Source organism: Rhinatrema bivittatum, chromosome 5, assembly GCF_901001135.1.
Source record: "Rhinatrema bivittatum chromosome 5, aRhiBiv1.1, whole genome shotgun sequence".
NCBI classification, from domain to species: Eukaryota; Metazoa; Chordata; class Amphibia; order Gymnophiona; family Rhinatrematidae; genus Rhinatrema; species Rhinatrema bivittatum.
In genome coordinates, this window is record NC_042619.1 from 325,957,498 (window position 1) to 326,029,586 (window position 72,089).

Consider the following 72,089-nt stretch of genomic DNA (forward strand, 5'->3'; position numbering starts at 1 on the left):
TGTATTTATTTATTTGTATATATTAAATGACACTGAGTGGCTATGATAGTAAACTAAAGAATTGAAGGTGAAAAAAAAGAAGAGGTTTGTAGTGTATCTCCTACCATCATATTCTGTGTAACCTGAGATTGACTATTATTTCTCCTTCCAATCCTTCAAATTATGTATTCTCTCTAATCTATGTTGATAGATTTGATATCCCTCCTCTCTCCCCCTCACTCCTTCTCCCCTGCAATGGACTCCTCATTTTTCTATAATCCTCAAGTTCAATAAACTAAATAAGGGGTAGATTATTTTATAAACTTGCTCGCACGCATCCAGTATTTGCTTTTTTATTTGTCATATCTGACTATGTAATGTATGTATAATGTATAGTTCTGTGTCTCATGTTGAATTATTATTTTTTTTAAATTTCTTTACAGGGCAAGAAAAAGCTGTCATGATGACCCAGCGGCCCACCACTGCCACCAGCACCACCACCAGCGCCAGCGCCAGTGCCAGCACCAGCACTGCCGTACTTCCTGCAGGATCTCCTCCAACCTGTAAGTGCTGCTGTGCACAATATTCAAAGTTGGAGGAGATCCTGCAGGAAGTACGGCAGTTCAAGGCAAAATATGATGCCAACTTCATGATGTTGCAGCAGAAGGTCGGAGAGGTGCAGGCTAGTGTGACCAATGTGGAGAGGAGGTTGTTAGCCCTGGAGGAGGCCCCTCAGGAGCAGAGGGAAATGGCTTCTCCTCCTCATGAGATGCCTCATGAGGAGGAGGTGCCAGTTCCCTCTGCTTCAGAGCAGGTTTCTCCAGTGGCAGCACCCTCCTCTCCACATGAGCCTGACCCTGCTGCAACATCATGAAGTCAAGGCATCATATTTCGCCTTGACCTGGGCTGCTGGCCTGGTTTATTTTATTTTATTTTATTTTTTTTGAAAAAAATGTGTCTACTGTCAATGGTTATAGTTTAATATAAATAATATGTTAAACAAAATAAATGTGTTTAATTACATTGTTAAAAATGATTGTTTGTTCTTTTTTATATATTATTTTATTAGTCATTTAACTAATAATAATTATTCCAAAATAATATAGTATGGTACTACTAAATTACAAAGAGCAGACATGTACGGATGTATGTCTATTATAATCCAACACATTTCATTGTTTTAGTAGTAACTAAGTTAGTCATACACTTCCATACAACATTCAGTCTGGCTGAATTAGCACAAGTTGTATACTTGTGAGCAGTAGCGCCAACGTCAAGGCTTCAACCGTGGCTACTGACCATTCACACATCTTTCAACCTGGCCAATACAATATTGTGCACTGTGTGCAGTGTGTGCAGCACTCAAGCTACTGCAATGACTCACACGTCAATGCCAAAAATTGCTCCATGACCAAGACAGCCATTTGAAGCAAAAAATTTAATGCTTGTGATACTAAAGTAGGAGTAAGGACTAGGAGAAAGCAGACTCATGAACAAAAAATCCTTCAGAAATGTACAACTTCTGGGTGCTCAGTTTTCTCTTTTTATTACACTCAAGGGTGTTTGTATATATTTGGTTAATCAATATATTGTTACAGTAGTGGATATAACAGTAACAGTTTATATCCAACTAGTAGCTAGTAGTAGTAGCTACTAGTTGGATATAAACTGGATATCCAAGTAGTAGCTAGTACTAGTAGCTAGTAGTAGTAGCTAGCTAGTAGCTAGCTAGTAGCTAGCTACTACTAGTACAGCCACTAGCTACTTAGTTAGAGTATCAACCTCTCTGTGCACTGTAAGTGCAATTTAATATTGTATTGGCCTGAAATTCCTTCATACTTCATTCACACAATCATGCTGTCGGAGATGGACGCTGAGGCAGAAGAACTCAGCGAGGACTTGCCTGCCTCAGAGGTGGACACTGGGGGAAAGGAGCCTGGGAGTGAGAAGCCTGTGTTGGAGACGCAGCAGGACAGAGTGTTAATGTCTTGTGACTCCCAGACTGGCTTCTCCTGTGGGCCACAAGAGGCAGCAGCGGCAGTGTTGTGGCCGCTGCTGCCTCTTGTGGCCGGGCGCCACAGCAAGCGATGCGGGGAGCACAGCTGCTTAGAGCCAAGCCTCTCTTCCACCCCTTGACCTTGGATCTCGGCCCTCGACAAGAGGCTCACTCCTCCCAGTCACAGGGAAAGTTCGGATACCCAAGCTGTGGAAAGTTCGTTTTGATAAAAACCAATTGCTCGACTAAGTCTGGAGACAAACGTGCACGGTGTGGACTCACTATGTTCCCTGTCATTGAAAATACTCTTTCACTTTGCACACTTGTTGGCGGGCAGGAAAGAAAGTGCTGTGCTAGTATTGCAAGATCAGGCCACATTGAAGCTTTCTGTGCCCAATATCTCAAGGGATCTGAGTCCATGCTCTGAATTGGCTCAGACAGAAAACTCTTAACATGCAGTTCTGAAACATTCTCCTGCAGGTAGGACTCAGTAGTAGTAACTCTTCTGCCAACAGCTGATGCGATTGCTTGTGACATGGCAGGCAGTTCATTAAATGTGGAAGGACTCATATTTTGATGTGTTATGGAAGGGGTAGGGGAGCAGCTGATCATACTAGTACTTGAGCAGGATGGAGTTGGAGACTGAGAGGATGATACTAATTCTTTTTCATCGTTACCAGTGGAACAGACCCTGTTAGACATTTTGTTTTCAACCATTTTAATCAACTTTTTTCTCCAATGTGTAAGAGCATTGTTCTTGAGAGCAATACTGCCTTTCACACGTGGGTCACACATCGGGGCTAACATATAGCAATCCCTTTGCATGAGAGGTTTCAATCTTTTTTCTACTTGCTCTTTTAAGCATTTAACAAGCATTAACACTTCCTTAGAGAAATCTGGATGATGCAGAAATTCCTCTAATACCTCCTCCATATAGTTTATTACAGGGATGACACCACCCAAAGTGGCATTAGCTGAACTCAATGCATCAGTATATACTTTGAAAGGCTTGAGGACATGCACCATGTGTGCAATGTTTGTCCAGTCCTGACATCCAAGAGGATTTTCCAATCCAATTTCAGTTGCCATTGCCAAATCATGAAGAGGTGTCTGCTGTTCAGACAACCTCTCCAACATAAGATAGGTGGAATTCCATCTGGTAGGCACATCCTGAAGAAGGTTGTGCAAAGGTGCGCCAACTGCTATTTGCCTCTTTCTGAGTTGCTTCCCACTTTTTACACTACGATTGAAATGCCCAGCTATTTTGCGACACTTTTCAATCAACCGCTTCAGGAGTTGACTACTACAACTAGCAGTACCACCTTCCTTGCCACTAAGCCCCAAAGCATCCCTCACTATCAGATGCAGGGTATGTGCAAAGCATCGGATGCCGTTGAATCTACCATCAGCCAGAGCCTTAATAATATTGGAACCATTGTCAGTAATGAAAAATCCATTTAAGCATTCCATATCACTGCTTCTAAGGAGCCCATTCCATTTTTCCATCATCCCCTGAATTGCGTGTAAGATATTTTCTGAAGTATGTCTCTTGTCTAGCACTTGAGCATGCAGTAAAGCCCAATGGTATCCTGGCGAAACCTTTTTGGAGCTGCTGCCACTGCCACTGCCAATGCTGCTAGTGCTTACAGGTATTAATGCCTCATCCAGCTGCCACCAATGTGCTGTTAGAGACAAATATGCATGCATTGCATTCATACTAGTCCAAACATCAGTGGTGAGATGGATGCTCCTCCCCTTTGTCCTTGCCATCACAATCTGCATTTCAGCACGACATTTTCTGTATAGGGAAGGAAGCACCTGACGGCTAAATGTACTTCTTGAAGGAAGTTTGTAGTAAGGGGCGAAATAATGGAGCATCCGCTTAAATCCCTCATTTTCTACAATCTGCAGTGGCTGATCATCCAAAGCAATCATTAGAGCAATATGTCGTGTACCCACTTTAGACATTGCCTGCTTCCTGCTCTGTGACATTGCAGAAGAACACCACCCCATCTGCCCCATGGTAGCTTGCCGCTGCTGCTGGGGATGAGGAAGAGGAGACTGCTGCTTCTGCAGATGCACACAATCTGTATCTTCTTTAGTACTACTACTTTCCTTCTGTGGCTGCTTCCCTGTTGCTTTACTTGAAGCCTGGGCAAGCACGGTGGGACCAGCTTTTTCTGCAAGCAACAGTGCTCTACGTTCTCTTACAAGGTCATATTTCATGTTGCTGTTAGTAAGATGTCCAATAATTCTCCCACGGCTCACCATCTTTTTACAATGGATACATTGTCCAAATCTCTGGTCAGCCACAACATGATAATGATTCCAAATCTTTGATGTCCTTGTACTGTTCCTTACTCTAGGCTGGATACTTGTCATTTTCATACTAGTAGTAGAAATAGTAGTAGTAGTAGTAGTAGTAGTCACACGTGGATGTTCAAATGGTGTAGGGGACAGGGTACCAGCAATACTGCTGGCACTGGCAGTAGTTGTTTGTTTTGCAATCTGACTAACATTGTCATTGCTTCTGTTCTCCTCCTCCTCCTTCTCCTCAGAATGTTTACTAGCCAAAAACTCCTGATCATCATCCTCCTCCTCCTCCTCATCAATATCTGATTCATCATCATCATCCAATACTTTCTGTAGCACCATTCTTTCATCTAATCTTTTCACCTTTCCCTCAAATTTTGCTCGTTCCTTCCCTTGCAACAAGTTTCCTTGCACTTCTACATCCTCTTTCTTCTCAAAAAATCGCAGTTTTTTCCTAGGGACTGGCAGACAGCTCTTTCCAGTAGCACTATCACTAGCAACACATTTTTTTCCAGAGGGTACTGGTAGGGGCATTATGATCCTGTGGTCAAAGAAATATATAATAATTATAGTACATTAAACAAGTTAATAAATTAGTTTGGTATTCATTTTTAAAACTTTATTGAGTTAATAGCATTAGCTAGCTAGCTATTGCTAAGGCTACCCCCAGACCACAGGACAAAGAAGGATATAGTGATTATTTATTAGTCAGTGAGTGACACTGACAATTGATAATTTGATATAGTATACTTACTAATATATTATATTGCAATTTATACCATGCATTGGCCAGAGCATCAAACTGCAGCAGACTGAGACTGAAACTAGGCTGCAATACTTCAGTTCACTCATTACATTAGCCTCCTGGCAGGACTGGCTAGGCTTTTCTGTTAATACTACATGCAAGCCAAGCATTGAGGTTAGAGAAGTCCTATTCCTATTTTTTCATATCCTTTTCAGGCATATTCTGTTCTTTGAACTAAAATAACTTCTCCCTCCCACTTCAAGTCTTACCCACAAATCTCACACACAGGAGCAGAAGCCTCAAGCCAAGCACAAGATACATAATATAGGATATTGGACAGACTATTGGCCAATTATAGGTTTAGTAGTAGAATTGATTTGATAGTAGTGACTCACTGGATTTAATAGCTAGCCATAGCCACTGCCAGTGACACTAGGCTAATAGCCAAGCTAGCTATTAGCCTAGTGTCACTGGCTATGGCTAGCTAGCTATAAACACTATTAGTGATAAATCTAGTAGATTACACATACATCTATATAATATTGATAAATATAATATTATATAATTTTATATATTTATAAATCTATTAAAACTCTACTGCTGCAATGTTCAGAAAGCAATCAAAGCACCTACCTTCACCTTGTCCTTTATAAGCAAGCCCTGCTGCTGGACTGGAGTGCTGGTGCCTGCCTATGCCTAGGCTAGGAATGCTGCGAACGAAGAGCTCACTCAAGAAACAGAAAAAAAGAGTAGAGCTCAGCTCAGCTCACTGGTTGTGGCTGGCTATTGGCTATTTTGGCTAGTGGTACTTGGCTGCTAGCAGTAGCTATATGCTACTGTGGCTAGTGGCAATGGCTACTGGCTGGCTGCTAGTATCATAGGCTGATACTAGTATCAGCTAGCTAAGCCAGCTAGCAGCTACCCCTTAATAACAATAAAGGCTGTATAATATTAGGGATGTGAATCGTGTCCTCGATCGTCTTAACGATCGATTTCGGCTGGGAGGGGGAGGGAATCGTATTGTTGCCGTTTGGGGGGGTAAAATATCGTGAAAAATCGTGAAAAATCTAAAAATCGCAAAACCGGCACATTAAAACCCCCTAAAACCCACCTCCGACCCTTTAAATTAAATCCCCCACCCTCCCGAACCCCCCCCCCCAAATGACTTAAATAACCTGCGGGTCCAGCGGCGGTCCGGAACGGCAGCGGTCCGGAACGGGCTCCTGCTCCTGAATCTTGTTGTCTTCAGCCGGCGCCATTTTCCAAAATGGCGCCGAAAAATGGCGGCGGCCATAGACGAACACGATTGGACGGCAGGAGGTCCTTCCGGACCCCCGCTGGACTTTTGGCAAGTCTCGTGGGGGTCAGGAGGCCCCCCACAAGCTGGCCAAAAGTTCCTGGAGGTCCAGCGGGGGTCAGGGAGCGATTTCCCGCCGCAAATCGTTTTCGTACGGAAAATGGCGCCGGCCATACGCGTATGGCCGGCGCCATTTTCCGTACGGAAAATGGCGCCGGCAGGAGATCGACTGCAGGAGGTCGTTCAGCGAGGGTTCCGGCGCCTCGCTGAACAACCTCCTGCAGTCGATCTCCTGCCGGCGCCATTTTCCGTATGAAAACGATTCGCGGCGGGAAATCGCTCCCTGACCCCCGCTGGACCTCCAGGAACTTTTGGCCAGCTTGTGGGGGGCCTCCTGACCCCCACGAGACTTGCCAAAAGTCCAGCGGGGGTCCGGAAGGACCTCCTGCCGTCCAATCGTGTTCGTCTATGGCCGCCGCCATTTTTCGGCGCCATTTTGGAAAATGGCGCCGGCTGAAGACAACAAGATTCAGGAGCAGGAGCCCGTTCCGGACCGCTGCCGTTCCGGACCGCCACTGGACCCGCAGGTTATTTAAGTCATTTGGGGGGGGGTTCGGGAGGGTGGGGGATTTAATTTAAAGGGTCGGGGGTGGGTTTTAGGGGGTTTTAGTGTGCCGGCTCACGATTCTAACGATTTATAACGATAAATCATTAGAATCTCTATTGTATTGTGTTCCATAACGGTTTAAGACGATATTAAAATTATCGGACGATAATTTTAATCGTCCTAAAACGATTCACATCCCTATATAATATTAACTATCAAATCAACAGCTGCAGCTAGCTATAATGACTGATTGACTGATGTTTTCTCCTCAAACCCACAAAACAAAAGCAACACATAAGCAGAGCACCCCTTATTATATAGCTATTATAGCTACCTATTGACTAAAAGTAGGAGGGAAAATAAACCTATTAATTTAAGTGGCCAATTAAAAAATGATGCAAATGAATATTATGCATAATATATCAAACAAATTCTAGTCACATGATTGATGACATAATCACAATATCCACAGACACACTACTACAGTAGGATTAGAACTTCAAGCTAATAGCTCTATCCCCCATTCCCATTCCCCATCTCCCATATAAAACAATCTGTAAAAAACAGCACCTTGGCTGTTGGTAACCTTGGTAATGAATAAAAAACAAGAAGACACCCAATAGGAATACATATTCAACCTTCAATTAACAAAAAAGTATCAATTTAGTATCAATTTACATTAGTGCGCACTAACATATATCAGTGCGCACTGTCATGTACATAGCGCGCACTACTAATCTGTTAGTGCGCGGTATGGTGAGGCGCCATGTACTGCGCACTACGTCCAGCGACTGCGCGCTAACGGATAGTCCATGCGCACTAACATCCGTTAGTGCGCAGTAATAAAAAACCGACTTTCACCCGAAAATTCGTGGAATTTTGATTCTTTTTCCCAACTTCCCCAACAATGACGAATTAGACAATGTCGTTGGCATTGACTAAATCGTGAAAAACGAATGCACATCTCTAGCGCTGAGGGTAGCTTGGTGAGGGGCACAAAGTGAACCATCTTAGAAAAGCGATCGACCGTCACCCAGATTACAGTCTTTCCATCAGAAACAGGCAAATCCACAATAAAGTCAGTGGAGAGGTGCGTCCACGGTTCCGTAGGAGTGGGCAGTGGCTGCAGAAGTCCCCATGGGCGTCCAGGAAATGGCTTGTGTTGAGCACAGTTGGGACACGACTGGACATACTGTCGTACGTCCTCCTTTACTCGAGGCCACCAGTAAAATTTGGTCAGGAGTTCCAGAGTCCGGTTAATCCCTGGATGGCCGGCGGTCAGGGAATCGTGAGCCCAGGCTAAGACCTTCCTTTGAGATCGTGTAGGAACCACCGTCTTACCCGCTGGAGCCACTTCCGCAGCTGCTATCAAGACCCTGGCGGGATCCAGGATGTATTGAGGCGGATTAGGCGCATCTTCGGGTTCCGATGTCCGAGAGAGCGCATCCGCTCGTATGTTCTTTGCTGCTGGTCGGTATCGAAGGGAAAAGTTAAAGCGACTGAAAAAGAGAGCCCATCTTGCCTGTCGCGGATTGAGGTGTTGAGCCCGACACAAGTACTCGAGATTTTTGTGGTCGGTGTAAACGATGACCGAATGCTGCGCTCCCTCCAGCCACTGGCGCCACTCCTCAAAAGCCAGCTTAATTGCCAGTAACTCCTTGTCTCCAATGCCATAGTTCCTTTCAGCTGGGGAAAATTTTCGAGAGTAGAATGAACAGGGCAGAAGCTTACCCTTGGTCGATAGTTGTCTCAGGACTGCCCCCACAGCAGTATCTGAAGCATCCACTTCGAAAATGAACTGACGCTGGGGGTCAGGATGGTGCAGGCAGGTGTCCTGGAGGAATGCTTCTTTTAAGTCATGAAAGGCTTGTATGGCCGTAGTCGGCCAATTTCTGGCATCGACCCCCTTCTTGGTGAGCACAGTTAGAGGAGCCACCTTCTGAGAGTAGTGCGGAATGAATTGTCGGTAAAAGTTGGCGAACCCCAGGAATCGTTGGAGGGCTTTCACCCCCTGGGGTTGTGGCCAGTTCTTGATTGCGGCAACCTTCTCGGGGTCCATTAGAAAACCGATGGATGAAACAATATACCCTAAAAAGGGTAATGATTCTTGTTCAAACATACATTTCTCTAACTTAGCGTACAGTTTGTTCTCTCGAAGCTTAAGCAGTACCTGTCGGTCGTGTTGGCGGTGTGTTTCTAGGTCTTTGGAGTAAATAAGGACGTCATCGAGGTAGACAATGACAGAAGAGTGTAACAGGTCTCGAAAAACCTCATTCATAAGGTTTTGGAAGACCACCGGGGCATTACACAGACCAAAAGGCATAACCAGGTATTCATAATGGCCGTCCCTCGTATTAAAGGTGGTCTTCCATTCATCGCCAGGACGAATCCTGACCAGATTATAGGCTCCCCGCAGGTCCAATTTAGTAAAAAACTTGGCCCCCTGTAGCCGGTCCAGGAGTTCCGGAATCAGAGGCAGAGGGTAACGATCCCACCGAGTGATGCTGTTAAGACCGCGGTAATCGATGCAGGGGCAAAGGGACCCATCTTTCTTGGCTACGAAGAAGAAGCCGGCCCCTGCCGGAGATTTGGATGGCCGAATAAATCCTCGCTCCAGGTTCTCCTGGATGTAGGCCGACATGGCCTGAGTCTCTGGAAGGGATAATGGGTAAACCCGGCCTCTCGGCGGAGTGGCACCAGGCAAGAGGTTGATGGTGCAGTCGAAAGGACGATGCTCTGGAAGAATTTCTGCTTTCTCCTTGGAAAACACATCATGGAATTCCCGGTACTGAAGTGGAAATGCCAGAGGGGTAGTCATTAGAGCCAGTGGAGCACGGGGTAAATCCATCAAACAGTTATTAAAGCAGGCGTGACCCCAAGAGGCCAACTGGAGCGAATCCCATGCAATGACTGGGGAATGTTTCCGGAGCCAGGGTAACCCCAAGATAATCGGATGCATAGACTTTTCTAAGATGAGGAAGGAGATTTCCTCCTGATGCAAGGCGCCTGTACGTAAGACAAGAGGTGAGGTACGAGTGGCAATGGTACCTGGAAGAATTCTCCCCTGAATAGAGGATATCCGGAGTGGAGGTTCTTGGGGTTGTACCCCAATCTGGAGTTGCTGCACAAGCTCCTGGAGGATGAAACTCTCCCCGGCCCGGTCGATCAAGGCTTGGGTCTCGAACTCTCCGTCCGGAAGTACCAGAGTTACTGGAACAAAGCATGGGGAGTCGGCAGCAGCATGACCTAGGGTTAGCTCCCCCACTGTCCCTGGGTCCGAGCGTTTCCCGGACGCTGGCTGCAATGGGCAAGGAAGTGGCCCTTACCACCGCAATACAGGCAGAGACCTAGTGACCGACGTCTTTTTCTTTCCTCCTGGGAACCCATGCAGGTGGGAACCCATGCAGGTGGGGACCTCGCCCCACCTGCATGGGTTCGACATCTTGGGGCCTTGAAGAAGCTGGAGGTGAATTCCCACGGTGTACGGACAGGGTTCCAGAGGTGTCTGCTCTATGGGGTATTCTCCTTTCCCGAAATTGACGCTGTAAGCGGCGGTCCACTCGACCTGCTAATTCGATCAGTTCATTTAGATTGTCAGGAAGATCTCGACCTGCCAATTCATCTTGTAATCTCGAAGAGAGACTTTTCAGGAAGATACTATGCAGGCTGTCACTTCCCCAATTTAATTCTGCAGCAAGGGTTTGAAAGTCCATAGCATGGTCAGCTAAGGGCCGGTTGCCCTGCCATAGTTGTAGTAGCTCAGAAGCCGCGGTGGGTTTATGGGCGGCCTCATCAAAGACCTGCCTAAATGCTGAAACGAAGTATACCAGATTGTTCAAACGAGGATCCTGATGTTCCAGAAGGTTAGATGCCCATGCCAAAGGTTTCCCATCCAGGAGGGAAATAATAAAGCTGGTCTTGATTCGGTCAGTTGGGAACTGAAGTGGGAGAAGGTCAAACCGGATATAGCATTGGTTTAAGAAACCTCGACAGAGCCTTGTATCTCCAGAGAATCGTGATGGTACTGGCATCTGGATAGAAGCAGGAGCAGCAGCAGAGGCCCCAGCTACGGGTGCATTGGAACTAGCAGCCAAGGTTCCACTCACGCGGGGAAGGAGAGACATGCTGGAGGGCCTGCAGGCCCGGGGAAGACCCGAAACGGCCCGGGCCGCCCCCGAGGTAGGTGGAGGGACCGGGGCACGGCCCGGGACTGCAACACTGAAATAAATGTCAGTGTACCAGGAAGATGTACTAGGACAAACTGACAGACTAAGGAATAGCAAATCACCTGGATCAGATGGTATCCATCCCAGAGTGCTGAAAGAACTGAGAAATGAAATTGTGGAACTGCTATTGGAAATTTGTAAACTAATAATAATATCATCTATTAGTGCCTGAAGATTGGAGGTTGCCAATGTAACATTGATTTTTAAAAAGGGATCAAGAAGTGATCCAGGAAATTACAGACCAGTAAGTCTTATGTCTATACCAGGAAAAATGGTAGAAACTAACATAAAGAACAAAATTGCTGGACATATAGATAAGCATAGTTTAATGGGACAAAGTCAACATGGATTGAGCCAAGGGAAGTCTTGTCTCACAAATTTGCTACATATTTTGTGGGCGTAAATCAACAAGTTAATAAAGGTGATCCAGTTGTTATAGAGTATCTGGATTTCCAGAAAACATTTGACAAAGTCCCTCATGAGAGTCTTCTTAGGATATTAGAAAGTCATGGTATAGGTGGCAGTGTCCTATTCTGGATTTCCAACTGGTTAAGAACATAAGAAATTGCCACCCTGGGTCAGACCAAGGGTCCATCAAGCCCAGCATCCTGTTTCCAACAGAGGCCAAACCAGGCCACAAGAACCTGGCAATTACCCAAAACTAAGAAGATCCCATGCTACTGATCAATAGCAGTGGCTATTCACTAAGTAAACTTGATTAACAGCAGTTAATGCACCTATCCTCCAAGAACTTATCCAAACCTTTTTTGAACCTAGCTACACTGCACTAACCACATCCTCTGGCAACAAATTCCAGAGCTTTATTATGCGTTGAGTGAAAAATAATTTTCTCGATTAGTCTTAAATGTGCTACTTGCTAACTTCATGGAGTGCCCCCTATTCCTTCTATTATTCGAAAGTATAAATAACTGATTCACATCTACTCGTTCAAGACCTCTCATTATCTTAAAGACCTCTATCATATCCCCCCTCAGCCGTCTCTTCTCCAAGCTGAACAGTCCTAACCCCTTCAGCTTTTCCTCATGGGGGAGCTGTTCCATCCCCTTTATCATTTTGGTTGCCCTTCTCTGTACCTTCTCCATCGCAGCTATAACGTTTTTGAGATATGAAGGCCAGAATTGTACACAGAATTCAAGGTGCAGTCTCACCATGGAGTGATATAGAGGCATTATGACATTTACCGTTTTATTAACCATTCCCTTCCTAATAATTCCTAACATTCTGTTTGCTTTTTTGACTGCTGCAGGACACTGAGCTAACGGTTTTAAAGTATTATCTACTATGATGCCTAGATCTTTTTCCTGGGTGGTAACTCCTAATATGGAACTTAACATCGTGTAACTACAGCAAGGGTTATTTTTCCCTATATGCAATACCATGTACTTGTCCACATTAAAGTTCATCTCTCATTTGGTTGCCCAATCTTCCAGTCTTGCAAGGTCCTCCAGAGAGTAGGGCTAAATGGTAAATTTTCTTAATGGAAAAAGGTGAATAGGATTTGTTCTGGTCTGATGCTTTTTAATATATTTATAAATGACCTGGAAATAAGAACAAGTGAGGTGATCAAATTTTCTAATGAGATAAAAATTATTCAAAGTTGTCAAATCACATGAGAATTGTGAGAAATTATAAGAGAACACTGCAAAACTGGGAGACTGGGCATGCAAATAACAAATGAAATTTAATAGACAAGTGCAAAGTGATGCATTTAGGGAAGAGTAATCCAAATTATAGCTACAAACTGCAAGGTTACATATTAGGAGTCACCAATCAGGAAATGGTTCTAGATGTCATATTGAAAATACCTTGAAATCTTGTGCTCAGTGTGCAGCAGCAGCCAAGAAAACAAATAGAATGCTAGGGATTATTAGGAAAGGAATGGAGAACAAAAGAGAGAATATCATAATGCCTCTGTATCTCACCATGGTGAGATCTCATGTTGAGTATTGTGTTCAGTTCTAGTCACCACATCTCAAGAAAGATATAGCAGAATTAGAAAAGGTACAGAGAAGGCAACCAAATTGATAAAGGGGATAGAACAATTTCCCTATGAAGAAAGGCTAAAGTGGTTAGGACTCTTCAGCTTGGAGAAGAGAAGGCTTTGGGGATATATGATAGCAGTCTATAAAATAATGAGTGGAATGGAATGAGTAAACTTTAATCATTTGTTTATTCTTTTGAAAAGTACAAAAATCGGGGGACACACAATGAAGTTACTGGGTAATACATTTAAAACTAATAAGAGAAAATATTTTTTACTAAATGCATAATTAACTTTGAAATTTGTTGCCGGAGGATGTGGTGAAAGATATTAGTATAGCTGCATTTAAAAAGGGTTTGGACAAGTTCCTGGAAGAAAAGTCCATTAACAATTATTAAGGTAGAGATACAGAAATGTACTGCTTATTCTTGAGATAAGCAGCTTGGAATCTATCTAACACTTGGGATCCTGCCAGGTACTGACCTGGCTTGACCATTGTTGGAAACAGGATACTAGGCTTGATGGACCCTTGGTCTGACCCAGTATGGCAAGCCTACTGTTCTTATGTTCTAAAACTTAAGATGATTCTTTAGACATCATTTGCTTTTAGTAAAGGAATTGTTTTCACTCTTCCTTTCTCTATTTTTGGCTTCTCTTTTTTAAGACTTTTGTTTTTCGAACATACCTGAGTACCGTACAGCCACTAGAGAAGTGGTGTCTTTCAGCCAGAGAATATGGGTGGACTAACTAGACCCGGTGGAAGAACAGATCTAGGTCAATTCCTGAGGAGCGAGAAGGAGAAGACGATATGTGGCATCCATCCTGTGTGACCCACATATATATTATCAAGATGTTAAAGAGAAGAGTATGGAGATAGCATCCAGATACAAACAGGGAACTAAGGAGAATGACTGAACAACTTGACTAAGGTATGAGATATGAGACTTTGACCTAGAATGGATGAAGAGCACAAAAAGACTTTCCCCAGATAAACCTTTATTTAAGATATTAGGGATGTGAATCGTGTCCTCGATCGTCTTAACGATCGATTTCGGCTGGGAGGGGGAGGGAATCGTATTGTTGCCATTTGGGGGGGTAAAATATCGTGAAAAATCGTTAAAAATCGAAAAATCGAAAAACCGGCACATTAAAACCCCCTAAAACCCACCCCCGACCCTTTAAATTAAATCCCCCACCCTCCCCAACCCCCCCCCCCCCAAATAACTTAAATAACCTGCGGGTCCAGCGGCGGTCCAGAACGGCAGCGGTCCGGAACGGGCTCCTGCTCTGAATCTTGTCGTCTTCAGCCGGCGCCATTTTCCAAAATGGCGCCGAAAAATGGCGGCGGCCATAGACGAAAAAGATTGGACGGCAGGAGGTCCTTCCGGACCCCCGCTGGACTTTTGGCAAGTCTCGTGGGGGTCAGGAGGCCCCCCACAAGCTGGCCAAAAGTTCCTGGAGGTCCAGCGGGGGTCAGGGAGCGATTTCCCGCCGCGAATCGTTTTCGTACGGAAAATGGCGCCGGCAGGAGATCGACTGCAGGAGGTCGTTCAGCGAGGCGCCGGAACCCTCGCTGAACGACCTCCTGCAGTCGATCTCCTGCCGGCGCCATTTTCCGTACGAAAACGATTCGCGGCGGGAAATCGCTCCCTGACCCCCGCTGGACCTCCAGGAACTTTTGGCCAGCTTGTGGGGGGCCTCCTGACCCCCACGAGACTTGCCAAAAGTCCAGCGGGGGTCCGGAAGGACCTCCTGCCATCCAATCTTTTTCGTCTATGGCCGCCGCCATTTTTCGGCGCCATTTTGGAAAATGGCGCCGGCTGAAGACGACAAGATTCAGAGCAGGAGCCCGTTCCGGACCGCTGCCGTTCTGGACCGCCGCTGGACCCGCAGGTTATTTAAGTTGTTTGGGGGGGGTTGGGGGGGGGGGGGGGATTTAATTTAAAGGGTCGGGGGTGGGTTTTAGGGGGTTTTAGTGTGCCGGCTCACGATTCTAACGATTTATAACGATAAATCGTTAGAATCTGTATTGTATTGTGTTCCATAACGGTTTAAGACGATATTAAAATTATCGGACGATAATTTTAATCGTCCTAAAACGATTCACATCCCTATAAGATATGTTCTTTGGGGACCTGGGATGAGACACTAGCCCAGGGGTTACACACACTATCTCTTCAGTCCTATTTTTGAACCAAAACCAGAATCTTTGTGGTAGATTTTAAAAAGGAGCGCGCGGGCATACATGTGTGCACGCGCTACCCGGTGCGCACGCATGGACACGCGATTTTATAACATGCGCGCGCAGACATGCGCATGTTATAAAATCCAGGGTCGGCGCATGCAAGGGGGGTGCACAATTGTGCACCTTGAACGCGCTGAGCCCGCTCCGAGCCATGCTGTCTTATCACGTTCCTTCCCAGGCCGCACCGAAATCAGAGCGGCCTCGGAGGGTATTTCCCTACCCCCCCACCCCACCTTCCCTTACTCTACCTCCCCCGCCCTTGCCCCCCTACCTTTTCTGTCTTCTTTTTTTTGTTTCTAAACTTCTGGGGCTGAAGTAATTTGCGCGCGCCGGCATTCGGCTGGTGCATGATCCCAAGCACAGTGGCAAATGGCCGCTGTGCCTGGAGCCTCTTGCCCCTCACCCACCCCGCCCCACCCCTTCCCCTTTTTGCAAGCCCTGGGACTTACATGCATCCCGGGGCTTAACCCACTTCACCGGGCCTTTTTAAAATAGGCTCGGTGCGTGTAAACCCTCCGGATTTACGCACGTATCCCTTTTAAAATCCAGCCCTTTATTTTCTTCCCTCACCGTGAATTTTTCATATGTGATTTCTTTGTATCTCACCAAGAGGCCTATTTACTAAGCAGTATTAATACATCCACATACACTGCATGCAAATTTGGCACTCAATGCATATTAAAAAAGTCTTCATACATTTTATCAGTGTTACTGACTACATTTTAAAAATTGATTGTTGCGTTTGTGGCATAAGGGACTCTTAGTCGCTGTGGAGATGACTCCTCTCACCGGGAGGGACCCCGTGGGGAACCATAGCGATAGGCTAGACTCAGAGAGCGGACACTGGAGATGAAACGCTTTATTGTACTGTTGTAGATAGATGGTAGAAATGCAGGAAGGTATGGCACAGTAGTCCATCAAGGTGCCAATACGCTCAGACAGTCTCAGATGTCAAAGTCTCACCCAGATGTGCTAGGTTAGTAGTGTTCCGCAGAGTGGGATAAGCCGAACCTGGTGGGTGGAAATGGAGAGCTGGATCATAAAGGTACTCACTGAAGAGTAGTGCAGGAATCCTCCTGGTAGATGGTGAAGGCGGACCCGAGGTCCATAGTGTAGAATACTCTGAGCTGGTTAGGCCCTCGAGGAGCGAGTACCTGGGAGCGCAGATAATCCTGAAAGAGAAGAGAAACCCCTGAGAAATGGTTGTCTTAGTTAATAGAAACCCCGAAGGGTAGTTGGAAGCGAGAGACTCCTGAAGGGTAGCGAGGAGTCAAGGAGTGCAGCTAGAAGCGATCAGAGAAGCTAAACCGAAGTCTTTGCTATCTCAGTGGTTTCATCTGAGTTAGAGCCTTAAATACCTTAAATACCCCGGTAAGAGTGGAGAACATCCGCGGAGCTGTCCAAGGTTTCCCGCGCTGGACCCTTTAAGAAAGGGGCAGGCTTCGCCGCGCGCGTCTAAGAGATGTCGGGGGGCGGGGCTTCAGCAGCGGCGGCATTCCTGCCGTGGAGAGAGCCCTCCCGACACCGGAGCAGGCCTCGGAAAGAGCAGGCGTGCCCCTGAGTTCTGCATTGAGGCCCTGGAGCTGTGGCAGGTGAGCTCGGTGGACCATGGCCTCCATGGCCAACCGGCGTAACATTGATGGAACATGAAAAAAGTATTAGTGAGCTGCATCACTCATTAATATTAAAAAGGCAGGTATGGATTGTGCTCAACCTCAGAATTCATTTATACACTGTGATTAGATAATTACACCTCAAGAGGTGTAATTTTTTCCTAAGAGTATAAACAGGTCAATGTGCCTGCCGATGCTCTCAGACCTCTGTAAAGGGTAATCTAGCCTCAAGTGACTCACCCTCCCCAAAATCCCCTGGGTCTATAGAAAAAATACTTAGTGACCTGGCCCTATGAAAGTTTATAAAAATAAGAGACCAGCATAGTTTTCATAAGATATGACTGAACAGGTAATGGCAAAAAGATTAACACTGAAAAAGTTCAAGGGATCCCAGAAAAAAGAGGACAGGAACAAATTGTTGGAAAATCTGTGAGAAACAAGGAAAGTATTCAGGATAATAACCACCACTATTACTAGCAACGGTAACATGGAATAGACTTAGTTTTTGGGTACTTGCCAGGTTCTTATGGCCTGGATTGGCCACTATTGGAAACAGGATGCTGGGCTGGATGGACCCTTGGTTTGACCCAGTATGGCATGTTCTTATGTTCTTATAACAAAGGTAGAAACACATTTAAAAATAGCTAATTCAGTTAAATTAGGTGGCAACATATTTCCATATATGTTAGTGAAAGGAGGAAGAAAGAGAGTGCAGAGGTAGAGTTGTAAAACTAAGAAGGCAGCTTGGTGGAGGGTGACAAAAGAAGAAATGCTGAATAAATACTTCTGCTCATTGTTTACCAAAGAAGGGATTGAAGAAGGTGCACTGATATTTCGCAAGATACATATACTACATGGCATAGAGGTTGTGTAGAATAAAGCTAAGTTATAAATACTATCTGAAATAAAAGATTCCATGTAATCTCTGCGGATGGAAATTCTATATTTAAATAAAAAGATGATGGAGGCTGGTATTTGGCACTACTTAGCCGGATAAAAAGGGACTTATCTGACTCAGTGGCAACTGCTGAATATACTGCTACGTTTTGGGACTGCCACTTAGCCAGATAAGTATTTATCTGGCTTATATGGATATCTTGGGGGCAGACAATGGGTAGATAGAGGCAGGGCTATGTATCCAGTTACCTTAACCTGATAAGTGCCAGTATTCAGACTTTTCCTGTTAAGATAACCAACTAAGTTAGACCTGCTTGATAGCAGGTCTAAAGTTTATTTATTTATTTTTATTTTTATTTAAAAACTCTTCTATATCATCGTTAAGTTAGATAACCATCACAACGGTTTACAGCAAGGCACAATAATGAAAATATGAGTGTTATAGATTACAAATTAAACATGTGCCATCATAGTACGGTAACAATTTAAAACAAAAAACTATGTATGTAAGTTAGGCTTGTCTGTTGGGAACATATTAGGCGGTTTGAATTTAACATTAATATGCATTTGTAGGTTACAAGTAATAAGTTCTAGTTTGATGCGTCCTTATCAATCAACTGCATTTTTCCTTCTCTTTATCATTATAAAAAGCTTGTTTAAAAAGCCAGGTTTTCAGATTGGTTTTGAATATTTTCAGCACTTATTTTCAGCACTTAATATATTCTGCAGCCTTATTTCGAGTGGCATGGTGTTCCATAGCATGGGATCAGCCAGTGATAGTGCTCTTTCCCTTACTTGCGTGAGATGTGCTGATTTGACAGAGGGGACAGTTAGTAAAGCTTTATTAGCAGATCTCAGGTTTCTTTGCGGGACATGTACGTGCAGTGCAGTGTTAAGCCAGTCAGCTTTTTCATCGTGGATTAGTTTGTGAATTATGCATAAAGCCTTATATTGAATTCTTTGTTCAATTGGAAGCCAGTGTAATTTGGTGAGTGTTCCTGTAATGTAGTCATTCTTTTTTTTGCCAGTCAAAATTCTAGCAGTTGAGCTTTGTAGTATTTGTAGTGGCCGAATTGTAGATTGTGGTAGACCTAAAAGTAGGGAGTTACAGTAATCTGTGTTTGTGAATATCATTGCCTGCAGAACTGTGTGGAAATTGTTTAGTGTTAGGAGAGGTTTTAGTCTTCTCAGGATCATTAGTTTCGCGTATCCTTCTTTTTTTTTCAATGAGATGTGTTGCTTCAAGTTTAGTTCAGGGTCAATTATTACTCCTAGATTCTGAACTTTTGTTGCTAGTTTAACGGTTTGGATATTTTTGATTGTGAGTGTTGGTTGAATGTGATGTATGTTTTTATGTTCAAGGTGTAGGAATTCCGTTTTGTTGATGTTTATTACCAGTTCCATTTGATTTAAGAGCTGTTTGATAATTTCAAGATACATGTTAACTGGCTCTAACTTGTCTGGCTAATTAGAGCATTTTCGGTTGTATTCAATGGCATAGCCATGCTACTGAATATCCCTTCTAAGTTAGCCAGATAAGTTTTATCCAGCTAAGGTTTAAGGAGATTTAACAAGATGTAATAAGACTTTTAATGCACCTTAAACAGTGTATATTATGTGATTGTAGCCTGATTGCGGCAATATTCACAATATTTTTGAGCCTGAAAATCCCTTCCCCCCCCATCACAATGAGTTTCTTTGCATGGCATTTGCATGCATGAATTTTGCAAATCCATGCAAAGCAGCTCATGTATATATATATAATCCTATGTAAATAAAATAACGCAGCTAATATAAATTTTTCAGCCATTATCAGAAAAGTTATTCTACAGCAGGGGCACTGAGACTCTAACGTGGGTCCCAATGTTCCCATGGTAGAATTAAAGAGCCATCAGACTTAACATGTTCCCTTCCAAAATTTAAAAAAAAGTTACCAGGGATCTTATAAAACCCATACCCCACCCTGGAGCCACCATTTGAAATAGAGAAAATCAGTCATGCAATAATGACCCACTGCCAAAACCCCTCCCCAATCCAGCAACCCCCACAGGTCCAACAGATGCCCCAAACCCCTGACCTCCCCTTTCCATATTAAATATAGGCTGGTATGGGCTCCCCACCCCAACCACCCAAAAAATATATCTGGTGGCCTAGAGGCACCCAGGTACATGATCTGAGTCAGGAGGAATTGCATAAAACACATTACCAGAGTCAACAGCAGGCTATAAAGGAAAGGCGCATTAAGGTACAAAGACATTTCAGAAGGGAAGGGTGAATTAATTGACATGAGGGCTCGATCTGGTGAAAAATATATGCAGTCAATGCTTTATTAGCTGCTCTGTTTTTGTGGAAGGAGGGGGGGGGGGGGGGAACTTCGCTACTTTGGCCTATCCTAATCTCGTGTTCCTTCATAGTGGTGTCCAATCACAGTTAACACTGGAAACTGGGGCACAAGCTGATAGCTGCTGCAGGGGCTTGAAGGACTGGGCTGCTCCATGGAAGGAATGTGAGGCTGCAGAGCAGATAACCTGGGAGCAGTAGTGGGCCTCTCTTCAGCCATCACACTAGCTGAGTCCATCTCTATTCTCTGTGCCCTCGATGTGGGGGAGTCTCCCTCTGTGGTGGTTGCGGTGCTGTTAGCATCTGCAACAGTGTGGGTGATATTGGTACATGAGGAGGTGGAACCATAATGAGTGGTGGAGCAAGAGGTGGAGCTGCCAACAGCATAGGTAGAACTCTGGCATGGAGAGGTACCATTCAGGATGGTGATTGTGATGCAACGAAGGCTGGTAGGGACTGCGTCCATTGGGGCAGCAGCTGGAAAGGTAGAATACACTGCAGTATCTCCCTCCAATTGCAGTCTGGGCCTGCATTTCTTTACGCATGATCCTTAGATCCTGCTGCATGTCTTACATCTCCTGGATGCCATCCCTCAGGCTCTTGATCTCCTTTCTAAGGCCTGCAGTCTCCTCCACCATGGCATTTATTTCAAGAATGTGCCTCTCAGCTGGACTGCATTTCCTCTTCTCTTGCCAATATGCGGTCTTCCTCAGCTAAGCTGCCCCCCCTCCCCCCCCCCCCCCCCCGCCACTCACCAACTACAGCTGCCAGAGGTCTGGTATGTACAGGGTCACAGTTGGCTGATCTCTGTCTCCTCTTCCTGCTTCAGCACAGGATGCTGATGCTCAGGTGATGCTTGCTCTTCAGTTGAACCTTCATCCTTCTCAGTGTGCTTTTCTGGGCTTGCAGGCACCATCTATGAATGCTGCCTTACCGGTCAGAGGCTACTGAGTCCAGGAGCATTAGAATCCTTGCCTGTCTGCTACCCTGCAAAAAAAAAAGTGTATATACTTTCAATATACGTATTATGTGGGTTTTCATCTTCACACTCAGACCTTCCTTTCTGGCTAACATAACAGCTCCATAGGTCCTACTCCAGCACCTCCTGCTAGTCTACTTACTGCTTAGAAAGCATTATCGTAGCAGAGAAATCTACCCTTGAAGCACTTGCAAGGCTCCAGAAGGCAAAGATAGAGTCATAACTCACAAACCTGGTGTGGCTCTTGTCTGCTGGCCCTATCATATTTCAAATAGGTAACATATCTATATATAAGGGGGTGGACATTTTCTGCTACTTGGGATGTGTCCCAGCCCCTCATTAACATCCTGCATGTGGCTTTAGCTCGTCTGAATGTCCTCAGTAAGACAGAGATATCACTAGCCCTAGCCTGTCTGATGTCAGCATAGTGGTAGTAATCAATGGAGGTTCATCATTCCTCTTTGGGCGGTGTGTCTTCACTGAGAAGAAGCATAAGGCCAATATCACCACAGAGTTAGGGAGAAGGATTATAAGGAAGGACATCTAATAAATGCACAAGAGTGAAGAGAGAAAGAGGGTCCAACAAACTGAGGACTGGTGTACAGGGAGGTGCTAAAGGTAGGACATCATGCCAGGGAACAGTCTCCAGAGTCTGAGTCAGATTCCACTACAAATGTAAGACTGTAAGTAGGTAAAAACTTCCACTTGCTAGCATCTACTAGGGAGGGTGTGTGTGTGTGTGTGCCCAGAATGGACGTGGTACCTGTCCCAAAGATCTGACTGGTTTGGTGGGTCTGGAGGTGACAAGGACCTTTTTGAAATTGCAGTTTTATTGTGGATAGAGATACTATGAGAACACTATACAGAAATGTTTCATGTTTCTACATTCATTTCCCAGCCCTCAGTCAGTAAAGCATTTTCTTTTTTAATAGCAACATATGTAGTAGTAATAGTAGTTATGTCAATGCAAATTTTAAATCCAGTACCATAGATATCTTAAAGCATATTTTCTGATCAAGAATAGACATTTTGAAAATTGCACCTTTGTTTGCCTATAATATTCTGCTTTATTCCAAGCTGATACAGCTCTATCAAGTCAAAACTGGTAGGCAGGTGCAACTGTGACTTCCATAAGCAGTCTAAGAAAAAAAATGAATCGCCATTTTTATCATGTTAGACAATATATACAGAGATACTTCTTGGAAATCTATGCCCCATGCCAGCTTGCTGCAATGCATAGTACCTGGCAAATATCTTGCAGGTTCTTAACCAATCATCATTATTACTAGGAAGAGCACATTTCACCTGTGCTCTTCCTGGTGTACAAAATTTATTTTGTATAAAATTTGTGACATTCCTGTTTACTAAATCAGGATAAAACCTATTCTGTAAAAGCCATCAAGCTTTAAAGACTAAGGCATTGTACAAAACCAGGCATTAAAGCTTCATCTAAGATCTCCAGAATCACAGAAGCAATTAGACTTTATCCTTCATCTGTTCTGTTCCAAAATCTCATTACTACACTTTACAGAAATTGTTTGTGCTGCAAATATTGCAGGTGATGCTTCTAATGTAATCAGAAACTTGTACAGGGGATTGACAGTCACACACTCCTCTTTCAGGCTTATAAACACAGTGTAGGCTGACTTTGTGAGGGACTGCTGGGGAAATTCATCAGATAAACAACAGTTATTTCACTTTCTCCTTCATCAGGCTATTTATGGTGGATTTGTATCTGCAGAGACATTTCGATTTTGCAATCTAACAGCTTCACAAACAACTAAATTATTTAAAGTACCAAACCCCTGCTATCCAACACCATTTTAAAGTAAGCAAATTCAATAAAAGTGATCAGTTTCCAAGATAAAACTAATATTTCTGAATTCTAGTTGCTGGGGGGAAGGAAGATCAAATCAATATTAACATTACTATGTACATTCTACTTTGAGAAGCCAGGTCCATTTTATGGACATTTATAAATCCACATTACAGTGACAGTCCAGGGCATTTATAACCCTACCTAATTTTGGTATTAGCCATTACTAGGGATGTGAATCAGGCTTCGGACGATTGAAAATACCGTCAATATTTTCAAAATTGTCAGAAATCGGGGGGCTCCCCCGAAACGATAGGAAAACCCCACAATATTGATCATGGGGGTTCTCTTATCGTTTTGGGGAGGGCGGGAAAAACGGCACACAAAAATAACCCCTAAACCCACCCTGACCCTTTAAAACTAATCCCTTTGCTTCCCCCACCCCCCGACTCCCCCAAAAACATTTTACAGGTACCTGGTGGTCCAGTGGGGGTCCCGGGAGCGATCTCCCGCTCCCGGGCCGTCGGCTGCCACTAATCAAAATGGCGCCGATGGCCTTTGCCCTTACCATGTGACAGGGTATCCGTGCCATTGGCCAGCCCCTGTCACATGAAGGGAGCACTGGATGGACGGCGCCATCTCACATCTGCCTCCAAAATGGTGCTGTGGATAATCTGTTCAGCTTGGGAGAACACAATCTGTCTGGCAGGCTTTTCTGATCTCATCCTGGCCTGCTTCTCTTTCACCTGATGTTGGAGGTCTCAAATCCTTTACACTCCTGTTATTGTGAAAGACCACACTACCTTTTTCCAGATCTGCTCTTTGTTAGGAGCCCACTCTGTGACTCCTTTGAATACAAGATATGATGGACCTTCATTTCCTCCTTCACCAGAAGGAGGAAGTTAGGTTTCTTAAGCAGGGCTCCCCATCTTCCAGGCATTTATTTATTTATTTATTTATATTCTTTTTTTATACCGAAATATAGCAGAATGCCTTCATTCCGGTTTACAATTAAAACAACTTCATACATACAAACGTTTTCATAATACATAAACATTAGAACAATGTAATTAACATCTCGGCAAAAGCAGAGTAGAACAGAACGGAACAGAATTAAAGAAAAAAAAAACATCTTATGAATTGGACTTGCTGAAATTTAACAAGCGATGTTAGTTAATGGGTAATATGTATAAGATTAGGATTGTAGAGGTGTGTGAGAACAATTTATTCGAAAAAGGGCTGGTTAGGTAAAAAGGAAGAAATGGTACAAGGGGAAAGTGGGGAGAAAATAAAGTGGGACGTGAATAGGGGATATTTGAATTAAGCGGTAGTGCGGGATGTAGAGGAAGTGAAGAAAAACGTCTGTTACAGTGGGAGAGTTTCGATGTGTTGAGTGTGGTTATCCAGATCAAACGGTGAATGATTGTCTATTCTAAATAACCATGTTTTAATTTCGTTCTTGAAGGCTTTGGAGTCTCTGATTGAGCTTAAATATGCTGGTAAAGAGTTCCATTCATTTGGTCCAGCTATAGAGAATGCTCGATTCCTGGTGTTGGATAGTTTCGCATCGGTGAGGGGGGGTATGATAAGTTGTAATTTGCTAGTGATTCTTATTGATCGTGGTGGTTTGTGAAGTTTAATCATGTGATCAAGGGAAGTGTTATCTTTGTAGATTTCGTTATGAAGAATGGTTAAAGTCTTGTATTTGATTCTTTGTGTTATTGGTAGCCAATGTAGATTCATCAGAGTTGGTGAGATGTGATCATATTTCTTCTTGCCAGTGAGAACTCGTGCCACTGCATTTTGTAGTAGTTGTAAAGGTTTCAGTGTAGATTTGGGGAGGCCAATGAATATTCTGTTGCAATAATCAAGACTTGAGAAGATGAGTGATTGTAGAACGGTTCTAAAGTCATGTGGGTATAGTAAAGGTTTTAGATGTTTTAGTATATGAAGTTTGTGGAAACCTTCTTTCGTTTTTATAGCTATGCATGTTTTGAGGTTCAGTTCATTGTCCAGCCAAATACCAAGGTCTCTTACTGGGTTCTTCAGATGGATATTAATGTTGTCAATTGTAATGGGAGGCATTTGTGATGATTGTTCTGGGTTGTTTCTTTTTATGAGGATGCATTCAGTTTTGTTCATGTTTAGGCATAACTTTAGTTGGTTCAGAAATGTTTTGATCGAGTTGAGGTGATTTATTGTGAGGCATATAGCATCTTCAATAGTAGATGTTATTGGGATTAGAAGTTGAATATCATCGGCATACAAATAGAAAGTGATGCCTAGGTTAGAAATGAAATTACAGCGAGGGAGAAGGTAAATATTGAAAAGGGTGGCTGAGAGGGCAGACCCTTGTGGCACCCCTGTTTCTAGAGGGCAGGGATGAGATGTTATTAAAGGTGACTTTGAAAAACCTGTCTTTTAGAAAAGAGGTGAACCATTTGAGTGTATCTCCAGCAAGACCTATGTTAGCAAGACTTGAAATTAGTTTACTGTGGTCTACCGTGTCAAAGGCAGCAGAGAGATCAAGCAATATTAATAAATGACTTAGTTTGTTTTCAAAGCTTCTTATTATTTTGTTGGATAGGTTGATCAGTAGGGTTTCAGTGTTGCGGTTCTTCCTGAAACCGTGTTGTGCAGGGTGAAGAATATTATTGCTCTCTAGATGTTCATTTAGTTGAGTCAAAGCTGTTTTTCAGTCAACTTGGTGAAGTTAGGATTATAGGCAAAGAGACCAGCCCTTTCATACCCACATTTGTACATTAAAGCCACATATTTACTCATATGAAAGGGCCAGATTAACACACAAAAGTTACGTATGAAATGTTTAGCAAAATTTCACATGTAAGATATAAATGCATATATTCACTGAATATACACACGTTATAAAATAGTGGTATACATGTATTCTTTACATGCATAATAGTTTAATCTGCAGGCTTCAGGTCATCAGGGACAGGTGGAGCTAGTGCAGTGTTTATTCCTATAGCTTTCAATGGAGGTAACATTTGCGCTGGTTCTGCCTGTCCCTGAAAACCTGGAGTTTGCAGGTTATTTTAGTCCATAAGCCACATGTTGGATGTTGGGTAAACAAGGCATGTGAGGATGCAGAACTCAATACCTGAGCCTTGTGGGTTTTTAAATTGGCCTTTGCTTGCAACCCATCCATGAGCACATCACAAATATTTTATTAAATGTACAGACGGGTATTAGAAGATATCTGGCAATTAGTTTATACATGGTCTCTTTAGCTAGTTTATAAGGTCAAGCAGGTCCCATACCTGCTTGGTCGCTGTAATATGGTGCCTAGCACGCCTGGCAAGCCTACAGGACAGGTGTGTGGGGGAGGGGAGCCACTGCTGCCAAGGACTGTTGGCCTCAGGCAGCGAGTAGGCCAAGGGGATTGGGGGGGGGGGGGAGAAGGTGGAGTCTGAGGTTTGATTTAAACCTCCTGATCCCTACAAGATTCCTTGGCTTTACAAATTACTTTTGAAACTTCATCTTCAATTACTCCACGCTGGCCGCTCCACTCACCGCCATGATGAGGAAGGGATGTGATCCTTGAGTGTGGACTCCCAAGGTCCAATCAGAATTCCATGCCTTGAAAGAGGCCTTCTGCACTGGCCTGTGTTTATGTCACCCGGTTCCAAACCGCCCCTTCATAGTTGAAGTCAATGCATCCGCCATTGGAGCAGGAGCGGTCTTGAGTCAATACTCCACCAAGGGAACCCTGGTTCCATGTTCCTTTTATTCACACAATTTTTCTCCCACAGAACGAAATTATACCATAGGGGACTGCGAACCCCTAGCAGTAAAACTTGCCCTCCAGGAATGGCGTCCCTGGCTTGAAGGGGCTCAACACAGGTTCACGAGACACACCCACCATAAAAACCTGGAGCACCTCAAAGAGGCACAGTTACTCAACCCAAGACAAGCCCGCTGGGCTCTATTCTTTGCACGCTTCAACTTTGAGCTCTGCTATCGCCCAGCGGTGAAGAATCTTCATGCAGATGCGCTCTCTTGCTCTGTCGAGCCAGAAGACATACCCGAGACACCCATGCATATTATTGATCCAGCCTGCATATCAATTGCAGTCACCACCACAGTACCTGTCGAGAAGATGGTGGTCCCCCGCCATTTCCATGAATGTGTACTTCATTGGGCTCATGACTCCAAGCTGGCCGGTCATCCTGGCCGAGCCCGAACTCTTGAGATGCTTTGAAGGCACTATTGGTGGCCTGGTATGACTAAGGACTCCCGAAACTATGTGGACTCCTGTCCAGTTTGCGCACAGCAAAAACCCTCGACTGGCCTCCCATGGGGGCTGCTTCAACCACTTCCTGCACCCACCGAGCCTTGGACTAGTCTTTCCACAGACATCATCGTGGATCTATCTCCTTCAAAAGGGAATATCGTAATGTGGGTCATAATAGACCATTTCTCAAAAATGGCCCATTTTGTCCCCTTGCCTGGACGCCCATCGGCTCCAGAACTAACTCGGCTCTTCTTAATCCACGTATTTTGCCTACATGGAATACCACAAGAAATCGTCTCTGATCATGGCCCTCAATTTGCCGCTAAATATTGGAGGTCTTTCTGTAAGAAGTTCAATATTACATTAAACTTAATGTCAGCCTATCACCCACAAGCAAATGGCCAGGCTGAGAGGACTAATCGGTCTTTGAAAACTTTCCTGTGATCTTATGTCAACGACCAGCAAGATAACTGGGCAGACCTCCTGCCATGGGCAGAACTATCCCATAACACCCATATCGCCTCTGCCATAGAAGTTTCTCCTTTCACCGTAGTCTTTGGCCATCAACTTTGCTTACCACTGCTGGTTCCACTCAGTATACCATCACCTGCAGCCCAATACACAGCACAAAACATTCCCCGGCTCTGGAATCAAGTAAGGGAGCAACTCTGCTAAGCAGCTGACTGGGCCAAGTGCATCACAGACACCCATCGTCGGGCTGCGCCCATGTTCCTACGTGGACAAAGAGTCTGGCTTAGCACTAAGCACATCCGGCTAAGGTTGTCTTCCCAATGGCTAGCTCCCAAATTCGTGGGCCCATTCCCTATACTACGATGGGTAGGAGCAGTCACTTACCAGCTGACACTCCCAGCTTCCATGGGGATTCATAACATGTTCCACGTGTCGCTACTCAAACCCTTGATCTTGTCTTGGTCTTTCCCGAAGGCCTCCTCCTCCGATGCAACACTCTGCAGAACCTGAAGACACCCTTTAGGTTAGAGACATCCTGGACATCCGTCGCCATAGAGGCCACTGGGGTACCTCCTTTCATGGGAGGGCTTTGGCCCTGAGGAGAATTCCTGGGAGCCGTCTCACCACATTCTCGACAAGAATCTTCTCCAGGAGGTCCATCGTCGACAGCCAGAAAAACCCAGACTGGTAAGGGGGAGGCCTAGAAGGGGGGGGTTATTGTTGCGCGACCCGGCCGCGTTGGCGCTGTGGTCGGGCCTGCTCACCTCACGCTAACCTCCACCTGTTCTGACCTTGTCGCAGCCACCAGCTTCTGACACCCCCGACGCTCTCCCCAGGCATCTTCGGCCTCTTCCACACCACAGGCCTCTCAGCATAGCTCCCGTAGGGGCTCCACGTCTTCCATCTCCTCAGCCGCACCCCTAGGCACGCGCGCGGCTGACATCTGTACTTTTAAAGAGCCAAGCACGGGAAACCCAGCTCGGACGCATCACGATGATATCATACGGCCACAGTATATAAGGCGAGGCTCTGCTCCAGAACCTTGCCTTGGCATTCGGGTCAACACCTCAGTGTTTCTAGTTTTCCTGTTCCTTGCTCCTGTGCCTGATCCTATGTTCCAGTGTGTCCTTGTTCAGGTGTCTCCTTGTTCCAGCATCTCCTTGTTGCAGCGTCTCCGTGTCTCTGTGTTCCCGTGGTCCTCTGTGTCTTCAGCGTCTGTCTTGTTCCTGCTCCAACTTCCCTGGTAGTACCTTCAGACTGACTCTTGGTACTGACCTTTGCTTGCCTGACTATGATTGACCACTGCCTGGACCCTCGCTTTGCCTGCCTACTGACCATGTTGATTGCTGCCTGGAACTGACCTCTGCCTGCCTGACCACGTTGACCGCCACATGGAACTGACCCTCGCTTGCCTTGACTATGCTCGGACTGACCTTGGATTTGACCCTTGCTTTGGCTGACCACTTCTGGACGGATACCCTGGTTTTGACCCTTGTGCTTCACTTGAACACTCTCTTCTTGCCTTCTATGACTTCCAGACCGACCTACTTGGACTCTGACCGTGGCCTCCATCTGACCAGACCCACAGGAACTACCTGTTCTGCCCGGAGAGCCTTCCTGAACTGTTACCTCCCTGAGGTCTCCAGAGTCTCCAGTTCAGGTCTTGTCCATCCTCTCTGCATCAGCCATGCACCCTTACTTGTAGTGGGCACACCTCTCTGCTACCTCTCCGGGAGACCCTCTGAAGCCCACCTAAGTCCAGGTGGTCTGGGTACCCAAGGGCTCAACCTGCGGAAACCCCGGACTGTTATTGGTGAAGCTCCAGTTTGCTTCTGTCTCCTCGTGTGCTCCACCTCCTGGTGGCAGGCGCTCTCTGGGTCCAACCAGAGAGCCGTACCAATCCTGCACTAGGCCAAGGCTCCACATCTAGCGCAACAATCATTATGATACCTTTGTTTTGCAGGTATGATGGCTGTATGTGACAAGGCCACTAACAGTCAGCTCTTTGTCTTCCATGGAGTGTTTTTTGAAATTGGAAGTCTGACAAGTTATTTCTCTCACTAGTTTATATCAGTGTTTGTGGGTTGCCCACAATCACATATCTGCCACTTAGAGGATGAAAGACATTACTGCTTGGATGTGTAGTGTCAATTTGTTAGGACATTCAGGAGAGCTAAGTGCAGAATGAAGCCCTAAATAACCAGGTGTTAGAATAATCCATTAGGATGGATGAGTGGAGGTTTGAGTACAGAGGTGCATGCCAACATATATGGAGGGGTCTGTGTGGGTGTGAAAGTAAGTGGATGTGGCTGAATAGAAAGGCGCCGGATGCTGGGATTACATGGTTATATCATGCATGCACACACAGAATTTTAAGAAATACAAAATATTATTAAAATAGTACATTTAAACTTTAAAAAATGATCTACAATATTCAAAATAAAATGAGAAGGGGGAACGACTAGGGATGAAACTATTTACATAATAGAAAAGGACCCAGGGACCACAAGGGGCAATGTTCTGTGAGGACTAAGGTACTGGTGGCTATAGCAGTTGCCTCATGCCTATCGACTCAAGAACAGTTGTGTAGCTCTCTTAAGTCTGGTGAAGATGCTGTACCACCTCCCTCCACCAGCCTTCTGAAGTCAGCCCACAGGCTGTGTAGGTCGTCCTCCTCCATCTTCTCTTCAGCCACTCCTATGGCTGCTAAAGAATAGATATTTGGGCCAGGACTGGGGACTCTTTCCACAGATCCCACCTTTGCAACCTTTGCAGTGAATTAGGGCGAAAGTCTCCTGCCCACCTACTTCACCCAGCAATGGCTGGGCAACATCAGTACCCGCATCCTGAGGTCCCATGGCCAACTGGAAAGGAGGCTCTACAGGGAAGGGGAGGGGGAGAGCAGCCATTGCTGGCTGTGGCATGGTGCAGCCAATAGAGGGGGTGGTGGCTGCCATGCCACTGCAAGGTCCAGGAGTGGTGCTGGTGGTTGGCATTCCCCTGTAAAGGGCTTAGCTGCTGTTCCAGATGGAGGGGCCAGGAACTCCAGGTCTTCCTTCTGCCTCTTCCCCCTCCTCAGAGCTAGTGCTATCTGTGAAAAGAGATAAAGTGTGTGTAATTACATCTGCTGGTGTGGCCAGGTATAGGATTAGTTGCAGCATTGATAAAGTTAAAGAATAGAGCATAAAAAGAATAACTGGAGGCAATGAGTAATCAGTTGAAAACCCATCTGCTCTAGAGGATAGCTAGGCCATATAAAGATTCCTGAAATATGTAAGCTTCTTAGCAGCATCCATTTCTGCATGCAGCAAAGGTAATGCTAAGTGTGTCAATTAGCAGGTGTAAAATTGTATGAGCAAGTTGCCTAATATTTAGATGGAAATCTCTTATAAAATAGCAACTTCCATGCATGCATCTTGACCTTGCCCTGGAACACCCTAGACTGCCCATTTTGGGCTCCAGTAAAATCTGTGCATGAAACTGAAAATAAGTACATACTTTCAATGGCCTACTTACACCCATTTGAAAATGTACCCATATTCGAGCAAGCTACCTGTTAAAGGAGTATACGAGAGATAGAACACATGGTAGATAATGACCATATGACTCATTTCATCTGTACATTGTCACATTCTCCTGTAATGCCATAGATCTGCTATAATACCTGAATTTACTCTCAGTTTTCAACAACTTCAAAAAAGACTTTTTCCTCCCTGTACAATGGAAACAAAAAAGATCCAAACCTTTATTGAATGAGACCCCAGCAGTTCTCTGTGATGTACATTTCTGTGTATTAAGGAAAAAATTCTGCTATAATTTTTCATCACGAGGAGAGCAATTTTCAAAGCTGTTTACTTGAGTACATTGTGATTTGTTCCCATAATATGTTGGTCTGAAAATGTTCTTACCCTACTGCATCTAAAAGGACAGGCCTAGTTCCACAACATGCATGCTTTTGGCTGCATTGAGAGGAAATGTTCCTGGGAACTGTGTTTAGGTTGGATTATTGCGTTTTCAATTCTTCGTGCATGTTTCTCCAGCAAAATTCCACCTGCATAAAATGCAATGCAAGTGTCTGTGGGTACTCTGTACCTACTGAAAGTTTCAAACTGAAGTCTGTGGGTAAAAAATACCCATAGACTGTTTCCTAACCTTTAAATTATTCCCCAAATCATTCCATAAAAAAAGTTAAGATAACATATATTATAGTCATGAATGTCTAAAAGTATTTTTATGAAATTTCAGAAATTATAAAAATATAGGGGCAGATTTCCAAACACTTATGCACGCAAAACCAGGAGGCAGGCATAACTTACAAAATAAAGGTGGGGGGATTTAGGTAGGGCTGGGGGGGGGTTAGATAGGGGAAGAGAGGGGAAGGTGGGGGCGGCTGCAAGCGCATGTTATAAAATCGGGCGTACATTTGTGTGCGCCCGGTTGTGCGCACAAATGTACGCCCGCGCATACATCTTAAAATCCGGCCCATAGAGCGCATTAGAAACTGCAAGAGCCCATTAATCTTTTGAACAGCTATAACAGAGGCAGTTGGGCATCAAGCTTCCTTAGTACTTCTTATAAAGTATCAGCTCTGTTTAACTTAGTAGCATAGTATTAATGGCAGAAAAAGACCAAACGGTCCATCCAGTCTACCCAGTAAGTTTCTTATGGTGGTACCTGCCATTCTGTGCAGGTTAGCCCCATGTTTCTGTTAAGCATAATAACTGCCGCTCTGTGCAGGTTATCCCCAAGTCTTACATATTAACAAAGCAACATTTTTACTGGATGAGGAGCCTTCTTGAAAATTCACACAATGCTGCTTGACGAGCTTTGCTTTTGAGCTTGGCCATAGAAGCAGTCCTGTTCTTTTTCCCCTTATGTTTGTGTATCAGTACCCCAGATCGTAAAAGTCGGGGCCTGAGTTGGTTGTCCTCCAATTTCCCTTTTCCCCCCACGCCATCAAAGCAGAGAGCGATGTCAATATGGAGAGTAGTTGTGTCAAAATCATAAAGGCTTATTGGTTAAGGGTAGTAATCCCCATGCATATTGTTAAGGGTAGTAGTAACCACTACCTAGCAAGTTACTCTAATGCATTCTTTTCTTCATTCCATTCTTCAGCCTTTAGTTTAGATGAACAGTATCTAGAAGTGAGATAGGACTTCAATTTCTATGCATCTTATAGCAATTTCCTAAAGCCTTCAAGAAGATATTATTGGGTATGTGGTAAATTTTGTAAGGGTGAGCTTTGAGAGTTAGGCTGTGAAATTGGTCCTTTAGAAAACTGAGCTGGGCTGAGGAACTACATTTAGTTGCAACATTTCAGGCAGCTAAATTAAGATGCTCAAAAAGTGAACATCATCAGGGGTGGAATGAGTTCAGGGGATTTTTAATAGAAGGCACCTAACATAGGCAACTAAACTTAGGCTCAGTGATAAGTGCAAAAGTTGGCCAGTGACATTTTGCAAGATGGCGGTGACCAGCCCGAAGCCTAGGGGGCACTCCAAGCCCCACTGACTACCAGATCACCGCTATTCTAAGATATTGGAGGGTAGAGGGTGGGAATTCCTTCTTTTGAGGGAGCTTGGATGGGGGAACTTATTTGGACAAGCGTGGGGTTTGGGAAGGGAGTGGGACATTGCTACATGACTTTTTTATTCTATTATTTTACATTTTTCCCTCACTGGGTTGCCTTGACAGATGGCAAGGTCTACCCTGATGTCCAGGAGAAGAGGAGTTTACATGGTTAAATGGGTTTTTGGGGCCTCTGTGGCCCTCTAGAACACCACCATCATGCATTTTCTTTGTTTCCCCGAAATATATTTTTTTTCATGAGAAAAATAATGCAAGGGAGCTGCCGAAATATTTTTCATGAGAGGGGAAAAAATGCCACAATATTTGTCCCCTCCTGTGATAAATTTTAGTGCATAGTACATGAGGTAATCAAGGGTGAAATGGCTTGCTGAAAGTCACAGGTCATGGCTGCTGGATTTGAACCCTGTATGAGGATGACTGAGGGAAATCCTCTAGGGTGGAGCAGAAACCACACTGACTCCAGCCTTTGCTAATGCAATTTCAAGTTTTACTACAACAGCAAAACAGTATCACAGTAGACTGCCTTACCTCAGGATAGTGAACTAGCAAACCTTCAGCAGAGAAGGACAGGAGCTGCTATGCCTAGAGACGTGGGGGCCTCCTGATCCCAGCTCAGCTTCTTATTCCCCTCTCTGCAGGGTCCCACCTACCCAGCTCTCTCCCTTTCTAGGATTTAAGGTGGACCCGGCTAAATGCCTGGTCCTGAGCAGGATAAAGGGGGAAAATAGGGTCACTCCATCACATCCTGGTTTTTCTGTGTCTTAGCCAACTGTGCTAACCAGTAGGCTACTCTTCCACTACTCTTAATGAGCTTTCTTCAGATAGAATTGGTAGTCTGGTTATGGTTTTAGGACTATTTTGCATCTGTATCATGCTTTGAGCATTTTATGGAATGTATGTAACAAATGGTTTGGATTGAATTAGATGGACCAAATTATTTTTTTATTACTTTATTTTCTGTAGTTCTATATTTGCTAGAGATGTGAATCGTGTCCTCGATCGTCTTAACGATCGATTTCGGCTGGGAGGGGGAGGGAATCGTATTGTTGCCGTTTGGGTGTGTAAACTATCGTGAAAATCGTTAAAATCGTGAGCCGACACACTAAAACCCCCTAAAACCCACTCCCGACCCTTTAAATTAAATCCCCCACCCTCCCGAACCCCTCCCCAAATGCTTTAAATTACCTGGGGATCCAGCGGTGGTCCAGAACGGCGGCGGTCCGGAACGGCCCCCTCAATTGAATCCTGTTGTCTTCAGCCGGCGCCATTTTGCAAAATGGCCGCCGCAAAATGGCGGCAGCCATAGACAAAAATGATTCGATGCAGGAGGTCGTTCCGGACCCCCGCTGGACTTTTGGCAAGTCTTGTGGGGGTCAGGAGGCCCCCCCAAGCTGGCCAAAAGTTCCTGGGAGTCCAGCGGGGTTCAGGAAGCGATTTCTTGCCGCGAATCGTTTCCATACGGAAATGGCGCCGGCAGGAGATCGACTGCAGGAGGTCGTTCAGCGGGGGTTCCGGACCACCACTGAACGACCTCCTGCAGTCGATCTCCTGCCGGCGCCATTTTCCGTACGGAAAACGATTCGCGGCAAGAAATCGCTTCCTGAACCCCGCTGGACTCCCAGGAACTTTTGGCCAGCTTGGGGGGGCCTCCTGACCCCCACAAGACTTGCCAAAAGTCCAGCGGGGGTCCGGAACGACCTCCTGCATCGAATCGTTTTTGTCTATGGCTGCCGCCATTTTGCGGCGGCCATTTTGCAAAATGGCGCCGGCTGAAGACAACAGGATTCAATTGAGGGGGCCGTTCCGGACCGCCGCCGTTCTGGACCACCGCTGGATCCCCAGGTAATTTAAAGCATTTGGGGGGGGGGTTCGGGAGGGTGGGGGATTTAATTTAAAGGGTCGGGGTGGGTTTTAGGGGGTTTTAGTGTGCCGGTTTTCCTGCCCTCCCCCTTCCCCCGATTTACAATTTTTAACGATAAATCGGGGGAATTGGTATTGTATCGTGGCCCTAACGATTTTAGACGATTTAAAATATATCGGACGATATTTTAAATCGTCAAAAAACAATTCACATCCCTAATATTTGCTAACATTTGGTCTAAGAATTCAGTTAACTTGTACTTTTATGTGAACCTCAATGCCAAATCTGATTTGGAGGACCATAGTTGAGTACCCCATCCTATATAAAACCACTCCAGAAAACAGGATTTTGAGGAAGCGACATTGCAAGAAGTCTGAGTACTGTTACTGTCAATGCTGTAAAGGTAATTAAGTCTATTGCTAGTTATTTTTCTGAGGAGTTCATCTTAGCCAAGCCAGATAGGTCACTTGTACAGATTCGGTCAGAGATTTGAGTGTTTATTTTGAGGCTTAATTTAAGTAAGCTAGGCAACCACTACAACCCCTCACAGGGAGAGAGCCAGATCCACAACTTCATAATAAATAAAACATTGCCTAGACTCATAAGTGAAATAACGATGGCCACAGCTTTATTGGATTGATAATACAATGCACTCAAATCCTAAATACCTGAGCACACAACAAGTCATCCCACAACAGCAAGGGAGACCCGGAAAGTATTGGCATTTTTAAAAGAAAGACTTGTCTCTGAACCACCAGACCTGCTGCGTTCAAACAAAGCCCTGGTCCTTCCAAGAAGTATCAAAGCAGGGAACTATGGGTCAACCCACTGCCTCCAAGTGAAGCTGAATGCCCTAGTTCAATAGGGGACAACCAGTCTGCTGCCACATTGGAGACACTCTGACCTAGATGACAGACAGTTCCATAGCATTGTCTGTGAGGTCACAATATGTCAAGCAATCTCACTCCTCCTAGGCCATATACTCCCCCATGCTTGGGTAACTCCCACCACAAGACTTTGGCAGTTTGAGACAGTCTTGCCTGGGACCCCACCTCAACTAACCAAAGCTGTGACCATCGGCCTTGTGATTAGAACAAAGGCCACCAACTTGGATGCATGGGGCATGGTTGTCTTGTCTCCTAGCCCTTGCTACCAGCTAGGGTGGGGCAGAGTCTTAAAGAGATAGGCTACTGTTCCTAGCTAGCTAGCCCTAGGTAGCTAAGGTGATTCATATTAAATTTTTAAAATTATGAGTAGTGAAAAAGCCATGTACATTTTTAAAGTAAATGTGTTTACAACTGTAGTCCATTCACTAGTGGTTTCTCATTTGGACTACTGTAATAATGTATGCATGAACCTCTTTATCTTGCCCCTAAAAAGTATCTAGTGAATTTTAAAACCTGACACACTCATCAATTAGGGGATTCGCGAATATGTTGGGATCGCGTGCGCCGACCAGATTTTAAAAGCTACCCGGGTACGTATGCGTGCACAAATGAAAAGTTTTCAAAAAGGGGCAGGGCATGGGCATTCCAGAATTTAAACCTGAAATTTACACGTAAATACCTACGCGTACACGGCGCACAGCGGGGTCCCCCGCCACCTAACTTTACTTCTGCTATGGATGATATGTAAGTGCTAAAACAAAAAAATCTAGACAGATCAGCAGGGTTTTAAAGGCTAATGGGGGGGGGGGGGGGGGGGGGGGAGGGGAAGGAAGGCTATTAAACTAGGGTGGTTTGGAAGATCTATCTCTTAACTGGGCAAACTGGGAACAAACTGGTATTAGTGGCAAAGGCAGTGCGCCATTTACGTGATAGAAGAAGGATTTACATGTACATGCACGTGCCCACTTAAAATTCAGCGTGCTTGTGTGCATGGCCAGGCTATTTTATAACATGCGCGCATATACATGCGTCTGTTATAAAATAGCTGTATCCCTGGGCGCAGCCTGATGAATGTGTACACGTGTGTCTGCATGCAGCTTTGAAAGTTACCATTCTTGTGTATTATGGAACCTTCATGCAATTTTAGTTACATTAAAGGAGAGTCATTTTCAGTCAGGCCATTTTATCCAGAAAAGAATGTATGTACCTTGGTAAATACCTTTGAAAATTGCCCTTATATTGTGTGTTATTGCAGTTTTTATAGTCATTTTTACCTTATAGCTCATACACAAATCTTTAAATCATATTAAGAACCTTCCAGGTGATTTATATAACATGTTCCTGGTTTTTTTTAAACTCTTTATATATTACATTTTATAAATGTAGTGGTCTCTTGATTTATTGTGCATCGCCCTGTTTCTAAATTCCATTAGATTTATTTTTGTATATATATATATATATATATATATATATATACACCTACAGTAGGCTTCTTTTACGATGTAAATCAATATAACATATAAACTTTTGGCTTCCAAGTAGTATGAATCACAATTGTTAGAACAGGAAGGAGGCATCATCATTTATTTATTTATTTATTTACTCTATTTTATAGTCCGCTATTTTTGCATTGTTCAACTCAGAGTACAATAATTACATTCAGAATAATTATATTTAAACACAAATTAGAACAGTATTGAAACATTTTATAACAAAATGCAACATATACCACACTAGTCAATTAAAAGACTGTTCCGGAACATTTTGTATCAAAGCAGATTACAATCAAATTTTAGTAAGCTAACAGGAACAATAGCAGAACATTATGGGGCGGATTTTCAGAGCCCTGCTCGCGTAAATCCGCCCAAAACCGGGCGGATTTACGCGAGCAGGGCCCTGCGCGCCGGGAAGCCTATTTTACATAGGCCTCCCGGCGCGCGCAGAGCCCCGGGACTCGCGTAAGTCCCGGGGGTCTCGGAGGGGGGCGTGTCGGGGGCGGGCCCGGTCGTCGCGGCGTTCCGGGGGCGTGTCGGCAGCGTTTTGGGGGGCGGGTACGGGGGCGTGGCTACGGCCCGGGGGCGTGGCCGCGCCCTCCGTACCCGCCCCCAGGTCGCGGCCCGGCGCGCAGCAGGCCCGCTGGCGCGCTGGGGATTTAACGTCTCCCTCTGGGAGGCGTAAATCCCCGACAAAGGTAAGGAGGGGGTGTAGGACAGGGCCGGGTGGGTGGGTTAGGTAGGGGGAAGGGAGGGTAAGGTGAGGGGAGGGCAAGGAAAGTTCCCTCCGAGGCCGCTCCGATTTCGGAGCGGCCTTGGAGGGAACGGGGGGAGGCAGCGCGGCTCGGCGCGCGCAGGCTATACAAAATCGATAGCCTTGCGTGCGCCGATCCAGGATTTTAGTGGATACGCGCGGCTCCGCGCGTATCTACTAAAATCCAGCGTACTTTTGCTTGAGTCTGATGCGCAAGCAAAAGTAGGCTGATCGCGCTTCTTTTAAAATCTACCCCTATGTGCTCTTATAAAGCATAGCATTCATGGGAAGATGTCCTTGGTTCTTTCTTAAAGAACTGACTGAAGGAAGGCCTGGATGAGCTGCCAAGCCTTTGCTTTTTTTGAAAGTGCGGTAACATGGTGGAAAGTGAATGGGTAATGGAACTTCATTCCCGATCTCGTGGCAGTGGTGTTCCATGAAATTCAAATGCACACCACCTTTCCTTCCCCATCACCCTTCTCCCTCGTCCCTGGCATTATCACACTGTTTTCTCTCCCCCTCCCCACTGTCTGATATAATCACCTAATTTTCTCTCTCTTCCTCCCTACTCCCCATCCCAGAGTATAAGATTTACTGTCCTAATAAAGGAGATTGAAGGCCAAAGAGAGATTTTTCTGGTGATGTGTCTGTGGTATAAATCTGAAAGAACACCACAAAATGATATTTAGCTTTCATTTGTTTATTTTAAATTGTAATTATTTAATTCCACATGAGAAATCCTAAGTCTTTATCTCCATCCTCCCCTTTCTGCAATCTCCTAAAACAGATTTTACATGAAAAAATGTACAGAGGTAAAAATATTACAACATGCATATTATATTTACATGCACTGCTTTGTTGCCAACAAGAAAACCACGCAAAAAAAAAAAAAAAAGGGGGGAAAAATGTCACTTGGAACCCTTTGTAATGGGGTTGGATGTGGAATTGGCCCTAAGAAAGCCATGAGTAAACTGAATTGTAATTACAATAGAGTAAACCTTCCATACCAAAACAGCACTAACTGCCAGTAATCAAAAAGAAATAACCTTACATATGAAAAAACAATACCGGAAATATTACACCCAACCCTAAAAATGCCTGCAAATAGATAAATAAAAAAAAATAGAACATCACTACACATCCTATTTAGAAAAAAAGAACAAGACAGGCTGCAATAGATTCCAACATAGAATCTATATGGTAGCAGAACACCTTACCTTGGTCATTCATGCAAAGCATGGACAAATCCTCACCAAATACAGAATAGAGTATAAATAGAACTGTGCAGACAGCATATATATCAAATAACTCCCAATAATTAAAACTAATATGCGCTCCTTACCCGGGTACTTTTCATTTACACCCTGAGATTAATGTGGATTAGTGGAGTGGGGAGGAATGCACAAAATTTCTCCTTTTTCTCTCCTATACACTCTTTAAAACTCATTCTCTCGCTCATATTCACACTTGCATACTCCCTCTCTCTCATTCATGCTCATGCTCACACACATGCACAAACACACTCTTTCACTCACTGCTGCTCATATGCACACATAGATACTAATAAAAAGATGAAATATTTCAAAACATCTGATAAATAGAACATCCAATAAGTAAAACATTCTAGAAATGTCTCAAAACACGAATAAAATATTTCAAAATAGCAGAAACATCAAATACCCAATAATTAAAATTAATAAGGATTAAAAAAAACAAAACTCCCTGTTCTCCATACCTGGGATCTTTGATTTCCAGTCACCCTGAGATTGTCCTGTATTGGTGGGGAGAGACCACACAAACCTAATCCTCACTTACTCTTTCTCTGTTTCTCACACACACACACACACACACACACACACACACACTTAAACATATTCAGTCTCTCACACACTTCCTCTCTCATATACATGTGATTCTCTCACACATATTCCCTCTCTCTCACACATACATAGGCTTTCTCTGCTCCTCCCCACACACTGACAAGTTCTCACACACATCATTTCTCTGCCAAACGCACAGGCGCAGGATCTCATATACCCACACATTATGTGTATGTTTGTGAACCTGTGTGTATGTATATGAGTGTGTGTGCGTGTACATACAGTATGCGAATCTAAATGTGACACATAGGCTCTCACACACACATATGCACACATAGGCTCATTCTCTCAACTGCTCCCTCTCAAATACACATCCATGCTCTCTCACATACTCTCACATACATAGATTGTCTCTCTCCCCCACATACACAAACAGGGTCTAACTCTTATACACAAGTGCTGTCATATACATAGGCTCTCAATCTGTCTCTCTTTCTCTTTCTCTCTCTTTCACATATACACACACACACACACACACGCACATGCATTTGTTCTCTCATTCATTCCTTCTTTCACACAAATATTCATGCCCTTACACATATTCATATGCACACAGACTCTTACATGCACATACACACCTGCTCTCACTAACAGCCTCATTCTTTCTCTCTCTCTCTCTCTCTCTCTCTCACTCACACACACACACACAAGTACTCTCTCTCATACACACAGGCCTTGGAGTATCTCTCATCTTCTTGCCCCCTACAACCCTTCTAGAAAAATCCAATCTCACAAAAGGCCCTTCTTTCTTCCTCCCTATCCTTTTTTTCTAAAAACCTGAACTGCACAAAGCTGAGGGCCTTCAGCTGCTGTGCCCCCAGACAGCAGCATGCAGTCAAGGACTTCAAGAGATTCAATGAATCCCCAGCCCTAATTAAATTGTTTTTTTTATTTTTTTTTTAGCCATGGCCAAAGAAATGTCCAACAGGGCTACAGTGGACCACATCCCACTATAGCATGAAGAGGGCCTCCCACTCTCTTCACACTGGCAGGTCCACTACAGCCCCACTGGGCTGCTCTTTGGGCTGTGGTGGAAATGGGTTCTGCCATGGTCCCACCTGGCCTCTCCAGACCATGGTGGGATGGAGTCCATTGCAACCAAGCCAGGCTTGTCTTCATGCCACAGTAGGATGTGGTCCACTGCAGCCCTGCTGGACTTTTCTTTGGCCATGGCTGAAAAAAAAATAAAAAAAAATAAGTTAATTAGGGCTGGGGATTCATTGAACCTCTTGAAGGCCTTGACTGCATACTGCTGTCTTGGGGGCATAGCAGCTGAAAGCCCTCAGCTTTGTGCAGTTCAAGTTTGTAGAAAAAAAGGATAGGGAGGAAGAAATAAGGGGCTTTTGTGAGATCGGATTTCTCTAGAAGGGTTGTAGGAGGCAAGGATATGGGAGATACTCCAAGGCCTGTTTGTTCATACATTTGAAAGTGAAGCAGAAGGTTTTGAATTGTATCATGGCTTCAAGGTTGTATAAGATGGACCTTCTAAGATCTGATGCTTTAACTCTTACCAAGTTCTGGCTGCTGTGTTTTGCATAAGGTATAGCCATTTCAAGCTGGTGTTTGGAAGATACAATTCCATAGTGAATTACAATATTCTAATTAATTGTTGATTAGAGCATGAATAATAGAAGTCAGGTTATATTGATTAAGGTATTTGCACAGTTGCTGAATCTGGCATAGGTACATAAAGGAAGCTTTCAGTACCACAGAGATATGAGATGTGATCAGCATGCTTCATTTTCACCATAATAATTATAATATTTCAGGATCAGTATGGATGACAAAGAAAAATGATAGTCTCCATTATAGTTTGACTTGAATTGCTAAATTTTCATCCTGTAACAATAACCAAATGTTAGTAGAATGTTGCGGTCCCGGTCGCACAACTTGCGACCGGGTCCTTACCTTCCGCTCCGGGCCGGCAGCGCTCGGGGAATCGCCTCTCGGGAGGCCCGCGACAAAGCACGCTCCTTGTTGGGCCTGCTCAGGCCTTCTCACTGCGGCGTCTCCACAAGGGAGACGCCGCAGAGTCCCTGAACGTGACCCCTCACTTTTGGGGCACGTGCTTGCGAGGAAGCCCAATTTAAAGGGCTTTTCCCTCCGGACCGCAGCCCGCCCCCAAAATGACGTCAGACGCCGGCTTGTATTTAAGCCGGTGTCTGCTTACAGGAAACTGCCTTGCAACAAGTTCCTCTTGCTGCAGCGCCTGGATCTCTGCTTCCAGCTCGGATCCCTGTCTCTTACTTGGACCCTCGACTCCTGCTTGGACCCTTGACTCCAGCTTGGACCCTTGACTCCGGCTTGGATCCTCTGCTCCTGCCTGGATCTCTAGTTCCGTATCTGGATTCTCGCCTCTGGATCTTTGGCCTGTTCCTTCGGTTCTTGACCTCTGTCTGCTCCTGACCTCCGTTCCTGCCGCCTACCTCGACCTCGGATCTTCTTGCCTCGTCTCGTCTCCAGTGATCTCCTAAGTCCCAGCAGCCCGTGACCCCACAAGCTCCTCTCGGGGGGGCCCACGGGTCTCCAGGGTGACGTTGTCATCTTCCCATCAGTGATCACCTAAGTCCCAGTGGCCTGGGACCTCACGAGCTCCTGTCGGGGGGTCCGTAGGCTTCCAGGGCGAAGACTCTCTTCCTAGCTTGGCTTGACACCGCCTACCAGCCTACTGCCTCGCAGTGGAGATCCCTCATCTACCATCCTCCCACTCTCCTAGGCCGGCCCAAGGGTCCACCACCTGACCGCAACAGTTAGCAAGGCCATGGACTCGGCGGACTTGTCAGGTCTCCAGGCCATTCCGGGTATGGCCCAATGGTTACAGCAACAGCAGCACTGTTTAGATGTGTTGGCGGCCACCGTGGAACGACTAGCCAATTGTCTAGACGCAGTACCTACGGAAACCCCCCAGGTTCCAGCACCCCTGCCGGTGCTAAGCATCAACACTTCCACTCAGCTGCCGGCACCTTCTTGTTACTCCGGGGAAGCCAAGGCCAGTCGGGGTTTCCTGAACCAATGTTTCATCTGGTTCTCCCTGCTCCCTAACCAGTTCCCTACGGATTCCGTGAAAGTGGCCTACATCCTGTCTCTGCTGGACGGGAAGGCCTTGTTGTGGGCTTCTCCCATGTAGGAATGAAGCGATCCGCTCCTAGACAACCTGTCCCAGTTTGTGACCAGCTTTAAACAAGCATTTGATGAACCGGCACGACTGGCTACCGCCACTTCAAAACTGTTGCAGTTAAAGCAGGGGGTCATGTTCCCTAGTGGACTACGCCATCGAGTTCCGGACCCTCGCCCTTGAGGTGGGCTGGCGTGAGGATACCCTTAGGGCCCTCTTTCTGAAGGGACTAGCGGCGCGAATAAAGGATGAACTGGCCGTTCGCGACGTTCCGGATGATCTCAACGCGTTGATAGACTTGGCGGGGAGAGTTGACCGTCGCTTGCAGCAAAGGGCCAAAGAAAATCGTCCCTTCCGGCGCATGGTATCACTGGCTCCAGCCTTCTCTAGACCGCTGACCACAGCTCACCACCAAGGTTAGGCTCACTCTGCGGCGACCCCTGAAGAGCCCATGCAACTGGGGCATACATCTTTATCAGCAGAGGAGCATCAATGCCGCCGCTCTTTGGGTCTTTGCCTCTATTGTGGAGCAAAAGGGCACTTCTTGGCCCAGTATAAGGAAAGGCCGGAAAACTCCAAAACCTAGGAGGTTCTGAGGAGCTACTCCTAGGTTGCGTTACTTCCGCTCCTCAATACCTGTTACTTTGGAGTATTCCAGTGGTTCCTTTGAGACTCTCACCTTTATTGACTCTGGAGCGGGCGGTAATTTCATTGTGAACGATTTGGTGCAGCAGTTGCACATTCCTGTTCTTCCCCGAGAGACACTGCTGCGAATAACCTCCATTCGGAGAACACTCCTTCCAGGGAATATCTCTGCCACCACAGAACCTCTCATCCTTCAGACCGGGATTCTACATTCTAAAAGAATTTCCTTTCTAGTGCTGGAAAAAGCTGTCCACTTGGTAATCCTTGGCCTACCCTGGCTACAACTTCATTTGCCAGTAATCCATTGGGACACTCTGCAAATTGCTAGATGGAGTTCCTTTTGTTTTGACAACTGTCTCCAGATCCCTCGGGCACCCAGCATTCCCCTTCTGCACACGGAAGTAAGACCTCCGCCAGTCTATGCAGACTTCGCCGATGTCTTCTCCAAAAAGAAGGCGGAGATCCTTCCCCAACATCACCCTTTTGATTGAGCGATTGAACTAGTACCCGGAGCTACGCCGCCCCGCGGGAGAGTGTACCCATTATCATTACCAGAAACTAAGGCTATGTCGGAGTACATAACAGAAAACCTTGCTAAGGGTTTCATATGACCTTCAAAATTGCCAGCGGGGGCTGGGTTCTTCTTTGTGGGGAAAAAGGATAGCTCCTTAAGGCCCTGCATTGATTACCGAGGCCTAAACGCCATCACCAAGCGAGACCGCTATCCACTACCATTGATTCCCAAACTTCTTGACAGACTTCAGGGGGCGAAAGTATTCACCAAGCTAGACCTACGGGGTGCCTATAACCTGGTTCGTATTCGTCCTGGGGACGAGTGGAAGATGGCATTCAACACCAGGGATGGACATTATGAGTATCTTGTAATGCCGTTCGGCTTGTGCAATGCCCCTGCGGTCTTCCAGCATTTAATGAATGAGGTACTTCGAGATCTCCTCCACTCATCCGTTATAGTATACTTGGACGACGTGGTTATCTACTCTCAAGACTTGAAATCCATAGACAACATGTGAGGGAAGTTCTTCAAATCCTCCGAGATAACTACTTATACGCTAAGCTAGAAAAGTATATGTTTGAGCAAGTCTCTTCCCTTCCTCAGATACATAGTTTCTGCAACTGGCTTCCAAATGGACCCAGGGAAAGTGGCAGCTATTCGGGATTGGCCTCGCCTCCGAGGCCTGAAATCATTGCAACGTTTCTTAGGCTTTGCAAACTTTTACAGACAATTCATTCCTCATTACTCTGCCAAAGTGGCGCCACTCACCGCCCTTACCAGGAAGGAGGCCGATGCGGTGGAATGGCCAGAGGCAGCCCGCCAGGCATTTGAGAACCTCAAGAAGAACTTTGTTCAAGACATTTGCCTTCGCCATCCAGACCCTCTCCATCCATTTGTTGTGGAGGTGGATGCTTCCAATGTAGCTGTAGGTGCTGTATTATGTCAATATGTATTCTATACAGGAACATCGGTATATAAAAATGAAAAGTAAATAAATAAATAAATACATAAATAAATACACTTCGTCTGGAAGATTGTTGCCATGCTCCTATTACTCTAAAAAGTTCTCCCCCGCCGAATGCAACTACAGCATCGGGGATAAAGAACTCTTAGCGATCAAATTAGCGTTTGAGGAGTGGAGACAATGGTTGGAGGGGGCAGCACACCCTATTGCTGTCTCCACGGACCATAAGAACTTAGAATTCCTATGCCAAGCGTAACGACAGGCATGGTGGCCGCTGTTCTTTAATCGTAATCGATTCAACTTCACGCTTCGCTACAACCAGCTTGCAAGAATGTACAAGCAGATGCCTTATCCAGGATCTCCATACAGGAGGAGGGAGAGGAACAGCCTCAGTATATCCTAGACCCGGATAGAGTTATTTTGTCCAGTACATCTGTAAGCTCGGATGGGAAAACTGTTTCCCACCGTGATCACAAGAAAGCTCTGGCTTGGGCGCACAAATCCTATACCGGGGGCCATGCGGGCTGAGAGAGGACACTTGATTTACTCAACCGCTTTTATTGGTGGCCTACCATAAGGCAAGATACCCGCATCTATGTTATTTCCTGCCCCGTGTGTGCACGACAAAAACCTAGAGTTGGGAAGCCTTGGGGATTGTTAAAGCCTCTACCCATACCCACTGAGCCTTGGACACACATCGCTACGGACTTTGTGGTAAATCTCCCTGCGTCCGAGGGGAATACGGTCATCTGGGTCACTGTAGACCGCTTCTCCAAGATGGCGCACTTTGTCTCTCTACCCAAACTACCGTCTGCACCTGAACTCGCTCAACTCTTTGCCCATCATATTTTCCATATCCACGGACTTCCTCAGGACATTGTGTCCGATCAAGGGCCCCAGTTTACGGCTTGATACTAGAGAGCATTGTGCAAACAATCCAATGTACAACTCAGCTTGTCTTCAGCCTTCCATCCTCAGAGCAATGGACAAACGGAGCGCACCAATCGCTCTTTAAAGACTTTTCTCCGCGCTTTCACCAACAAAAGACAAAATAACTGGGTGAGACTACTGCCTTTAGCCGAGTTCTCCTACAACAACCACACTCACTCAGTAACAGGCAAGTCTCCGTTCCTCACTGTGTTTGGGAAAACTTAAGCCACCGCTACCTTAGGCCACTCCCAGTACCTCACCGGCAGTTCAGCTGTCAGCTCAACAACTGCATAAGCTCTGGCTCGACATCCAAGACAAGCTTACCATAGCTGCTCGGACGGCTAAGAGATGGACAGACCATTATCACCAAGACGCACCAGTCTTCCTTCCAGGGGATCGGGTATGGCTTAGTACTAGGAATATTTATCTCCGAGTCCCCCTCCGGAGGTTGGCCCCACGATTTTGTGGTCCATTCTGCGTGGCTGAGAGGATAGGTATCCTATCGCTTACGCCTACCCTCCTCTATGCGCATTCATAATGTGTTCCATGTTTCTCTGCTAAAGCCTCTCATTCTTTCTAGATTTCACTCCAAGGTCCCTGAGACAGCAGACATAGCAGTACAATCTGATCCCATCTACCAAGTTCGGGACGTCCTAGATGTCCGGTTCCATCAAAGGAGCTGGGAGTACTTGATTGCCTGGGAGGGCTGTGGTCCTGAGGATAACACCTGGGAACCTGCCCGTCATATCCTGGACAAGACCCTGCTGCACCACTTCCATCTCAACCATCCTGGTAAACCGGGCCCTTCTAAGAGGGGGTGTAAGAGGGGGGGTACTGTTGCGGTCCCGGTCGCACGGCTTCTGACCGGGTCCTTACCTTCCGCTCCGGGCTGGCAGCGCTTGGGGAATTGCCTCTCTGGAGGCCCGCGACAAGGCACGCTCCTTGTCGGGCCTGCTCAGACCTTCTCACGGTGGCGTCTCCACGAGCGAGACGCCGCCGAGTCCCTGAATGTGACCCTTCCCCTTCGGGGCACGTGCGCGCGCAAGGGGAAGCCCAATTTAAAGGGCTTTTCCCGCCGGACCGCGGCCCGCCCCCAAAATGACGTCAGACTCCGGCTTGAATTTAAGCTGGCGTCTGCTTACAGGAAACTGCCTTGCAACAAGTTCCTCTTGCTGCAGTGCCTGGATCTCTGCTTCCAGCTCGGATCCCTGTCTCTTACTTGGACCCTTGACTCCTGCTTGAACCCTCGACTCCAGCTTGGACCCTCAACTCCGACTTGGATCCTCTGCTCCTGCCTGGATCTCTAGTTCCGGATCCGAATTCTTGCCTCCGGATCTTCGGCCTGTTCCTTCAGTTCCTGACCTCTGCCTGCTCCTGACCTCAGTTCCTGCCGCCTGCCTCGACCTCGAACCTTCTTGCCTCATCTCGTCTCCAGTGATCTCCTAAGTCCCAGCGGCCCGGGACCCCATGAGCTCCTCTCGGGGGGCCCACGGGTCTCCAGGGTGAAGTCGTCATCTTCCCATCAGTGATCACCTAAGTCTCAATGGCCTGGGACCTCACAAGTTCCTCTCGGGGGGTCTGCAAGCTTCCAGGGTGAAGACTCTCTTCCTAGCTCAGCTTGACACCGCCTACCGGCCTACTGCCTCGCAGTGGAGAGCCCTCATCTACCATCCTCCCACTCTCCTAGGCCTGCCCAAGGGTCCATCACCTGACCGCAACATAGAATAAGCCATATGTAATTCCTCTGGCTGCAGGCTCCTCCGACATTGTTTTTGCACTGTGCTGTATCCACTGGATCTGACTAGGAAGCAGACCGCAATCCCTGAGCTTTATAGGCCCTGCATCTGAGACTTCCTGTGGCTCTTGCTGATGACATCATCACTGCTTTGAGATATAAGGAAGTTCAGTGCACCTAGCCAAAGCCTCAGGTTTTTCTGAGATTCCTCTGCCAAGGTGTCGTTCCTCCTGATCTGTCTCCTGTTCCTGCTTGTCTACCTGTCTGTTTGCCTGCCTCCTTTCAATTCCACTCCAGTCTTTCCTGTTTACCTTCCAGCTCTGCTCACTGTCCTGGTTCCTGGTTACCCTGCTTTTCCTTTGCCTTTGAACTCACTTGGTGTTGCTGATTCGGACTGGCCCTTTGACGTTGCTTTGCTTGCTGCCTGCCCTGACCTTTAGTCTGCCTGGAATCTGGCTGTCCTGACCATAGCCTGCAACACATCACCGGCCTCCTGTCGAGGCCTAGTGTGTGTCTGCACAAACTAGGCTGTGCCAATCTAACAGCAGTACTAGGGGCTAGGGGTGTGCATTCGTATTGACCGCATATGTAAAACGCTACGCATATTTTTTTTTTAACTTAAAAAAGTGATGTGACATAAACGATCGGATTTCCCACATATCCAACATAGCTATGTTGGATATGTGGGAAATCGCGATTGTTGAGCCAAAATAAAAATTTAAACCCCCTCACCCTCCTTAATCCCCCCCTCAGACTTACCACAACTCCCTGGTGATCGAGCGAGGAGTGAGGACGCCATTTCTGCAATCCTTGGCGAGAAGCATGTGACGTCGGCGCCGCGTCGGAGTGACGCGGCGTCACGTGATTCCCGGCGGGTTCGCGCCGGAAGGCTCGTTCGGCCCAAAAAGAACTTTTGGCCAGCTTGGGGGGGTCAGGAGGCCCCCCCAAGCTGGCCAAAAGTTCTTTTTGGGCCGAACGAGCCTTCCGGCGCGAACTCGCCGGGAATCAAGTGACGCCGCGTCACTCGACGTGGCGCCGACGTCACATGCTTCTAGCCAAGGATTGCAGAAATGGCGTCCTCACTCCTCGCTCGATCACCAGGGAGTTGTGGTAAGTCTGGGGGGGGGGGGATTAAGGAGGGTGAGGGGGTTTAAATTTTTTTTTTTGCACATATGGACATATACCCAACTTATTTAATTTTTTTTATGTCCATATTGACCGCAAATGGGACCCCCTTTGGACATATTGACATATGGACATAAACCTTTGCTCTGCACATCCCTACTAGGGGCTTACTTTCCTGAAACATGACACCACAGTTGTACTATTTATCCTCATGTTACTCTATAATTGAAACTGAGCTACTGTTTTTAATCCTCTTTTTACATTTTTGGGAGATTTGTCAAACATTTGTTTTCTGCAGCTTGCCATTTTCTTGCCTCAAGACTTCTAATCTACTAATAAGGACTTTGATTCATGAATAATACACTGGATGAGTAAATAGCTTTCTTCATCCCCATGCTTCCACTATATCTGTAATGATAGTGATTTGTTGCATTTATCCTACAAAAATCAAAATCATATAGTTGCAGTACAATTCTTAATGCTCCTCTTTGCTATAGCTTTGCAATAGTATTTTTTCCCTATGGCACATCTTTGTAGTACCTTTGGTTAATTATTCATATTTACTGTACCATATGACTCTGATTTTGATCTCTGCTCCTTCATTTTTAATTAATTCCTGTACCTGCCCGCAATTCTTGCCTTGTACATGTCAAGGTATTATTACTTATTGCAAATTATTTAATATAAATTTATCTTCTGGTGTTCTAAAAAATACCAGATGGGCTTCATATTGTACTCTGCTCATCCCTTCTGCAACACTGCTTGAGTCAAATTAAGCTAAAAAGTTCCATGATGGATTGGTTTAAATTGCTGTGCATGATCTAGAAGTAGACTGTAGCATACTATGGATGTAAAGTTATGTGATGCATATCCCATATGCAGCTGAATGACTTCAGTCTTTAGAAAGTGCATCAAGCATTTTCAAAGTAAAATCAAATGTATGACAGCTTTTTTTTGACAGTTTATTTATTACATGCTAAACATTAATCTATAAGCATGGTACAAAGGCATAAAAATATAAAATCATCAGCAATCAAATAAACAATTCAATAAAAATGTCTTGCATTTATAAAATTACCCAAAAAGTGACTTAAGGGATTTTTTCTTTAATATATTTGAATTAGAAATATCATCTGTTTGTATGGCTCTTAAATGATTCTAAATGTGAACATACTGGATATATGCGCAGGGGCAGGGCCAGATTTAAGATCTTGGTGCCGTAGACAGTGCCATGGTGATGGGTGCAATTTTGAAACTGTGAAGGCAAATGGCATTATAACAAACAGAAGCTGGAACTATTTATTATAGGTTTTATCCCATTTGGGGAGGGGACGTCAGTTTTGTAATAGCCCACATAAGAAAGTCAGCAAATAAACACATAGGGCCAGATTTTCAAAGGGGTACGTGCGTACCCCCCGAAAACCTGCCCAAAGTTTCCCCTGCACGTGCCGAGCCTATGTTGAGTAGGCTCAGCGTCACGCGCAAGCCCCGGGATGCGCATAAGTCCCAGGGCTTTCCTGGGGGGCGTGTCGGGGGCATGTCACGGCGGTGCGTCATTTGGGGGCGGGGCTGTGCGCATGATTCCGGCCCGGGGGCGTTTCGGGGGAGTGGCTGATGCCTCCGAAATGGCTCCCAGGCCTGGGAATCGCGCGCCAGCAGCCCGCCCGGCGCGCGCATTTCCGCCTGCTTCGGGCAGGCGTAACTTGTGCAACAAAGGTAGGGGGGATTTAGGTAGGCCTGGGGGGGTGGGTTAGGTAGGGGAAGGGAGGGGAAGGTGTGGGGGGGTGGAAGGAAAGTTCCCTCCGATTTTGGAGCAGCCTCAGAGGGAACGGAGGCAGGCTGCCGATTTTACACAGCCTTGCGCACATCGATCCCAGATTTTAACAGATATGCGCGGCTACGCACATATCTATTAAAAATCCCACGTGCTCTTGTTTGTGCCTGGTGCGCGAACAAAAGTATGCATATGCGTAAATTTGTAAAATCTACCCCATAAGTTACAATACATTTCAAAGCATCCTTACACATGTATGTGCACTATCAGGCAAATTTTAAAATAAATGCACATGCACCCATACATGCGCATATCGACGTCTGAGCAGAGATAAGCTGGAAATTTAAATCAGGTACACATTTGCACACACACGATTGAAAATACATCTACCGGGGCACATTTTAAAAATCAGCGCACGCGCGAACAAATGTACGCTGGATTTTATAATATATGCACATAGCCACGCGTATCTTATAAAATACGGGGTCGGCGTGCGCAAGGGGGTGCAAATTTGTGCAACTTGCGTGCGCTGAGCCGTGCGCGTGCTGCCTGTTCCCTCCAAAGCCGCTCCGAAATCAGAGTGGCCTCAGAAGGAACTTTCCTTCCACCCCCCGCACCTTCCCCTCCCTTCCCTTACCTAACCCCACTTCCCCGGCCCTATCTAAACCCCCCCCCCCCTTACCATTGTTGTAAAAGTTATGCCTGCCTCTGGCAGGTGTAACTCTCACGCGCCAGTGGGCTGCTGGCACGCCATCTCCCAACCTGGGGGCTGTTCCGAAGGCCTCGGCCAAGCCCCCGGAACGCCCCTGGGCTGGCTCCATGCCCCTGACACGCCCCCCAGAACGCCCCGAACGGCGCGCCGCCCACCCGACACGCCCCCCACGCCCCCCTAGCGAAGCCCCGAGACTTGCTTGCGCACACCGCCGAGCCTATGCAAAATAGGCTCGGCATGCGCAGGAGCATTTTAAAAGGGTTACGCACGTACCTTATGCGCGTAACCCTTTTAAAATCTACCCCACCATGCATAAGTAAGCTCCTATTTTTGAGGTTACTTGAGAAAACCTACTTCACCTCACGCGAGGGACATTCCCAGATTTTCCAGTTAGTCCATTGGTTTGCCCAGTAAATCTGGAGGTCATCCAGACTCTTCTGGTTCTTCATCCTGCATGTCCCCCAGTTGATCCGGTGCCCTCACCTTATCATGCAAGCCCAAAAATGAGAGATCTGCAGACTTGCGCTTCACCAGGAGCAGCAGTAAAGTTACACAGCTGACAAGCCATCAAGGGCTGTGGCCTCCTGTTTTAAAATATGGAGTTACGCACATAACAGTGGGCCCTGCCTCAGAATGCTCATGCCACTCCCATGCACTGGCCCTTTTCCACCCCCTTAGGCACATATGTTTAGGCACATATGTGCCTAAATCCCAGCTTTTAAAATCCATGTTGCTCACACATGCTTTTCAAATCGACCCATAAGAAAATTATCCAAGGAAAACTACCTGCATATAGTTAAAAACCTGCTAATTAGCATGCAGAAATTATTGGAGAAAATTTGCATGCATATATTTGGAAATTGGAAAGTATGCACGTAAATTCCAAGCTTCTCCCCAATTCCACTCTGGAAGTGCCTCTGGTTAGTCTAGGTAAATTTGCGTGCATATTGGACATATCAGGTGGGCAGTTATAGAGCAAACCATTTCTATGGGTTAAAGCACTGTTTTACCCATGGAAATGCCTGGAAAATTGGAAAATTACCCTCCCCATGTCTATGGGAAAAATGCTTCATAAAACGATTCTCTAAGTGTTGGAAAAGTGGACCCTTGAGCTGAGATGAGATTGCTGCTACACCCAAGGAATGGCCCCTGGAGGTCCTCGTTGTCAGTGCAGCAGTTCTGGGAGGGAAGACCCACAGGAGCTTCACCTATACCGGCCCTCATTCCCCGCAGGTTGAGCCCTTGGGTAGTGGGGCTGGCAGGACTTAGGCACAGGTCTTCCCAGGCATGGAACCAGCAGGCGAGGAAGGACGCAGTGTCAGAAGAGTCCAGGGGTAGAGTAGGGATGTGCAGAGGGACGCCATACGTTGCATTCGGTATTCGTATTTGTCGGGGAGCAGATATGTTGCATTCGGCAAGGAGGGCCCCTGATACGTTCATGCGTTAATTCTTAATCGTTTCCCGGCTAACATTGAATTAACTACAACTCCCCACCCTTCTGACCCCCCAAGACTTACCAAAATTCCCTGGTGGTCCAGCGGGGGGGTCTGGGAGCCATCTCCTGCACTCTCGCCCTCGGCTGCCGGTATTCAAAATGGGGCCGATAGCCTTTGACCTTACTATGTCACAGGGGCTACCGGTGCCATTGGTCGGCCCCTGTCACATGGTAGGAGCAATGGATGGCCGGCACCATCTTGTGCTCCTACCATGTGATAGGGGCTGACCAACGGCACCGGTAGCCCCTGTGACATAGTATGGGCAAAGGCTATCGGCGCCATTTTGATTACTGGCAGCCGACGGCCCGAGTATCACATTTAGCCTTCCTCCGGAAGGGCATTCCAGGCATCCACCACCCTCTCCATGAGAAATATTCCTGACATGGTTCTGAATCTTCCTCCCTGGAGTTTCAAATCGTGACCCCTAGTTCTACTGATTTTTTTCCAACGGAAAAGGTTTGTTGTTGACCATGATCATTAAAACCTTTCAAGTATCTGAAAGCCTGTATCATATCACCCCTGCTCCTCCTCTCCTCCAGGGTATACATATTTAGGTTCTTCAGTCTCTCCTCATAAGTCATTTTATGAAGACCATCCACCTTTTTGGTCACCCTTCTCTGACTGCCTCCATCTGGAGACAGTACTCCAGGTGAGGCCTCACCAAGGCCCTGAACAAGGGGATCATCACTTCCTTTCTCTTACTTGACATTCTTCTCTCTATGCAGCCCAGCATTCTTCTGGCTTTAGCTATCGCCTTGTCACATTGTTTTGCTGATTTCAGATTGTTAGACACTATCACCCCAAGGTCTCTATCCTGCTCCATGCACATCAGCCCTTCACCCCCCATCAAATACAGTTCTTTCATATTTCCACACCCCATAGGCAGGACTCTACACTTCTTGGCATTGAATCTCAGCTGCCATATCTTCGACTACTCTTCCAGCATCCTTAAATCCCATCTTATTCTCTCCACTCCTTCCGGCATGTCCAAAGACAAGAACCAACAAAGAACAGAATGCCTTGAAAAAGCAATGAAGGATCATGGAGGACTCCTGCAGTGAAGAGCTGGAACTGATGGTCCAGGAGCAGTTTGACTCCATGACTGACTCCTTGAGAAGGCAACGATGGAGTGAAGGAAGGCCCTCTTTATAGGGATGAAGAGGAAATGCCTTGGAACGTCAGTAGGAGGAGCCTAGAAGGACAGCCCATGCTGGTCCTTTAACTGGATCAGAGAGGTACGGCTGCGCACCTAAGAGGAGGGCAAGACCTTGGAGAGTGGCGTCATGCAGCACAGGAGGAAGCAGGCCCTAACAATGGCGGCTCCCTGCTGCGAAGAAAGAAGAATGATGGCAGCTCCCTGCTGCATGAAGAAGAGCTCCGGGACAGCCTCCTGGCAGCAGAAGAGGACCCGGGTGATGTCGGCCTCCGAGCCATGGAAGGGGAGCTTCAGGGCAGCCTCCAGGCCACTGAAGAGGATGTTGAAGGTGGCCTCCAGGCTGAGAAGAACCTGTGGAGTTGGGCGGCGGCAGTCTCCAGGCCGCATGAGGGGAAGCAAGGCAGCAGCGGCCTCGCCGCGAAAGAGGACTTGAAGTCGGCAGCAGCTCCGGTGGGCGGCTCCCAGGCTATAAGGAGATGGCGGTGTGTCAGCGGCGGTCAGCCCACTGTAGAAGAGGAGCATCATTTGCAGTCTCCTGGCAGGTGAAGAGGGTTCGGCGGATGGCGGCCTCCAGGCAGCACAGGAGAGGCAAAAGTGGCAGCTCCGAGCCCTGGAAGGTGGCAGGCGGCCAGCTGTCTCCAGGCCGCGAAGAAGCATGGAGGCAGTCTCCGGACTGCGAGACTGAATGGCAGCGGTCTCCAGGCTGCAACGGGCGGCGAGAGATGTCAGTGGAGAGGTATGAGGCTGTTTGTGAGACTAGCTCACAGCAGAATCATAACAGTGAGTGAGAGGTAGACTTTATTTTTGAATGTGTGTTTGTATGTCTGACAGAGAGGCAAGAACTGGGGTTACATCTTTGTATAAGAGGGACTCTGTGTTTCTATAACAGAGGGAAGCTGTGTGTGTGTGAGTGTGTGCATGTAAGAGATCTTGAGGCTTCTACGCACCATTTTTCTTCTCCCTTCAGCTTCCTTCCACACATTAATTGAGACATTTTTCCTATTCACCTCCTGCCTCAATGCCTTCACTGGGGGAAAGGAGGAAGGTAACAGGGAACTCATCAGCCACTTACTGGAATCATCACCTATCTGGTCCTCTTGTTGCAAAATGACCCAATGCACCAATTTCCATCTGTATCTTCAACTTACACTCTTGATTTTATTTACAAAGTTGAAAAAGGACCATGAAAAATTGGCATTGGCATAAGGCAATCCCTACTTATAGAATGCTTAAAAGATAATGTCTTGGGTAATTGATTTCTTGGTGTTTGAGATACTAAGGTAAAGCTGGCAATCTTGCCTATTTTCACATAAGTCTAGTTTCTAGCACTTACAGATAGGCATGTACAGCAAAAAAATATTTGTTTCATTTTAAAATTCATTTCATGGGGACCCTAAATCATTTTTAGTTTCAAAAACAAACAAAAAATAATAATTGTTTTTAGTTGATTCATTTTTGTTGCGTTGGAGGTGGTCCCGTAGGTAAGGACCAATGGGTCCCCACCGTCGGCAGGCAGAGTGGGGCTGATAGACAGAGGCCGCTGGAGCTTCACCTATACCAGCCCTTGTTCCCCGCGGGTTGAGCTTTTGGGTGCCGGGGCCGAAGGACTTAGGTGGGCCTCTGTATGTCGTTTGCAGTAGGAGTTGGTTCAGCCTGGAGACAGCAGGTGAGAGATGGTACAGTCTTACCCCAGTCTGGGTAATATCCTGGGAACTCGGGCGCCAATGGAACGAAGGCAGACAGAAGGCGCTTGAGCAAAAGCAGGCCAAAGCCTGAAGAAACCACGTCCAGGGAGTAAGCTGAAGAGGCGTCTAAAAGTAGGCTTGAGTCAGGGCTGGTGGCAATCTGAAGGCAGTGGCAAGCAAGGCTGAAGTCTGATCACAGAGATGGTCAAATGCGTAATTGAATGAAGCAGAGGTCAGGGTCTTGAGATAGGCAATACGTAGTCGGACGAAGCAGAGGTCTGGGTTTGGAGATAGGCAATGTGTAGTTGGACGAAGCAGAGGTCTGGGTCTGGAGATAGGCAGTAGCATAGTCAGGCAAGGCAGAGGTTGGGGTCTGGAGATAGGCAGTAGCGCAGTCAGGCAAAGCAGAGGTCTGGGTCTGGAGATAGGCAGTAGCATAGTCAGGCGAAGCAGAGGTCTGGAGATAGCCGTAGAGTAGTCAGGTGAAGGAGGATCTGGGGCTGGAGATATGCAGTAGCATGGGTCAGGCAAAGCAGAGGTCGGCGGTCTGGAGATAGGCAGTAGTGTAGTCAGGCGAAGCAGAGGTCTGGGTCTGGAGATAGGCAGTAGCATGGTCAGGTGAAGCAGAGGTTGGGATCTGGAGATAGGCAGTAGCGTAGTCAGGCGAAGCAGAGGTCTGGGTCTGGAGATAGGCAGTAGCATGGTAAGGCAAAGCAGAGGTCTGGGTCTGGAGATAAGCAGAAGCGTAGTCAGGCGAAGCAGAGATCTGTGTCTGGAGATGATCAATGGCAAAGTCAGGCAAAGTCAAGGTCCGTGTACTCAGTCTGATACATAAGCAGGGTAGGACGAAGAGACAGGAACCAGGAACACGAGGAACAGGGATGCAGGGATGAAATGAATCTCTAGGAAGCAACGAGTACTCGACCAGTGAGGAGACCTGTTGTAAAGGCAATGCTAGGGAGCAGAGCCTGAGCTTAAATACTGTAGTTAGGTTGATGTCATCATCCGGGCCCGCGGCTAGGTTCCTGCCGCGGTCCCTACCTAAAATCAATAGTGCCATGCACACGCCTAGGGAGGGGCGTGGCGTGCGTAGCAGCGTCTCTCAGCAGGCCATGCGGGAAGGCCCGACGAAGAAGTGGAAGCAAGACCAGGAATGCTGGGGACTGTGGCAGAGCCGGAGACACAGAGGGAGGCCCAAGGACAGAACTGAAGGCCCACTGCAGCCAGCGAGGAGGAACCAGAGGCTGGAGTCCACTGTAGAAGGGTGAGGGGGCGCGAGGTCTGCCGCAGAATGCACACGTAACAGTACCTCCCCTTTACGCCCCTCTCTTGGAGGTTGTTGGTTTTCCCGGATGGGCACGATGGAAGTTCAGGAGGATGGTTTTGTCCAGGATGTTCTGAGCTGGTTCCCACGGAATTTTCTTCGGGTCCATAAACCTCCCAAGAAAGGAGGTATTCCCATCAGTGGCCCCTACTGCGGACGTCGAGGACTTCATGTACCTTGTACATCGTATCAGTTTTCAGCCACGAGTGGAGGTGGTTCAGGAGCCTTTCGGGCAGGCCAAGATAAGACCCACAGGTTTTTAAGAGCGATACGTGAAATGCATTATGTATTCCCACCATAGGAGACAGCCGAAGCTGGTATGTAACTGATCCAATGCATCGGGTGACCATAAAAGGTCCAATGTACCTTGGAGCGAACCTTTGAGAAGGTATTGAGTCGGATATACCGAGTACTTAACCAGACTTTCTGGCCAGGAAGGAATTCAGGAGCCGAGTGCCGGTGACTGTCAGCAGTTCTCTTGGCCCGGGAAGTGGCTTGACGTAAGCGAAGATTCGTCTGTTCCCATAAAGTCTTGAGGGCATCTGCAGTAGCCTGTGCCGCAGGGGATGGTACTGACAAAGCGGTGGTCATGGTTGTTTTCCATAGATGATGGAGAATGGTGACATGCCTGTGGCAGTGGCAATGTGGGAGTTGTGAGAAAACTCCACCCAAGAGAGAAGTTCAGACCAATTGTCTTGGCAGTCATTTGCTTGGCTTGTCCGTTGGCTTGGGGGTGATAAGCAGTTATTAAACTGATATTAATACTGAAATTTTCGGCAATGAAATACCGAATTTCCTAGCACGAACTGTGGACCTCTATCTGAGACAATGTCCTTGGGTAGGCCATGCAGTCTGAAGATGTGGTGGAAAAATAGGCATGCCAGTTCTGGAGCACTGGAGACATTTTTGAAAATCAGTCTATGGTTACCCATATAACGGTATGTCTCTTAGATGGAGGCAAATCCCACGATGAAATCCGTAGACAGGTGGGTCCTCGGTTCCTTGGAGCTGGAAGTGGCTGCAGGATACCCTAAGGTCGACCGACCAGGGGTTTTTTGCTGTGCACAAGTGTTACAGGATTCGACATTTTCTGTGGTGTCAGAGACCATAGTAGGCTACCAGAAGAACCGATGGAGCAGTGCCAAGGTTCGTGCTCACCCTTGGTGACCAATAAACTTAGAATCATGCGCCAGCAGAGGACTCTTTCTCAGAGTGTCGGGGGCACGACAGTCTTCCAGCAGGGACTGGGTGAGTAGCAGACAGACAGATACAAGCTGGGTCTATTATATGGCTGGGTTCTTCCCGAGTGTCTTCAGGCTCGAAAGAGCATGATAGGGTATCTGCCCGGAGGTTTTTATCGGCTGGATGGTAACGAAGCTCAAAACTGAACCTGGAAAAGAACAGGGCCCATCAGGCTGGGCATGGCTCAAATGTTCCAGGTTCTTATGGTCAGTGAACACAACGAACTTATGTTGCGTACCCTCTAGCCACGGGTTGCCATTCTTCGAGGGCCAATTTTTATGGCAAGTAACTCGTGATCTCCTATACTGTAGTTCTGCTCCTGCAGGTAAGAACTTGCGGGACAAGAATGAACATGGGGCTGTAGCACCGGAAAGCAGTGCGTTGACTCAGGATCACCCTACGCTCCAATAGCGGAGGCGTCTACTTCCACTTGAAAAGGACGGTTCGGATCTGGATGATGTAGACAAGACCCCCCCTGGAAGGCTTCTTTGAGGTGGAGAAGGCTGCAACGGCTTCCAGAGTCCAATTATGAGTTAGTGCCTGTCAAGAGGAGAGCCAGAGTGGAATAGTGTGGGATGAAATGGCGATAGTAATTAGGAATACCAGGAAGTTCTGGAGGGCTTTAAGACCCATGGGTTGTGGCCAATCCCAGATTCCTTCAAACTTGACAGGGGTCCATAGAAAAATCCTCGTTGGGAGAATAATGTATCTGAGGAAAGGCAGACTAGATTTCTTGAACAAGCATTTGCTCAATTTTGCAAACACAGTGATTCTCGTGAAGGCATTGGAGGACGGTACGGACATCAGTGTGGTGTGTGGCCAGGTCCTTAGAAAAGACAAGGATATCATCCAGGTATTGCCACAACCTTGGTATACAGCAAATCTCTGAATATTTCATTCATCATTCGTTGGAAAAACTGCGGGTGCATTACAGAGGCCGAAAGGCATCACCAGGTATTTGTAATGCCTGTCCTGGGTGTTAAGGCAGTCTTCCAAATGTCGTCGGGATGGATCCGTACAAAGTTATACGCTCCGCGTAAGTCCAATTCGTGAATATAGATGCTCCCTGTAGACGATCAAATAATTCTGAGATCAATGGTAGAGGATACTTGTCTTTGCGGGTGATGGAGTTTAGGCAGCGGTAATCAATACATGGCCTGAGCGACCCATCTTTCTTGGTCACAAAAAAGAATCCCGCCCCAGCAGGAGAGGTTGAGGGCCGGATGAATCCCTTTGCAAGTTTTTCTTGGATGTACTCCATCATAGCCTTTGTCTCTGGCAGAGACAGAGGGTAGGTGCGTCCTTGGGGAGGCGTGGTCCCAGGAAGAAAGTTAATAGGACAATCGAACCTCCGAACAGGCGGAAGAAGGTCTGCCTTTTGTTTGGAAAACACATCTTTGAAATCTGCGTAAGGAGCGGGTATACCTGAAGTGGTGGCAGCCAAAGGAACCACGGATGGTGGTACCACTTTATGTTGAATACGTTGGAAATCACGATTGTTGATCTAAATAAAAATTTAAACCCCTCACCCTCCTCTAATCCCCCCCCCCAAAAACTTACCAAAACTCCCCAAGCTGGCCAAAAGTTCCGTGAGGGTCCCGGGAGCGGACCCGAGGGAAATCACGTGACGTCCGCGTCACTCCGTCGTGACGCCGACGTCACGTGGTCCATCGCGGTTCCGCTCCCGGAACCCTCGTTGGGCCCAAAAGGAACTTTTGGCAGCTTGGGGGGGGGCCTCCTGACCCCCCAAGCTGGCCAAAAGTTCAGTTTGTTCAAAACGAGGGCTCCGGGAGCGAAATCCCGGTGGACCACGTGACGGCCGCGTCATCGACGTGACGCGGCCGTCACGTGGTCCACCGGGGATTTCGCTCCCGGAGCCCTCGTTTTGAACAAACTGAACTTTTGGCCAGCTTGGGGGGGGCCTCCTGACCCCCCCAAGCTGGCCAAAAGTTCCTTTTGGGCCCAACGAGGGGTCCGGGAGCGGAACCGCGATGGACCACGTGACGTCAGGCGTCACAACGGAGTGACGCCGACGTCACGTGATTCCCCTCGGGTCCGCTCCCGGACCCCTCGTTGGCCCAAAAGGCACTTTTGGCCCGCTTGGGGGGGTCAGGAGGCCCCCCCAAGCTGGCCAAAAGTTCCTTTTGGGCCCAACGAGGGGTCCGGGAGCGGAACCCGCGATGGACCACATGACGTCGACGTCACGACGGAGTGATGCGGACGTCACGTTGATTCCCCTCGGGTCCGCTCCCGGACCCCTCGTTGGGCCCAAAAGGCACTTTTGGCCAGCTTGGGGGGGCCTCCTGACCCCCCAAGCTGGCCCAAAAGTTCAGTTTGTTCAAAACGAGGGCTCCGGGAGCGGAACCCCGGTGGACCACGTGACGGCCGCGTCATCGACGTGATGCGGACGTCACGTGCTCCTCGCAAACCACTGGGAGGAATGGCTTCCTGACTCCCCGCTGGACCACCAGGGAATTTTGGTAAGTTTTGGGGGGGATTAAGGAGGGTGAGGGGTTTAAATTTTTATTTAAATTTTTATTTGCACATATGGACATAGACTCAACTTATGGAATTCTCCATATGTCCATATTGACCGCAAATGAGCCCCCCCATTCGACTTATGGACTTATGAACATAAACTTTCGGGCTGCACATCCCTACTCTTTACTCTCTCTTTCCTGTACAGACTCATTGAAAATGTTAGTCGTGCAGCTTCGAAAAATTCATTTCAGTTTGTTGGTTTATTTAATGGGTATCTCAATTAATTTTGTTAATCTTGGAACAAAAACTATTCATTTATTCATTTCATTTGTTTTTCATTTTACAGTGAAGTCAATGAGGGAAGGCCTCATTGATTTAACTGTACAAGAAAAATGAATGCCCAGGATATGCCCAAGGCTTAGACCTAGGTCCTACACCTAATCCTGATGTTGGGGCTCATCCCAAAGTCAGGACCTGGTTATCGAGGCCCTGGTTTAGGCCAGAGTCTGACACCAAGGCATGGTCTTCATCATCAAGGCTTGAACTTACATCTAAGCCCAGGCCCAGTTCTACACCACTGTCTAGCTGAGGCTGGGTCTCAGTCAATGAAACAGGAACTAAACCACAGTCTCAGCACTCTGAAGATTCTTGATGCCTAAGCTGTAAGAGAAGTTAGAAGTCCCAAACACAGTCTATCAGTGTGGATTTCTGCACCAGGATGAAGGCCAGAGGACTCCCTTAGTTCCTTGAGAAGAACCAGGCAAGTTCAACTCTGACTAAAGTAGTAGGGCTTGAGACAATCTTACAAACAATGCTCTGGGACATGGGACTTCGTCTAGCAGCTTAGTTGCAGGGTGGGTTGAGGACTGATGATTCAGAAGGCTTCATGCTGGTGTGAATGGAATTTTCTTAGCCATGTCTCTGTGCCCCTCTTCCTACCTGTTTGTAATAGAAAGCATATGCATATTCAGTAGCTTCATGCATATGAAAACGGACAGGTGTCATATTCTGATTGGTTCTTCTTTCTTCACTTTGATTGCTTGACTCTCCCAGCTTGGTTGGCTCATTGGGCCAACCTTCTGCCATGTGGCAGCAGACATGGAAGTTGACTTGGATCTGATAATGTCTCCTTTTGGGATTGGAAGTTGGATTATCAGGATCTTCTGAGCCTTGCTGAAGCTTAGTCTGTCTTCTCTCACTTATGCACAGGAGGCCAACATTGTCTTGTCCATTCTCTGAGATAAGATTTCATTAACAGAGGCTTAGACAAACAATGTGCTTGATACAGGAGATAAAGCAGTCACTTTGTCAAACATTCAACATCTCTGTATTACTGAAATAAAGGCCAGGGGCCAAATATGAAGTAAAAATCTATTTTGCCATATGGACAGTGGTAAAACTTATAGTTTTCATTCCTCCAGACTTGGACCTTGGTGACTGGAACCTGGTCTTGGGCCAGGCCTTAGGCTTAGGTCCAGGCCTCGGTGATCGGACTAAGCTGAGGCCTAATCATGCTAGAACCCTGAACCATGTCCATCCCTGTCTGCCACCTATCTCTGACCCTCACCATGACTGGGACTTCCAGCGTGCTCCACTTCATAAGACTCAAACCAAAATCCTACTGGCCCCAGAACCTGAGAACGCAACTTAAGGGGAATGGGTCTGGTAAAGGTTAAGTCTTAGACCAGTCTTGCGCCAGCCTAGTTCCACCAGTATCAGGGAGAACCTACAGGGCCTTACCTATAGGTTGAATCAACCTCCTCATAGCAACAAGGGTCTACAATCTTTATATTATCTTTGGTGTACCCTTTAACAGTCAATTCAAATTCTCTCATCATATTTTCAACCTTATGCAGACTTCTTTTCTTTCTGAGATTTATACTTCAGCTTCATCCTTTTTTGGACTGTGCTGATCTAAAAACTTTAACTCACTCTTTGGTTTTCTCTAGATTGGACAACTGTAATGCCCTTTTCCATGGTCTTTCTATTGTGCAAAATTAAACAGATTCACAGAATATTGCCACCAAGGTCTCTTGGTAAGTCCATATTTGATCATGTCAACCCCTCTTTTTGTCAAATTTCTTTGGCTTTCAGTGATCATAGGCAATCATTTTAAAATGCCTAACATTTAAAGCTTTGCAGTGGGGTACCCCCTTCTATCTTTTCTCTATTATTGCTCCTTATCTACCCTCTTGTTCACTGCAGTCCTCTCAGCAGAAGCTTTTAGTGACTCCTACTATCAGAGAATTTCATCTTGAGAGTTCCAAGAAATCTTTTTTTTTCTCATTTATTCCCTTATTTTTGGAATTCTTTACCTCTTAGCATTCACCTCAAGAGAGATTACTTGAAATTTAGAAAGCTCCTTAAGGCCCATCTGTTTTTGAAGCCTTTCCTCATTTGAATTTTTTTTCTTCCTAGTTTACACTCTATCTACATTTAATATAATTGTTATTTTATTCTAAAGTAAGTTTTATAATTATTCTGCCTTTGATTAATCTTGCTTTGTTTTTGGTTTCTAATATGTTTTACTTGTTTTGAGTTTTATTTTTATTTTATCTACTATTTGTATAAGTTGTTTTTATGCTATGTTTTAGCTAGTTTTATTTTGTTAGTTTTCTTTTTAATTTGATATATACAGCACTCTGTTTTACAAATTTAATAGTGTGATCAATCAAGAAATAATATACATAAACATAAACCAAAGCCTCATCAGATAACGCTGCCCCCAGTGCCAGTATCCAGAAAGGCAAGTGCATCAGTAAGAATGTTCCTAAGAGAGAGACGGATTGTTACTAATACTTGTGGAGAAGTGCAGGGATGACCTAGAGTGGCCTTTTCCACCAGTCCTAGGTCTTTGACTTTCCCAGCTTATTCAAGCAGTAAGTTGCGAAATGTTAAGATACAGAACCGTCTAAGCACAGGTTAAGCTTACAACACTTCTGCTTCTACTCTGCTAATAGCTTGAAGCAATCTACTTGCAAGGCTTATACTGGACCTGGAGGACAGTGGGATAATATAGGATTCTGGAAATTTGGTGTGAGATGAACAGGGTGGCAATCTGAGCCTCTCTCCCTGGCCTATTCCTGAAACCTCAAGTCTAGCTGTATAGCTAGGCTAATCAGGCCTTCCAAGATATCTGGTATTTATTTCTTTAAAATTATTTTTATACTGACTATACAAAAATAGGTCTAAGTGGAATACAAAGATAAAAAATAAAAGAAATAATTAAAATATTGTAAAAAACTATAGAAGAATAAATTACAACATTAAAATTAAATAAAAATGATAATACAGGCAATATATACTGGGAAAAAAACAGGAAAAGTAGAAGTGTTAATAGCAGTTTAGATCAAATTAAAGATTGAAAAGATAGTGTTGCACTGGAGGTGGACCCTTGGCCTGGTGCAGGATTGGTACAGCCCTCTGGTCGGACCCAGAGAGTGCCTGCCACCAGGAAGCGGAGCACACAAGGAGACAGAGGCTAACTGGAGCTTCACCAATAATAATCCAGGGTTTCCGCAGGTTGAGCCCTTGGGTACCCGGACCGCCTGGACAGATGGGCCTCTGGTGGTCTCCCAGAGAGGTAGTGGAGGGGTGTGCCCACCACGAGCAAGGGTGCGTGGCTGATGTAGAGATGATGGACTAGACCCTAGCTGAAAGCTCTGGAGACCTCAGGGAGGCAACAGTTTAGGAAGGTTCTCTGGGCGAGACAGGCAGCGCCTGTGGGTCTAGCCAAGTGGAGGCTGCAGTTGGTTTCCAAGCAGGTTGGTCCAATGGTCACAGTGGGCCAGAAGAGAGTTTCCGAGTGAAGCACAAGGGTCAGAGCCAGAGTATCAGTCCAAGAGAGGTCAGCCAAAGCAGGGGTTGGTTCCAGGCGGCAGACAAGAGAATAGTCAGGCAGGCAGTGGTTAGTTCCAGGCAGCAGGCAAGAGAATGATCAGGCAGGCAGTGGTTAGTTCTAGGTGGTAGGCAAGAGAATGGTCAGGCAGGCAGTGGTCAGTTCCAGACAGCAGGCAATAGAATGGTCATGCAGGCAGAGGTCAGTACCAAAGGTCAGTCCGAAGAGGTACTACCTGAAGGATACGGGAACACACGGAGCCACTGGGAATGGAAGACACAGGAACACAGAGATGCTGGAACAGGAGATGCTGGAACAGGAGACACTGGAATGCAAAGACAAACTAATACACCAACGGTGTCGACCTGATTGCCAAGGCGAGGTCCTGGGGACAGGGCCTTGCCTTAAGTAGTGGAACTAAGTGACATCATCGGGAGGCACCTTGTGGGTTTTCCATACCTAGAGGCATGGCCGAGGACGCCGACGACGTGGAGCCCTGATGGGAGCTCCGCCATGAGGCCTGTGAAGAAGATGGTGAGCGGGGAGCCCGAGGACCCCGTGAACTGGCTGCGGTCTTAAATGAGGGGTGCCCGGAGCTGGTTGAAGGAAGTGCGAGGTGAGAAGGCCCGGCCGCAGTGCCAACGTAGCCGGGAAGCGCAACAGTACCCCCTTTTCTAGGCCTCCACTTTACCGGTCTAGAGTTCTCTGGGTGGTCTCGATGGAATTCTAGAAGCAGGTCCTTATCATAAATGTTGTGTGAGGGTTCCCAAGAGTTTTCTTCTGGGCTGAAACCCTTCCATGACAGGAGGTATTCCCAATGGCCACAACGACGTCGAACGTCAAGGATCTCCTTGACCTGCAGAGTGTTCTCAGGTTCCGCTGTATGCTGAGTAGGAGGAGGAGGACTTCGGAAAGGCCAGGACAGGACTAGGGGCTTAAGTAATGACATATGGAACGTGTTGTGGATTCCCATGGAGGCAGGAAGTTGTAGCTGGTAAGTGACTGCTCCAATGCATCGAAGAATAGGGAATGGCCCAATGAATCTGGGGACCAGCCGTTGAGACAGCAGTCATAGTCAAATGTGTTTCGTACTGAGCCAGACTTTCTGGCCAGGCCGGAACAGCGGTGCGGCCCGACGATGGATGTTAGTAAAGCATTTGGCTTGCTCAGCTGCTTGGCTTAGTCTCTCTTTCACTTGGTTCCAGAGTCTGCGTATAGTTTTTGATGTAGACTGAGCTGCAGGTGAAGGTACAATGAGAGGAACCGGTAGGGGTAAGCATGGTTGGCGGCCAAAGACTACTGCAAAAAGTGAGACATCAGTGGCAGAGGCAACATGAGTGTTATGTGATAGTTCTGCCCAGGGCAGGAGGTCAGCCCAGTTATCTTGATTGTCGTTGACATATGATCGGAGGAATGTCTTTGTTCTCTCAGCTTGGCCATTTGCTTGCAGATGATAAGCTGAGGTTAAGTTTAATGTAATATTGAACTTTTTACAACGTGATCTCCAATATTTAGCAGCAAATTGAGGACCCCAATTGGAGACGATTTCTTGTGGTAGTCCATGCAGATGAAATACTTTGGTTAAGAAGTGTCTAGCGAGTTCAGGAGCTGAAGGGAGACCAGGTAATAGGACAAAGTGGGCCATTTTTGAGAAGCGGTCAATAATGACCCAGATTACAGTTTTTCCTTTTGAAGGAGGCAGGTCCACAATAAAATCAATGGAGAGACTTGACCAGGGTTCGGTGGGCGCAGGAAGAGGTTGGAGGAGGCCCCATGGGCGGCCAGTCAGGGGGTTTTGCTGCGCGCAAACTGGACAGGAATCCACGTATTTGTGGGAGTCCTTTATCATACCAGGTCACCAATCGTGCCTTCGAAGCATCTCGAGAGTCCGGGCTCGGCCAGGGTGGTCAGCCAGCTTAGAGTCGTGAGCTCAGCAGTGTGCAGGTCGGCAGGGGCCTGGGCCTGGTTTCAGCCCAGGCTCGGACATCTCTCGACTGCCTCTGTACTGCCTTGGAACCCTCTGGGGTGGTGCCGAGGTCCAAGAGCACACAATTTCCTCGGAAATGGTACCGCTCTCCTAGCGCTCCCTAATAAGAACATAAGAACATTCCAAACTGGGTCAGACCAAGGGTCCATCAAGCTCAGCATCCTGTTTCCAACAGTGGCCAATCCAGGCCATAAGAACCTGGCAAGTACCCAAAACCTAAGTCTATTCCATGTCAACGTTGCTAGTAATAGCAGTGGCTATTTTCTAAGTCAATTGCTACATAAAGCTATCATTTATTCTATCCAGGAACGTTATCTCTCTAGTGTGTCCCTATGATACATTTACCCAGTCAATATTGGGGTAATTGAAGTCTCCCATTATTACCGCACTACCAATTTGGTTAGCTTCCCTAATTTCTCTTAGCATTTCATTGTCCGTCTCACCATCTTGACCAGGTGGACGGTAGTATACTCCTATCACTATAGTCTTCTCCAACACACAAGGGATTTCTACCCATAAAGATTCAATTTTGCATTTAGTCTCATGCAGGATCTTCTTTATCTGCCCGCCATGGGAAATTTTGTTTTCCCGTGGTTTGAGACGATTTTATTTCGTCTGCCCTCCAAAATGATGCCCGAAACCTGTCCTAACTCTTTAAATTTAATTAATTGCAACCCTCCACCCTCCTGAGCCCCCCAAGACTTACCAGACCCCCCTCAAGACTTATCGAAAGTCCCTGGTGGTCCAGTGGGGTCCCGGGAGTGATCTCCCCCTCTTGGGCCATCGGCTGCCACTAATCAAAATAGCGCCGATGGCCCTCTGCCCTTACCGTGTGACAGGGCTATCAGTGCCATTGACCAGCCTCTGTCACATGGTAGGGACGGCAGCACCATCTTAAAAAATGGCACGGGCCATCCATTGCTCCTACCATGTGACAGGGGCCAACCAATGGCACCATAGCCCCTGTCATATGGTAAGGGCAAAGGGCCATCGGCACCATTTTGATTTGTGGCAGCCGATGGCCCGAGAGGGGGAGATTGCTCCCGAGACTCCGCTGGACCACCAGGGACTTTCAGTAAGTCTTTGGGGAGGGGGGGGGGGGAGTCAGGGGGTCAGGCAAGTCTTGGGGGTGAAGAGGGTAGGGGGTTTACAATTAATTAAATTTGAAGGGTTGGGTTGGGTTTGGGTTTTTTTTTTATGTGCCCTTTCTCCCTTCCCCAAAAACGATAAGAAAACCACACAGAATTTCTTGGGTTTTCTTATCGTTTTGTCACCCCCGAAATGTGACGAAATAGGAAATATCGTCTCTATTTCCTATTTTGTCGCAAAATGAATGTACATCCCTAGTACCCTGAGGTATATGTAGATATAAAGTAATACCAATCAGCCCAGTGTCATTTGAATTAATACTTTTTAATATTAATGTTTGCAATAAGTTAAAAATTGTACTGGTAACCAGTGAGGTGAGATGAATATGGGTGTAATGTGGTCAAATGTCTTAGTTCCTAAGAGAAGTCTGGCAGCAGCATTTTGTAGTAATGATTTTAAGCTATTTGTGGGAAGGCCTAGTAATAGTTACAGTCTGAGAAAATAAGAGTTTGTAATACTGTATGGAAATCTTCAGAGAGTAATAAATGTTTCACCTGACATAGGGCCTCATTTACCAATATCGCATTGGTAACGCATTAAGGGGCGTTTCCCATGCAAATGAGGCTTTTTTTCGTGCAGCGGGGAAACTTTGCGTGCCGCGATGTTTTCGCAATTTGTGCAAATGTATTCGCGAATCGCGAAAACATCTTCGCGTTGCACGATAAAAACAACCAAAGAATCATCGCAGTGCACGAAAGTGCTCAGACAGCCTCTCTCTCTCTCTCTCTCTCTCTCTCTCACTGAACAGGCTGTCCGGAAACATCGTGAACCACGATAAACCTTTACCGGCCTCTAGCGCACAACGTACCGCAAATGAAAGAGGTGTAGCTATTGGCCGCGTTAGGAGCCGTGCTAACACTGCGGCTGTTTCGCGGCACACGATACCTCTTTCCTACTTAACATATGCTCCGCCCCAACTCCGCCCCCTGAATACTAAATTAAAAATTTGCATTCGCAAATCGCGTTAACGGCTGTTAGCGCGATTTGTGGAATTATCTCCTGCAGTAACTCCTTGGAAAATTACCCCCATAGTATGCACAATTTTGTGTAACCCATATTAAATAATTTATTGATGTGCTTTTTCATTGTGAGGTTTTCATCTAACTGGATACCTAAATTATGAACCTGGTTTTAGGGTGCAATATGAAAGGTACCCAAGTCCAGCACTAATGGTTTATCCATATTGGAGTTTCTGCTCAGCAAAATGATTTCAGATTTGTTAACATTTAATGTAAGTTTACGATGGGTCAGGACTTGCTGAATAGCTTTCATATAGATCGATAGTATCGAACCTGTATGTTCAAGATTTAGAGAATGGAATGTAAAACTGTATAACATCAGCATACAAGAAGAAAGTTATCCCTAAACCTGCCAGTAGTTTACACAGCGGAAGATAATAAATGTTAGGGATGTGCAGAGCAAAAGTTTAAGTTCATAAGTCCATAAGTCGAAAGGGGGTCCCATTTGCGGTCAATATGGACATATGGAGAATTCCATAAATTGAGTCTATGTCCATACATGCAAATAAAAATTTAAACCCCTCACCCTCCTTAATCCCCCCCCGCCCAAGACTTACCACAACTCCCTGGTGATCCAGCTGGGAGTCAGGACGCCATTCCTGAACTCCTTTGCGAGGAGCACGTGACGTCGGCACCACGTCGGAGTGACGCGGCGTCACGTGATTCCCCGCGGGTTCCCTCCGGGACCCTCGTTGGGCCCAAAAAGAACTTTTGGCCAGCTTGGGGGGCCCTCCTGACCCCCCCAAGCTGGCCAAAAGGGTGCAATATGAAAGTTGAGTCTATGTCCATACGTACAAATAAAAATTTAAACCCCTCACCCTCCTTAATCCCCCCCCCCAAGACTTACCACAACTCCCTGGTGATCCAGCTGGGAGTCAGGACGCCATTCCTGAACTCCTTTGCGAGGAGCACGTGACGTCGGCGCCACGTCGGAGTGACGCGGCGTCACGTGATTCCCCGCGGGTTCCCTCCGGGACCCTCGTTGGGCCCAAAAGTTCCTTTTGGCCAGCTTGGGGGGGTCAGGAGGCCCACCTGACCCCACCTGACCCCCCCAAGCTGGCCAAAAGTTCTTTTTGGGCCCAACGAGGGTCCCGGAGGGAACCCACGGGGAATCACGTGACGCCGCGTCACTCCGACGTGGCGCCGACGTCACGTGCTCCTTGCAAAGGAGTTCAGGAATGGCGTCCTGACTCCCCGCTGGATCACCAGGGAGTTGTGGTAAGTCTTGGGGGGGGGGATTAAGGAGGGTGAGGGGTTTAAATTTTTATTTTGGATCAACAATCGCGATTTCCAACGTATTCAACATAGCTATGTTGAATAAGTTGGAAATCCGATCGTTTTCGCCTCATCACTTTTTTAAGTTAAAAAAAAAATAAGTTGCGTTTTACATTTAAGTTCAAAACGAATGCACACCCCTAATAAATGTTGAATAGCATAGCCGAGAGGGATGAGCCTTGGGGAACACCTGTTTCAATGTTGAATATGTCAGATAGTGATTTCCTAGTTTAACTTGAAATGACCTTTTAGCTAGAAAGGAAGAAAACCATCTGAGATCGCTACCATCAATCCCAATATTGATCAGCTGATGATATAGCAGGGTATGATCCACAATATCAAAGGCCGCCGTTAGATCAATTAAAACCAGAAAGTAGGATTCACTATTGTCAAAACCTCAGAACAGGATCCATTAAGGAAAGAAGTAGAGTGTTGTTTTCTAAATCCAAACTGATTTGGAAAAAGAATATTTTGGTGTTCCAAGTGATTCACCAATTGAGATAACACAGCTTTTTCCAGAATTTTTGAGAGTAAAGACAAATTAGATAAAGGACAGTAGTTGTCCAAATCATCACTTCTACCAGTTTTCTTTTTCAGAATAGGCTTTATCACAGCTTGTTTAATCCAGATAGAACAATTACTTCTGAAAGCAAAAGAACTGATTAAGGTAGTGATTGTGGAAGTAATAACATAGTGTACTTCCTCCGGGGAATTGGCTGGGATTGGATCCCATGTATGGATAGCAGACTTGATTTTAGTAATAATTAGACTAATTTTGAGCTCGGTTACTCTGTCAAAAGTAGACCATTTAACCATGCAATAGGGGATTTGAGAAACTCTTGTAGGAGAGCAGACAGGAAAATGCTTTTTTAATCTATTAGTTTTACCTAATAGAGATACCGCATATTCATTACAAGCGGCCTTTGAAAAGCTAGTGTTTCTTGAAAATGATGATGACTGGTCCTTGATTAGGTGTTTAACTACATCATAGAGTAATTTAGCATTTAATTTTACTCCATGTATCTGTTTAGCATAGTAATCTTTTTTTTTTGCTTTAATTAACATTCAGTATTTATTTAGGAGAGATCTATATTTTCCTAGAGATTCAGATGAAGGACATTTCCGCCAGTGTTTTTTGAGTTTCTCTATTTTATATGGTACTATCTTGAGTTCTTTTTACTAATTCCCAACCTCCACCTTTCCACATAGTTCTAGGAAAATGAAATGCATCATAATTAGAATTTGAGATTTGGTTTAAAAGGACATCATCACTGGTATTAAGCCAGGTCTCAGTGATGCAAAGATTAGTAGGATTTAAATCCTCTAATCAGATGGATTTTTTTTTGTTAGAGACTGAGCATTTAGTAAGAGCAGAATAAACATTAAGCAAGAAGGAAGAGCAGAGATATTGTTGTTTATAACTGAAAAAATCAAATTTGTATTCTTCCTTCGGACGTTTCTAAATGTGCCCCTTAGGTCTCCATACAAGCCTCGGCCCAGTATTGGTTCAACGAAATAACACTGATCCATGATTAGAGCAAAGTGAGACAGTGCTAAAGTAATTAGACACATCAGAGCTGCACAAAGGGGCACACAAAGGGGCCTACTTCTTTTGTATGCTCCTTCGGCACGCACTGCCAGGCGCACGACACCTATGGTGTTGGCACGCATCTAAACC